Here is a 52,500-nt window from a genome sequence, read left to right on the forward strand (position 1 = left end):
CGTGTGTGCGTGTGTGTGTAAGCAGGCAAAAGCGCGTGTCACACGGTCAAACCGTGAGAGTTGGCAGCTCTGTGTTTAATTTTGGCCAATGTTTTGAAAGTAATAATATTAGAGGGAACCTTTTCTTGTATTTTTTTGTTGTTGTAGCAGCGAAATGCATTGTGTGTGTGTGTGTGTGTGTGTGTGTGTGTGTGTGTGTGTGTGTGTGTCCACTGCCCCTCCCCGCCCATCCTCTGGTGTTTAATAGTTCTGACTGAGTTTTCATAAAGATTATACAATACATATTACACCCCAACTGTTTCTGTGGTGGGTTTTGAAAGTACCCAAGAAAACCGTGACCCGCGGATTACACCCGCGACTCCGTTTTTATTGTTGACGGGGAGTGCGGGCGATCGGGATTGTTGACGGGGGGGGGACGATCGGGATTGTTGAGGGGGGGGGGGGGGGTGGACGCGTGGGACCCGTGACCCGCGTCTTTGAGGTTTACACCCGCGACTCCGTTTTTATTGTTGACGGGGAGGGGGGCGATCGGGATTGTTGACGGGGGAGCGGGGGGGCGATCGGGATTGTTGAGGGGGGGGGGGGGACGATCGGGATTGTTGAGGGGGGGGGGGGGGCGATCGGATTGTTGACGGGGGAGGGGGGGGGGGGGACGATCGGGATTGTTGAGGGGGGGGGGGGGGGGGGCGATCGGGATTGTTGAGAGGGGGGGACGATCGGGATTGTTGAGGGGGGAGGGGGGGCGATCGGATTGTTGACGGGGAGGGGGGGGGGGGGCGATCGGGATTGTTGAGGGGGGGGGGGGGGGGGGGGGGGGTTTACACCCGCGACTACCTTCGCCGTAGGCCTACTGGCAGCGTTGTAGAAGTCTCCAAATAATTCCAATTTATGTATTTTTTATAACCAGGAAATGTCCTTGTTGGTAGGTACAACTCGCTATTTTACGTTGAACTGCAACGTAATCCAGTGTTCACGAAAACGTATACTGTCAACGTATCCTTGGGCATTACGTCAGTTCACAACGTTTTGCTGGCAGGAACGATATATCCGCGTAACATCTAAACTAAAGCTCATATGCATTCTCTGAATCAAGATTGTGAACATAGAGTACACATTTCTCGCTAAATATGTTATCAAAAAACCTGAAGATACAGAAACGGCCCTAAAATGTAGCATTTTACACGGCTGGCCACCATCTTTCTTCTGTGCTGAAATAAGAAACTTGAAAGTCACGTGGTGCGGGCGCAGTCTCCACTCTTTACAATGGAACGTTGACATGTAACGTATTTTGGCCCTGAAACGTTGACTGAGCTACGTATCCAACGTTCGTAGAAGAGTACTCTGGGAACGTTTTTCTCTGGCGACTGGGTTGGCTGGAAACCAAGTGCTCTAAATGCGGGAGCTGGCTGGGGATGAACCCCACGCACACGTACCTCCCTCTACACCGACACAGGAGCCTCACAGGCGGCCGTCTCCGGGAATACTAACTAGGTCAAAACTCCTTGAAGCATCGCTCAACTCTTGAAGTGCAGAAAACACCAGCACCCCACCAGGGTCTCTTGCCATGTAATTATCAGGCAAGTGACATCACCTGCCACGGTTTCAGGAAGCCAATCAGAACGGGGCGATTGCAATGAGTAAGGTTTGAGATGGTGCCGCTTCTCAAGGTTAAATTGTTTGTAATTGGGTACTCCTTAAACAGACAGTTTATTAAATGGGAGGTTAAATATCTTGGTGCACACACTGTTTAAATGCCTCTATTCAGCCACCTTAGACCTGAGTAAATGATATGGCGTTGGAAACTAAAGTGCTAAATTGTACCAAAATGAGGGCCAAGTTGTACCTTCACATTGTGGCATGGTACAGTGTTTGGCAATATTATTGTGTAATATATTACAAGTTGTTTTGGTTAAGCATTTGCTTCAACTATGTTTGGTATATCTTTTTTATATTTCCTTGTTTAAGACGCTGGTAGGGGAAAACACTGAACGAAAGCGGTTCAAAAGAAGCAATCAGCGAATCAAATGCTCTGACAAAAGAAGAAAACACTCTCTGCAGCCTTTGCAGGCCTTTACCAAGCCTGTCCAATCATTTAATTGGGCCTGAATGAAGGCCATTGGTAAGGCCAGCGAGCTCGTCGTGTTTTGTTATGTATTTTTGGGCTTTGGAGGAAGGCCTTAAGTGCAGATTTCTTTCAGTTGGATACTTTCAAAATCAATTTCTAACCCTTACTTCAAATTGCCTACCATAGCTTTAAATACTTTAAAAAAAAGATCAATTAAGGCAGGATGATAATTAAATATATTACTAAATCTATCTATTTAAGTAACTATTACTTATCTCAATGAAGCGCTCCTGTTTAACTTTGAAATCAATCAATTAAGCGTGCAAAACTGAAACCATGTGTATAACATCAGAAACATTTTCTGTTTTATTGCAGCGAAACAAGGCACTCACTACACACACACACACACACACTCACTATACACACACACACACAAGAACACGGGGGGCTGTGTTTCCCCGAGGTTTGCTGGTCATGAAACCTGTGTTATATAGCTCAGTAGTGCTGACAGTTCTCTTCTCTTCTCCTCCCCCCCCCCCTCCCCCAACCCCCCACCCCTCCGTCCCTCTCTTCATAATTTCTCCACTCCCAGGCCGCTGAGTGGCTGGACGCGTGGCAAGGACCGAAACGAGGAGGAGGAGGGGGGGGGGGGGGGAGAGGATGGATATTCAGCCCAGAGTGAGAGCCTCTCCCCGGGGAAGCCGACGCCGGACGCAAGGCCTCATGGGCCGTTGACCCCGCTGTCTCTGTGATTTATGGGGCGCTGGGGCAACCGGCCTGCGCAGACTCCTCCTCCTCCTCCTCCCCCACCTCTCTCTACCCCCCCCCATCCACACACACACTGCGTCCACACACACTGCGTCACTGTATCCAGCAGGGATTGATTCCTGTGCACTCGGGACGCACACACACACTACACACACTACACAAGCACGCACTACGCTAGACGAGACGCCGTTAACCAAACGCCAATGAATCGCACCTTCGACCGCCCAGCGCACCGCTACCTGCCCGTCTCTCCCGGAGCACGTGGACGGCGGCCGAGCGCAAGCCATGAGGCGTCTGCTGTAGCCATGTCAGCCATGTCAGCCGCGAGCCGCTGCTGCTCCGGGGTCCGCTCGGATCGATGGAAGTGCGCTGAGTAACGAGGTGACGTTCCCGCTTTCCACTCCGCAGGAGAAGGCATCGGCAGCCGGCAGCGATCTCTCCCCTTCCTGATCCACACACACACACGCGGACGCAAACACACCCCAGTTCTGCCCTTCTTCTGGGCTTTAAATACCCCTGCTCTGCAGACTTGTCTGCCATGGTGCAGAGCTTTGTACAAAAGGAAAGGTTATGGTTATATTAGTGCTACACACACACACACACACACACACGGTGATGCGGCAGTGCTAACAACGGAGCGTCGCTAGGAGACGTCTGCTTCTTCCCCCCCCCCCCCACCCCCCCCCCCCCCCCCGCCAGCCTTTAAAAAAGGTCCGGGGCTCAATTTCGGAGCAACTGTTTTTTCCTCGGTTTCTTTGGGGTTTTTTTTTATTCGGAAAAGCCACAAACTGAGAGCAGGAGGCAAGCGGGCGCCATGGTGTTGCCTCCCCCGGACAAACGCCACGTGTGCCTGACCACCATTGTCATCATGACCAGCATGGCCTTCATGGACGCCTACCTGGTGGAGCAGAACCAGGGCCCGCGCAAGATCGGCGTGTGCATCATCGTGCTGGTGGGGGACGTGTGCTTCCTCATCGTGCTGCGCTACGTGGCCGTGTGGGTGGGCGCCGAGGTGCGCACGGCGCGCCGCGGCTACGCCATGATCCTCTGGTTCCTCTACATCTTCGTGCTGGAGATCAAGCTCTACTTTGTGTTCCAGAATTGCAAGGCCGACCGCAAGAGCCTGGAGACGGTGGCCCGCAAGGCCCTGACGTTGCTGCTGTCGGTGTGCGTGCCGGGCCTCTACCTGGTGCTGGTGGCCCTGGACAGCATGGAGTACGTCAGGACTTTCCGCAAGAAGGAGGACATGCGCGGCCGCCTCTTCTGGGTGGCGCTGGACCTGCTGGACCTGCTGGACATCCAGGCCAACCTGTGGGAGCCCCAGCGGACGGGCCTGCCCATCTGGGCCGAGGGCCTGATGTTCTTCTACTGCTACATCCTGCTGCTCATCCTGCCGTGCGTGTCGCTCAGCGAGATCAGCATGCAGGGGGAGCACGTGTCGCCGCAGAAGATGATGCTGTACCCGGTGCTGAGCCTGGTCACCATCAACGTGGTGACCATCCTCATCCGCGGCGTCAACATGGTGCTCTTCCAGGACAGCCGCGTCTCCACCATCTTCGTGGGCAAGAACGTGGTGGCCATCGCCACCAAGGCCTCCACCTTCCTGGAGTACCGCAAGCAGGTGAAGGAGTTCCCGCACCCGCAGAACGCCATGGCGCTGGAGCTGCAGCAGAACTCGGTGGGCCACCCGCAGCCGCTGCCCAATGCCACCAGCCTGCCGCACGAGCCCTCGCCGCCGGCACAGGAGGTCATTGATACATGACCGGGCGCCGCCACCCGATTGGCCCTTTGGAGGCGGCTCCGAAAGACATGCGGTTTATGAGGTTTCGCGGTGGGGGGGAGGGGGGGCGGACGGGTTGTATCGAGAGCAGGTGAGAGAAGGGCGGATAAAGAAATCAACCGCCTGACAGGATGATGGTCGAGTCTTGTCGGAAGCCACGTGAACTGCTGTTGTTAAAGTGTCTGGGAGATTTTCAGCCCTTGCCTGTTCGCCCGCGAGCGTAACCTTCGATAGGACACAAAGGATGGGACATTTGAAAAAAAAAAATGAAATTAAGAAAACAAAACCTTTTTTTTTTATTGTGGTACTGTGTTTTTAAATGTTTCAACTGTTTTAAATATTACACAAAAAAACAACAACGATATATATATATATTAAGAGACAATCTCCATATAGTGCAGCTGGGTGACATTTTGTTGTGTGAACCGGACATTCAATTGCCCCTGTAGAATACAATGTATTTTTTAAAAGGTCACTTTTTTGACATTGGATGTGTGGCTGTGGCATTTTCTCTGAAGTCCCTGCAGTACGGACATCCCACTTGGCATGTAGCACTAGAGGTGGAGAGGAAGCGGCAGGAGGATGGACAAGGAGCGATAAGAGGGGTCTGAAAAGAGCGCGTGTGGGTGTCTGTGTGTGTGTGTCTCTGTGTGGGTGGGTGTGTTTGTGTCTCAAAGTGTGTGGGTGTGTGTGTGTGTGTCTGTGGGTTTGTTTGTGTCTGTGTGCGTGGGTGTGTTTGTGTGCGTGGGTGTGTACGTGTGTGCCTGTGTGTGTGTGGTTGGATGCTGACTGGCTTATCAGTAAGTTGAAACAGGGGAGCAGAAGAATGCAGTTCATCCTGAATTTAGTGCTGCTGAGATGGGAAATATCTGGAGCAGGCTGCCTGTGTCAATGTGCCACTTTACGACCAAATGTTTCCTAAAAGCAGGGCAGGTCAGCACTATAACATCTCCCCTTTCAGCGCTGTGTGACCTTGAGTGTGGGCGTGCGCGTGTCTGTGTCAAAAAAAAAAAGAAAAAAAAAAAGGGGGTCATGTCAAGTTATTTTTTTGACAAGATGTATGACAGATGTATGTGGTAAATTGCAAATGAAACAAAACATGAAACTGAAGTGAGGACGGACGCAACGTATCGAGAAAAGGGTACTACTGTGGTTTATTTTTCTGTTAACCATTTACTGTACCTCTGTATCATGAACCTTGACGTTTGAAGAATGCGGGAGTTCAGAGCAGAGAGATTGCTAAAAATTATGACAAAAAAAACGAAACTAAATAAACACAATAACCTATGGACGGGGGAATAGTTTTTGGTTGGGTGTTATTCTGTTGAATATTATTATGATTGTTGTTATTATTATTATTACTATTATGTCGTTATTTACTTGTTTGAGGACCGTGATGTGAATTAAAAGCATCAAGAAAATAAAAAGTGAAAAGATCAAACGTTTTTGTTCCATCCTACATTGTTATCAGAAAGACAGCGAGACGGAGAGATCTGAAGAGCCCCCCCCACCCTCCCCCAGACAGAGTGGGGTCCCTGATTTTGGAGTGTCACTCCCATACAGCTCTTCTAAATAATAATACAAATCAACTTCATTGCCTTTCTGCGTTCAGATGAAAGTGAAAGAGCGTGAGAGTGCATTAATATTTTGTGTGTGTGCGACAGCTTGGACGGCGGATGTGCTTCTGCCAAAAACTTTTAGTTTCTATCCTAGCCGCAGGCGAGTGCTTTTATGATCGCTGGCAACATCTTTATCTCTGCAATGAGATAAAATGTATAAAGCTCTTGCAAATTGTCCTCCCATTTTTCGCAGGTACTCATAATCGCTGCTGCGGCCCTTTTTCTTCTATTAACAGAAGTTGAGAACAACCCTGACCTTGCTTCATCTATCACACATTTTACGTCTGAAAGCCGAAGCGATGTCTCGCGTTCCCATGGAGATGTCCAACCCCGTTTTCATGTTGAGCAAGAAAGCTCAGCCTCAAGATGGAAGTCACTTTCTCCTTTTTGATCTAAAACATTAAAGGCTAACCACTGGCTTTAATACAGGTGGCAGTAAGTGGCATTTTATTAACTGCAACTCTAAAGAGAGATGTGACAGAGCATTATATGATACTCCCCAAGGAGTTCCTTCAAAGAGAATGGGCATATGCAGCACGTTTGGAGGAGGTGCGCTCATTTGAGGATTTCCTCAAATGGCTGCCATTTCATTAGATCATCTGAATATTTAAAAAGGCATGAATGTAAAATACTGCTTGTTACAAGTTGGGCTGCAAGAGCGTAGGAGCAAATTATAGCATTTAATTCACATAAACCCACATTGGCCACAGAAATATGGGGGATTGCAGTCATATTATATAGGATACAACAAGCACACACACACACACATACTGAATATATCTTAAAAAAAATTAGCATTGTTATTAGAATTATTATTAAAAGGAATTAGCATTTTTATAAAAAATATTCCAAAATACATTGCTTGCTTTGAACTATTGGGGGAAAAATGAACCCTGAAAATATTCAATATAATAATATAAACAGTTCAAGAAATCAATAGAATCAAAATGAAAATAATAAAAATGCTAATTTCCTTTCTGCCCTCCACACAATAGTATAACATATAAGTATCATCATGTTCCAGACACTCCAAGTACAGCAGTGTGTGCAATGTTTTTCAAAAGTGCTAGAAGAAACATCTGTTGAATCCTACATGGAAGAGATTGATTTATGAAACCCCCCTTAGTTTGTTGGAGAACAGTATCCAGCTGATATTTGGTCACAAGGGACCTTACCCCACCTCCTCTACAAAAAATAAAATAAAATAAAATGCTTTTCTCTTTAGATAGCGGTGATGAGTTCTTAATTAAGCCCAGAAGGAAAATTCAAAACATCATACATTATAAAATAAAATGTCAATAATAGGAGGCAGCCAAATACAACAGAAAAATAAAAAATAATGGTAATAAAAAAATCTAAAAAGAAAAAAGTTCCCATATCTTCAATATTATGTTATGTTTTTATGTATTATACCACAGCAGTGTTGAATACTTGCTTCTGGTTGGTCAATATTTTTTCAGGGGTGTGTATTATCTTTCAATCACGGGACACTTCTGCCTTTCACAGTTGCAAGTCAATCCAACATTAACTAATCCATGACTCATAAAATAGAACCGAAAATAGAAGCGACCGTGTGTTTCCTTCACAACGCACAACAACCTGCCTAAAGTGCAGTAGAAGAATACCTTTCTTTCAGAGAATTAAGTCGATGGAACCCAATAATAATATGTATGAAAGCAACTAAGACACAATCATTGTGGTATAAGCAAAATAAACCACCTCGGGGTGTCCTGTTATTAAACAGAATGGCGTACCGTGGTGGTAAGCATATTTTCCATTAAAGGGACACCCTGTCGTGGTTATTATACATAATAGGCTATAATGGCTTCAGGAATAAATAAGAGTTTCCAGGTTGTTATGCACAACCTTCAAGTGGCACTCAGATGATGTGTACCCTAGTGATATGGTGCATAAGAACACCCCGATTCTCCACCCGAGCGTGGCTAAAGCGCAGCCATTAAGCCATCCGCTTGTGATGCCCCTGTCGGCTGGAGACCTACTTTGCTGGCAGGCGACAGCACCCTTCTAGCTATTCAAGTTAGTTGTACATTGTGCAGCTTAGAGATGCCGTCGTACCATATGCTTGTGAAATCTGGACACAAAGTTTCAACCATGTGGCCACACGTATTGTAGAGCGTTCTGTGTGGATTGCCTGCTCAAGTGAGGACGTAAGTAATGTTGTGCTATTTTAGCTACAGAAAGATTCAAAGATGAACATAGACTAGATAGAACATAAGAAATACATAAACGTAATAAGGTACACAGTATCACCGATTTGTATCAGTGAGAACGCATTCTTTTGCATCACAGTGCACCACTGAGATGAGTCGTGCATGGCCTCAGTGTGATTTGAGCCTCATTGCTAGGCCCACAGCATAATGTCGGGATTGTTTGAATAAATCTTGTCAGCACAAGTGGTTCTAAGGGGGAAAAAGGGAAAATGGCAAACTCTGGAATCGAATAAATTACCTGAGGGCACGCCTGCAACCGATCACCTTTCTAAGACCCTCTCAGTGAGAGACTCGTTCATAAATCAGCCCGCGTCTGCATCAGGGATTTAATTGCGCTCCTCTCCATATGTAATAAGGCCAAGAAAGTGCTGATCTCGTCCACAGTGCTTGTGATTTATTTGACAACCATAACTTCCGGGAACATTTAATATCGGTTAAATTAATCCCGAAACTAACTGTGCAGAGGAGTCCCTTGCATGTCGAGTTCAAGCTGCAGGGGCCTGGACGCCCTCTCGTGATATACAGTCGTTTTATTGTTTCAGCGGTGGCGCCGCAGACCGCAGACCTATTAAAGGCTCACACCCTCATCACGTCTGACGCTAGGACACGCTAGCCACTGTGCACCAGTGGTCTATATGGAAATGGCTCTCCACGCTTCCGTCATAGAAATGTAACACCTTTAGTGACAACGGGAGAATTGGTCACAAAATAAGTGAAGTCTTCTAACGGTGGTAATGGTTGGTTTCTGGGGGAGCGTACCTATGTTCCCCAGGTCCTATGTACCCCGGGTCCTATGTTCCCCGGTCACGACAAACTCGCACGCTGACTCCTAACCATAACCGTGACCCTAACCGTAACCCTAACCATAACCCTAACCGTAACCCTAACCGTAACCCTAACCGTAACCCTAACCCTAACCGTAACCCTAACCGTAACCGTAACCCTAATATTCATGATTCTTCCGGATTCCGCCTACAAAAAAGACATTCGCTCCCCGGTCACATACAAAGCGGGGAACATAGGACCCGGGGAACATAGGACCCGGGGAACATAGGACCCGGGGAACATAGGACTTGGGGAACATAGGGATGACCTTGTTTCTGGTAGTGATGCACCGATTGTTTGGCCACCGATCGCTATGGGCCGATGTGCGCCCTAAACAACTCAAAAGCTGTTTGTGCACAAGACCGGCCGTTCTTAGTCTTTCACTGAGACATTCACTGAGTTATGTTATCGTGGTTTAACATAATTCATAAAGAAGGTAGACTCACAATAACGGCTTCACTTAACCATAAAAATAGCTTTTTGTTGAACTCAGTTATAGGGTGCAATAACCACCAGCCAGCATCTCATCGAGCGTTATTCTCCCCATGTTTTTTGTTGTTTATTTATGTACATAAATAAACAACAAAAAACATAAGAACAAAACCGAAGCGTTACACATGATTGCATCCATAGTACTTTCATGTCAACATAGTTCCTACAATGTGAGGCAAAGGCTTTTTTGAAGGCTAGACTTCATAACAGCTCGGCCCGCTGTAGCTGGACCCCCGATGTGATCCCTTGAGAGAAGCCGTAAACAGCGCACCCATCCTGGGCACAGATGTCAAATAGAGTCTGTGTGTTGGAGTTTGTAGTTTGTGGTAGTTTTGGCTCGATTTGTTTATCCTAACGATACATTTCCTTGTTTCTGTGTGGGCGAAAAAAGACTAATTAACAATAACTCTCATATAACATTGACTAACTAAGAACCCTTATATAATTGTCCGACACAAGGATTTTGAAGAAACATCCTATTAACATATATTTCACTCTTAGAAAAAATATGTGATCGTATTGGATCGTCCGATCACACATTAAAAAGATTGGTGATGGGGAAGGGCCTAAAAAACAAAAATCAGTGCATCCTGAGTGTCTGGTTATTTTACCAAAGTAAGTTCTGGGTTGTTTGTGCAGCTTTAATTAACCAAAGACGTTTGCATCCAATGAATGTAGGGTATCACGAAGTAGACTACATTGTTAGTTATGTTAATCAAACTTTGGTTAAATGTGTACACCACACACAATTGCCATAAAGTCTTTCAACCTTGCCTGACCATTGTCTTTGACGTTCCGAATAGTAGAGTCAATGTTTTTCAGAGGAGATGGCAATGTTTGAATGACCAATATAGAAATTGGTGAAAGCTCTTGCCCAAAATGTATTCATTAGAATATCTTTGTTCCCTATTATTATAAAGTTTATAGAGGAAGTTTAAATACCAGGGAAAATGTCAAATGGTAATCACTGCTAAAATGTCCGATGGGTCAAAATGTGCTTTGGTGTAAATCCTATACAGAGCAATTTAAACACACAGCTGAACTGACAGCACAGGAGAAATTGGTTTTTTTTCACGACATCCTGTCTTCAAGCAAGGTCAAACCAATATTTATGAGCACTGGGTCAATCCATCTGTTGGAAGATTCAGAACAGGTATCCCCTGGAGAACAGGCCTAACACGGAGCATCAATTTTTTTTTTTGTTGCATCCATCACTTCAAAACAACCATCAACCATTCATCAAAACAGTGGGTTCCACCATGTCCAAAAAAACACTGTGACAAGGAACCAACACAGAACGCAATGTCCTCAAACTGTTTGCTGCATGGGTGGTAGGGTAAACAGAGGAGCGACTTTTCAACAACAACATACCTTTAACAACAATACGGTACCTTTTTTAACATCAGAATGTAGGCCAATCTCCTCAAAAGTGTCTTCGGAGAAGCTACTGCTATGGGAGAAATATGTGATTATTATCATGCCTATACGTTACATGAATTTAATTAGTGTGGAGAAATATTGAGCAAACAGTGTACCACTTTATCTTTCATGCTTCAGACTTTTTGAACGGTCTTATTTTGTTTAAGTATTAAATGTGGTTTATCTACCACACTGGCGGGGGATTGCTAGCATGGCTATGCTAACATCATGTTACGTGCTTGTTAGGGAGGGGAACTCATCAGTGCACGACATCGCGTCTGCCACAAATGCTTGTTAACGGCCATGGGTCGCCGCAAGGGCGGCTCGTTAAGGAAAAACACCCATCAGCTACTGTTGAGCCATGCTGGTTTCATCCAGATGGCTGCCAGCACAGTCACGGTAAAAATGAGACATTCATCACTAGGAGAAATAGTTGCGGTGAATAAAACACGAGGTTGCGGGGGTGTACTAAACATGATAATCGCAGCGTGTATTACTTTGCATTGTAGCCTACTTCGAGTTTATGACTTCACCATTTTGCACGTGCACATTTTTGCAAGATGGTTGGATATTGTTAACATGCACAGTCGTATGCCAATTTGTAAGACCGTGCAAGCGTGGCACCAAAGCTCACCAACGATTTGTAATCCTAGAGTACCTACCTACCATGGACGTTCCTGCCCTCGTACTAGAGTATAGTACTGGGCTTCAAGGTTGGCTAGTAGTAAGTGCCTGTAAAAACTCTACTACAACAGTGCCCCCTATTGATAGTCTAGGGATACTACTGTTTAATGACGATTTATGTGGATGGATACACAGAAAAAAACAAGCGTCGTGGAAGTTACAAGGACACTGCTGCAACGAAATACCATTAGAAATTCTGTCTAGATTCCAGTCCCATCTAAAGGCAAAATACCTGAAATGAAGATAGATAAGATCAATTATCTTATTTAATTTGACCGCCAAAGGATGCTGGTTGAAGATAAAGATTAACAATTGTGAGACATTGAGCAAACTGTAGACATGTAAAATCAATATTTCATATCAATAAAATAGATTTCTGTGGTACTTTTGCTATCCACTGGAAACTTCTACATTGTGTGGACACGCACACACAGACACCTACTTACTCCAGCTCTCACACACACAACTTACCTCAGCCCTGCTTAAACCCCCCCCCCCACACACACACACACACACACACACACACACACACTTTACCCCAGCCTGCTTATACACACACACCTTACCCCAGCCTGCTTATACACATACACACACACACACACACCTTACCCCAGCCCTGCTTATACACACACCAGCCATGCTTAAACACAGACACACACACACATACACACACCTTACCCCTGCCTGCTTACACACACACACACACACACACCTTACCCCAGCCCTGCTTATACACACATCAGCCATGCTTAAACACAGACACACACACACCTTACCCCAGCCTGCTTACACACACACACACACACACACACACACACACACACACAGCTTACCCTAGCGCTGCCTTCACACAAACACACCAGCTACGCTCAAACACACACACATCTTAACCCAGCCCTGCTCTCACACCCTTGCCCCTGTCCCCCACAGGGAATTTCAGACATGTCTGATAAGAAAAGTCCTGCTTAATGGAGCGGCCATGTTTTCAAACTTTACACATGTTGAGTAGCTTTGTGTTGGAATGTCTTTTTAGGGCATGGGTACAATGGTGATTAGATAATTAAATAAAGCACAGCACGTCAAAGGGTTACATGTACAAATGGCTTCTTTAATTGAGGCGTTTCACATGTGATGGTCCAAGAACTTATGAGACGGATGTACAGGAATTATTTTTTGCCATTTTATTTTTTCCCCCACATTATTGCTTTACAATAAAATGCATCATTTGGATATGTCCAGTATAGCAAGACAATACATTCATATAAGTTATACAGATGTTCTCAGTAATGTTTCATAGTAACTAACTTTACATTAAATATTTTATATATATATATCTTTTTTCATCATTTAATAATCTTGACAAACAACTCTCACGTCACATTGAGCTCACAGTGCAACAGGTCGCATTCATTCGAGAAAATACATACCGTTCCTCTCAGTGTTCAGTAGTCATAACGTGTACGCGTGTGCCATTTTACGTGTGCGCTTTTTGTTCTTTTCGTGTGCGTGTACACACACGGTTCCCCCGTACAAATCTCGCATTTTATGTACAGTTACAACTTATGGCATCTGAATTCTACGGTTGTCGTTCTGTTTTTTTGTCTTGTTTTGCGTGTTTGTTTTTAAGAAAAACAAAAACAAAAAAAAGTGACTGTAGTAGTACTAGTAGTAGTAGCAGTAGAAGTAGTAAAAGGTCCCTATACCCACCCATAGTTCGCCGTCGCGATGGTACAAGGGAGATTGGGGAGGGGGGGGGGGGGGGAGGACGAGTAGGGAGGTCCAATGAGGAGCCGCGTTACCTGCAGTCATGTAACCACACACACGTCTAACACCACAAGAGGGAGGGGTGGGGATGGCTAGGGTGGGGGTCATGACCACACAGGTGAACACAGATCTCATGCCACCCTCATTGCCTGCATCGACACCCGACTCGCTAAAAAAAAACAATACAAATAAATAGACCAAGATACATTTGTTTGTTTCCCCCAAAGTCAACTCAACATACCGCGTCACCATCTTGGGGGAAGGAGTACCCTGCCCAGAGAATAAACAAAAGTCCCATCGCATATCAAATATATAATGGATGTACACAGAACGCGGTGCTGAAAATACTGCCCTTGCAGCAGTTACTAAACGATAAAGAATGGCACTCAGAATGTGTGTATCTGTCTGTGTGTCTATGCAAATGTCTGTGTGAGTCTGTAACTGTGTCTGTAAGTCTGTATCTCTCCGTCTGTGTGTGTGTGTGTGCGTCTGTGTGCATGTCTGTCTGTGTACTTGTGTATGTGCATGTCTGTGTGTGCGTGTCTGTGTCCGTCTGTGTGCGTGTCTGTGTGTGCGTCTGTGTGTGTGCGTATGTATGTGCTCATCTGTGTGTTTGTGTGTCTGTGTGTCGGCAGGAACCCCGTGTGATTGTATCCTTACAAACAGCAAAAATCTGAGCAATTTGAAAAATCCCAGAAAATGAGGCAGCTCAGTGTGCCACAGACACAAGCTAGAGAAATCCACACACACACACACACACACCACTGCTGAAGCATTCGCCTCACAGCCTGTCAGAAAAAGGAAATGGCTGCCACCAAGCAGTCGTGTTTCGGCATGCACCGGGCCTCCCGCCACAGGGGGCAGCAGAATGAAAGCAGATCCCAAATCACCTCCCCTACCCCCATGCTAACGATAGCCTAGAGTTGGTGGGGAGAGAGGGCGTTTTGACCTTCACCGGCCCCCAAAAATCAATAAATAAACTCTTCCTCTTGCGCCGCTGTTCTTGGCCATCCACCCCACCCCCGTGTATGCACCTGTGAGCTCACAAATAAATAAATACTAGACGTCACGCCTCCACAGAATCCCCTCAGAATATGGCAGCCTCACAAAAGGGGAGGGGGGGGGGGGAGGAGGAGGAGAGGGAGGACGGGGTTCTTGGTGGTGGACACCGTCTGCACACCATTTTAGAGAATCTTTACATTGAGTTTGCATATACAAGAACCTGCTGCCAATGCAGTGGCAGAGGAAAAGACAATGTTCATCATTTGCCCTCAAACCCCCCCCCCCCGACCAGACTGGACTCCACAACAGGCAACTTTGCATTTTGTCTTGATTGCAGTGTAGCCTCATAGCTGCCAATGTTTTGTGTTTTTTTTTTCCTTTTTTCTGTTTCACCACCTCCCACCCTTGTGTGTAATGTGGCCTGGCCCATGTCCCACATAAGCTGCGTTTGGCGTCCCAGCATGCACTGCAGACAGGGGAGGGTGTGCTCAGTGTGTCAGGACGTCCCAGTGATCTGTGGGGAGGCGGGAGGCCAAGGTCTGTGTGGAGGACAGGGGGATGGGGAGAGGGGTGGGGTGGGCCAGTGTGAGAAAGAAACACTGTGGGGCCAGTTTTGAGCGTGCTTGTACACAACACACACATACACACGCTCGCTCGCTCACACACACACACACACACACACACACACACACACACACACACACACACACACACACACACACACACACACACACACACACACACACACACACACACACACACACACACACACACACACACACACACTCAGATTGCTAATTTTGCCCATACATGCAGTCCCGCGCACCGACACTGAAAACGTACACCGAAAATATGCACTCACAGAAGGAAGCACTAGTTGATTCAGAATGGGAGGACGACTTGTTTATGTTAGATGTTTTTTTAAAGTGCAATATCTACATGTAGTCCAGAAAAAAATAAATAAATCAAGTGAACGCCATCCCCGGCGCCACCTCCAGGTGCTGTCCAGCTCAGTTTTCCCTGATAACCCACAACGGTGTGGTTGAAACCCCTGCCATGCACGGTTGTGGTGGTGGTGTTGTCGGAGGGAGTATTGAGGTACTCTGCCCTCTGGTGGCGAGACGGTGTTATAGCAGACAGTCACGTTATTTGATATATACTTCATACAGCACTCATCATCGAGCTGCCTCAAAATGTAGAAACCCACGCACGACTGATGCACTACTGAGCCATCCGAGAGCGGGAAATTAACGTTTCCCGTACCGTCCTCCAACCGCTTAGTGTCCATGAGGCAGGGACAGGGGGGAATCGGACAAACACTTCAGAATGAAAAAAATAAATAAATAAAATTATTATTTTATATATATATATAGATATATATATATATATATATATATATATATATACTCCATCTGAGCGATGGAGTAACCCCCACCAGCCGACCATCCCCACCTAAACGGGGAGGAGAAAAAAAACAAATACATCCTTGTCGCACAAGGATGAAAGAACATTTCCATGTGCAATTAGTGACAAACAAAAATAAATAAATCAAGACTGCCTCAGCATCTCGTGTTTTACACCAATTTCAAAACTTGGTTTTGAAGAAAAACACAAAACGGACCAAAAAAAATACATTTTTTTCAGAGTTACATGGTTTGTGCAGAGTGCTGCTCGTACAGACTGTCCCTGCGGTCTCCTTCGGCCGGGGACCAGACACCTAGCACACTTCAAAGGAATGCCCTCTGGAAATATGGAGAGAGAGAGCGAGAGAGATTGGACAACACAGAACGAAGATCTAATCTAGATGAGTGGGAAGGAAGAGGATGAGGCGTGGGGTTGGGGTTGGGGTAGGGGGTGGGGGGGGGTTGGGGGGGGGGCTGAGGCATGACAACACACACCCCCTCCCCCCCTCCTCGATGTCTCCCAGAGCCACACCAGGAGAGGCGAGCTGCCACAGAGACGTGTGCGCGTGTTGCGTGTTCATGTGTGTCTGGTCTGTGTGTAGCGTCCGTTGGAGGGAGGGGGGGGGGGTCTAGTGATGACAGAACGAGGACAGATTGTAGGGTCTCTCCTGAAGGTGAGGGGGGGTGGTCCGTATTAAAGTGGGATTCAGGCCCCTAGCCCCAGAGTCTCATGGTATTTGTGGTGGCATGTGTCCTATGTGTATGTGTGTGTATATGCGTGTGTAAATCTACAGTGGGAGACACAGTGGGTGAAACACCTACAAGTCAGTAAGAAGAGGGCCCCTGAGGCAGCAGGTGCCCTGACATCTATATAAAGCCATGCTGGACGACAGGGGGGGGGAGGGGGGGAGACACAGACTTAACAGGGCAGAGAAGGCGGTACGGGAGTGGGGGAAGAGGAATGCCCGAATACGGGCGTAAAAAGGGGCCAGCGCTGAGTCGAAGGAGCGGCCAATCAGACGTGGGGGCCACTTCTTTTTTGTTTCTTTTTTTTTTGCTAACAAACTTGGGGTAAACAAGTTGTAGGTCGTAGAAGAGACAAAACGTTAGATTTTTTTTATCGCAGGCAAGGTTATGCGGTTAGAGTAAGGAGTGGCGTGGTGGGGTGAGGGGAGGGGGGGTTGAGATAGAGAGGGTGGTGGGGGGGGGGGACACATCTAGAAGTCTGCAGACAGAATGAGATCCAGTATCACTTTGGGTTTCGGCACAGAGGCGCGCTTGTGTGTGTGTAACATGTAATAGGACGAGTGTGTGTGTTGGTGTTGAGGGGAGGGGGGGGGGGGGGGTGTCTCGGAAATCAATAAACGCTTGAGGCCGTTGCCCCACCCCCTTCCCCCCTCCCTCGGCTCTTCTCTTCTACTCCAAGCACATGGGCAGGTTGACGAAGGTGAAGACGTTGTACTCGATCATGATGGAGAAGCAGAGGAAGATGGCGTACAGCACCAGCACGGTGCCGCCCAGCTTGGGCGTCAGCCTCCAGTTGTTCAGGTGGATGCCCAGCACCTGGGTGAGGAGGGGGGGGCTCATATCAGTAACGCTTCAATACAAAAGCCTCAGTACAGTGCGGCGTCTCTGGGGACACACCTGGCGAATGCACCGAGGTTCACCTTGATACCAAGGGATTTCACTTGGCTCATTGTTGCCGTTCTTAAAAGCTTTTGGGCGTTAAAAAAAAAAAATGTTTTATTGGGTCGAGTTTGTCAATTCCACTCACTGTGAGAGCAACGGAGCCCAGCAGGAGCACCACAGAGTACACCAGCCCCCGGCTGTTGATCATCACCTAGCACACAGGAGCACACCAATCAGCAAGCAGGGGAAGAAACACATACACCAATCAGCATTCAGTCTGGCCTCATTTAAGAACGAAAAAACCAACACAATTGAAAACAAAATCAAACGTCAGTCAGATGTTTTAAGGGTAATCTAATGCTTGGCTGCACTTCAGAGTGGAGTGTTCTTGCCCCCAGAGTATTGGCACTGGTTCAGCACGACTCAATCTCTTTTGTTTCTACTGTTCCACAACTTTTGCCAATTTCCAAAATGTTAATAGAAAAAAACGAACAAACTAGAGAGCACCTAGATTAGTCACACAGATATTTAAAGAGTAAACCAGTGTCTGAAATTCGGCCAAAATAGGCGCTAGAGGCGCTAAGTTACTAGCCCTGGTGTAAAGTTACTAGACCAAGCAAATCAATATGTGCCGTAGGCACGCGCATCACGTTTTCACATCACAATTTTTAGAATAAAAATTTAAAAAGAAGCCATTTGGTGGATTTTCAGCTCAGAAAAGATAGAATTTCATCATGGACATTATTATTGTTATTTTTTGTGTGTGTTTTCAGCTATTTTTGGCATGATTGTTTTATCAGTATAAACCACTATAAAGGACAACGCAAATCGTGCATAAATGAGCCTAGTCTATCCTGTGTGCGCAGTGCAGATGATGGGAGACGTAGGTGGCACCAGGAGTTTATTAACCACGGAAAACGAAGGGACGTCTACTTTGGAAGTATTTCTACTTAGTAGTCAAGGCGGATATGAACCTGTTCATGTCCAATGTAAGGGTTGTGGATATTCATTTTGTTCGATTGAAGGACAATTTCATTGAGTTGGCCCAGAACTTATTAACGTCGGTGCTACATGGATCAGTGGCAGGCAGCGCAGGACGTAGCCTAGTTGATTGTCTAAAACTTTGATGGATGGATTATGTAGGCTAAAGAGTTCAAGGAAAAGGGCCTTTCGTCAATGGTAAGAGTTGATTTTCATATCAATAAACTGCTTTCGTGTTAACGTTTATTTTACTTCACTGGGGTCACTCGTGTTCATTTATTTCATTTAGAGACCTACGTAGGCTACCAACAGAGCCTCTTGTGTTAATTTTTGGGATTTTTTCCTGTTAGCTTGGGCCTTTTGTGTGGGCCTTTTGTGTGGGCCTTTGAATTAATTTCAGTTGGCTATATGATTGGGCTATGGCGCCTGTGTTTAAAGCGGCCAGCGATGGGACATAGGACTCAATCGTCTACTCACGTTCAAACCCAAATTTCTTTGAAAATTGGGTTTAACCCTAACCTCAAGAATAGATTTGATGATTTAAGCTACTCTATTGGGTTTATATATTTGTGAATCTGACCAGCCACGAACCTCACCGCACTGCTGTTCACATCTCCTCATTTACATCGCCATCCTTTTTTTAATGTTTTATAAATGATTAAAAAGTGCTAGTTATACAAATCACCCAACATTTAACAGTGTAGGCTGCACGATTAGCATTCAGGCAAACTCATTAAAAATATAGGCTACTCCTGTTTGACCTTTGTTTGACCTCACTTCTAAAACTAAGATTATACCGTAAAAACTATGTGGCTTACCCATAAGATTGATCGCAAACTTTATTAAATGGTATCCTAGCAACACATGCATGAACCCTACGGGTTATCAGAAGGGACAAAAAACATTTGAATAAACAAATTATGAAAACACGTCTGCAGCGTGTGCTAAATAGGACCAATCTTATGCTGTGCAAGAGAGGTTAATAGCAAAAATAGGTTTGCGATGACGGCCGCAATGCTTGTAAAAGACGCTCCGTGCAAAGGGGTTGTAAAGTTGCCAGACACACAGGCTGGCAAGTGCATAGAGTTACTAGCCCCATAGTAAAGTTACCAGACCCGGGCGTGCGGGCGTGTCGCCATTTCGAACCCTGAGTAAACGCATGCAAGGAAGTCACATTTTCTTGGGTTTTGAAACTGTTAATACGTCAGGACGTGACATCGGACCCCCAACCCCCGCCTCTTACCTCGGAGCCGTAGTCCACGCACATGGTCTGGAGGGCCCAGGGCACCCCGAGACCCACCAGGATGTCAAACACGTTGCTGCCGATGGTGTTGGACACCGCCATGTCACCCAGTCCTGGAACAGACGGACGACACCACCGTTCAAAGCTTCATACACAACTTTAATAATACTGCTGTGGATTAAGTGGTCAACACATGCCGAGCGTTGCCAACGTGTTCCTATGGAGTCGAGTGATTAAGGCAAATCTAGCACCGACCATCCTAGGTGTAGCACAATGTGACGCTGTGCTCAGAGTTCAAACCCAGGTTAACGCTGAGCACTTCACTGATGTCACTTCACTTTTATACACCGCTAAAATACTACGAGCACCAACCTTGGCGCGCCACGATGAGACTGGCAATGCAGTCGGGAACACTGGTGCCGGCGGCCAGGAAGGTGATGCCCATGATGACGTCGGGGATGCCCAGGGTGAAGCCGATGATGGTGACCTATACATGAGTGGGATGGCGCCGTCAGTGTTGTCTAAGGTAGTACACACTTTTTTTAATCAAAAAACATGACCTTCCACCGACTGCCAAGAGAGGAACGACCGGGTCAAAATTGGACGCGAGTGTGCTCACTTGTCGTTAGGGTTAGGACTCGCCTATAGCCAATCAAAATATCTATCCAATGGAAAAACAGAAAGATCGGGATGCAAGAAAGAAGACGTATGATTTGATTAGCTCGATTGTCCTTCGGCAGGAAGTGACGCTCACACACAGGAAGTGAGGCAGTTTACCCATCCATATTAGGCAAATTACCATTTTGAGTGATCCAGCAGTTTCCCCCACAACTCGTATACACTCACCATCCAGACCATCAGGTAGGAGAAGATGGCGATCCAGAGGGTGGAGAGGATGAAGGAGAGCATGAAGAACTTCTCCCAGCGAGGTTTGGCGCAGTTTGGGATGGTGAAGAAGAGGATGAGGAGCAGTGGCCAGGAAATCAGCCATTTAATCTTGCTGCCGATGCCGGCTGCAACGGACATACAGTTCAAGGTGTGTTTGAGTATTTTTTTTCCCTCCCCCACACACACACGATTAGACTCAAAATTGTACGCAGCACAAGGGACAACAACGTAAACACAACAGGCTACATGCAACCAGGGCTCCTGGTTGATTAAAGGGTTACTTTCCCCACGCCTTTCAGACCGGAGGAGCCCCACTCTTCATTTGAATGGATCGGCTGCTACGTCGTTTAACATGACTCCATTTCATTTTCTACATCCATAATTATTGACAGACAAAAAGGGGTGGCGAGCTGCCAAGGAGAATGATCACTAGAGTCACGATATTAGGGATGGGTCAGAATATTTGATTATTCGTTCCCGATTGTCAAAGCCGATTTTTAACATTTGGACCGTTAACATTTTTTATTATTATTGATCATGTACAGAAAAACAATATACACAATACACAAGCATAAATATTAATATATATGCATACAACACAAACACTGATCACTGTTAAAGTTTGTTTTTTTGCGATATTAAGTGATTTCTTGCCGACCCATGGCTGCCTTTGTGAATGTCGGCACACATTGAATAATCGATTATTTGTTCATACCACCCACTGATTATTCGACCATGAACAATTTGAGTTATTCACATCCCTACACGATATGAGGCCATTAATTAATTTCCAGAAGGCCCTCCAGAGAATTGAAGTTGAAGTCCACACTTGAGGCTGATGAAAATGGTGTGTTTTGATCAGAACACATTCTGTGTAAACTAATGAAGCAGTGTATGGGCATCCTAACTTCACATTTCGCCTTTTGTTTATTCAGTTTTATGCCACACCTTTTTGCCAATTTCCATAACCAAAAAGAGCATGGATCATATCAATAAATAAAAACTAACCTGGAATATGGAAGGGAGAGATGGTTTCGTTTTCCTTCTCCTCGCTGGGCTTGTCCTCCGGGACGTTTCCATTCTCAATGTCGTTGACCTTTCCGTCAATGACCTGCGTCTCAACGCCGTTGGCAGCTTGGACCAACTTCTGACGCTTTCAAAGCATAAAAGCATTTATTCCGCAACAACGTAACAAAAGGATAACGCAACAATATACACGCTAGCTTTCAACTGATGATTCAATTTTTAAGTGACCTTTTACTGTACGGGATGAAGCATTACAAGTAAGTACTCACTCGAAGCAGGAAAGCAATCATTTTAAAAAAGGGGGATATAATATTAACAGTTCACCGGTAACTATAGAAAACCCATTTGTACCTCTGTGATTATCAAGCGACTGGCCATGCGTAGCCGGGTCTTGGGTCCAAAATGGCTGGTGACCATGATGCGGAGGCCGGCCTCTGGGAAACGGTACTTGGGTGGGCTGGCGTTGATGATCTCGTCCACCATGACCACCGAGCCACGACTGAATTGCTTGGCCTGGCTAGGCTTGACTATAGAAGCAAAGGGCAAACAAGATGAGCATGCAGTGTAGATTTGAAGAACATATCTGTTGCCCTTTTGCTAGTTACACTATTAAATCTGCACTATGCAAGTTTTCACATGAGCAGCCTCTAGTGGCTGAAGTTGTAGCTACAGTTATGGTGGTCTCCATTTCCAGTCTCTCTTCTGGCAAGTTTGTTACAAGACAGCCTGGAGGATGACCCCAACATTTTAGGCAGGCCAATCACACGTCAGGGGTTGAGCTTGACTTGTCATTGGGTCTTGACCCGGGTTGAAGGTTGGAACGCACAGCTCGATGGATCAATGGCTGGCCGCAAACCACAAATCCAATTGCAAACAGAAGTGAGGAAGCTTCACAGGAGAAATTGCTGGACTACAACATTTTATGCTTGAGCAAATAACTGTAATTGAAAAGTTACATAGTGCCAAGTATTTAGTTGGTATCTTGGAAACTAAAAGTACTGAATAAAAATGTATAACTACTATTAGGCAAGCTTAAAACATTTTGATTGCAGCATACCCAGTACATTTCCTAAAATAAAAGCTTATTGAGAAATAAAGATGCCAGTCAATGCCTACAACAACTGACTATTATGACTATAATACTCCAGAGGAGCAGAATTGTAGAATCATTGCTGTTGTGCAAATGTTGACCATATAAACATTAGCTGCCCATTAAGGTCCAAACAGGCTTACGTGGAGCAATAAAATGCAGCATAGTCCTTAAAACTGATTATTTGACTCATTATGCATGCAAATTACACAATTAAACCTGGTTCCACAAATTGCCCCCCATAAGAAAATTTTCCACTGATGAATATAATAAAAACAGTTCCTCTGCGGGTCCGGATACATGGAAGAAAAGGCATGCAAGCAGGTTTAGTAAGGCTAAGCAGACAGGCGCATAGACAGTATCAAAAAACAGGGAAGGCGTTAGAAGGGACCAATGGCCACAGAAGATTTTTAATTACGCTTTGCAGAAACACCTTTTGCCCACAGGTTAGAGAGCTAGGAACATTTGAAGGTCAAAATAAATTGGCTGACAGGAAAGTCTTCAGCTGGCCTAAGAAAACATTAAACTCCATCGAACTTCCTGAAGTTTACTTTTCTTGACGTTTTCTTTTTTTAACCATGTCGCTTATGACAATAATTATTATGAGCTGATAATAACAGCCATGGTGACTAGACCAGAAAGCTCAAACAGAACCAGCTCAAAGAAAAATAAAATAAACATTACCAAGCGCAATTTTCCACTCCAGCCATATTTCCATTTCCTAGTTGGCGTTCCAGCATGGCCGTTTAATTGGGGGTGGGGGCCGAGAGAGAACAAGTGTGCGGTGGGGAAGGGGGAGGGGGGGGGGGGGGGGGGGGCACCTTGGGGATTCCCCGCCTGTCTGGTTAACCTTACCTGCGGCTAGCAAGGGCCATGACTGGTCGTCACCACAAACTTAGTAACTAGCATTACCGTCCTCCATCTCACTGCTGGCCGCCGCGTTACCGTTGGCCACGGTCTTCCCGGGCTTGCCGGTGAAGAACTTCTGCATGCTCGAGTTGAACCTGGGATTAAACCGATAAAGAACTAGTAGGACAAGAAGACATTTTGATCTTGGGACAAAAGGCGGGTTGAGGCTGTGAAAGTAGGGCTGCTAGCTAGGTGTACCTGTCCACCCAGCTCGGACCACCCGACTGCTACGTGTATCGTCTATGACCGTTAAACCCCCCCCCCCCACATCCTCCCCTCCTTTGAGAATCACTGGTCTATCAGACTCGGTCCTCGTACCGTCAAACCCGAGGTTGTACGATGAGACGTCCATCATCGATTGACTGACACGTGAGCACATTTGTACTCAAACCTAATTAAGGGACCACGCCTAACCAGTACCAGACTACAAACGGTTCAACGCTTGATGTGATACTGAATGAACTGCACGCGTGCATGCCCTGCGGCGGCGTTCTTTAAAACCCCTGCTGCCCCCCGCTGCTCAGGGAACACGAGCTCCCGCCGACATCTTTGGGCAATCCTCCCGTCACACGTTGGGCGTGCTCCAGGGGGTACACGCAACGCGGGCATGTCATGCATATTCATGCTTGTACACGCACGCTCATAACGTGCTCTCAAAGTTCACATTAACAACAGGGACATTTAACACAGTCTCACTGCAGACTCCACCACAGTACAGGCTCGGGGAAAAAAAAAAACAGACAATGGGATTCCATCGCCGTAGTGTAGAGGAGATATACGGCGGAAATATCAGCTTTGTAGTGTTTTGTAACGGTGGAGGTAGACCTATTGCCTTCAGTGGAATTACTTCCTCTCTCTCCAAATGTTACGAGGGTGAAGTGTGCTCTTTGCTACTGTGTACAGAGCGAGAGAGAGGGAGTGAGCGAGCGAGCGAGCGAGATTAAAACTCTTGGCGTGAGGAGAGCAGGCTGCCGCAGTGTGCACCACAGATTACCACCCGGGTCGACTGACCCCCCCCCCCCCTCAGTGTAACTGACTGAAACAAGGGGAGGTTCCTCTGGAGGGCCGTGTGTGTGCGTGTGTGTGTGCGCGTCTTGGTATGCGGTGCGCATGCAGCACATCATTCCTAGTCAGCCTGCCTGCGTTTTCTAAATGAGGTCACATTTATGGAGGAGAAGGCATTTACATAAATAACTCACTTCATGACGAGAATGTAGCCGACGTACATAAGCACCAGCACCAGACTCTCCCACCTGAGGGACAGAGAGAGAGAGCAAATCACGTTGCATCTCCATTACTCTAGAGACTGTGTGCACTCCAGCAATTCTTTCCAATAAACACCCAATCTTGATATATATGCTAATGTCGTTATGACCTTCGTTCAAGTCTGTATATTTTGACAACAGTAATGGCGACTTTGGTTTAAACTCCTTGGCAAAAAAAGTACATTCCTTAAAATCAGCACTTTTAATTCCATTGAATCCATTCAAAAGTTTTCATTGCAAACTAAATAAAACATAAACTTTTTTCCCGGCCCTGCCTCACCTCAATCATTTAAGGGACACCTAAGGGACAACAAAAGACAACAGAATGAATAGTAAGGGAGGACTGGAAAGCTTTTTAAACTTTAGGTAGTCTCTGATATAGCATGCACCTGCCGCCCTGTAGAAGAATAAAATAATAAAAGGCTGTTGCTTTTGACCGTTCCACTGGAGGTGTTGGCCGTCAATCCAACGCATCGACAAATCAATGGCGTTACATTTGTGCGTTTCCTACAGCAAACAGCCACCACCTGGAGAAAAGCAGAGCGCTTGGCCGACTCACCACACAATCTTCTCGTCGTAGATGAACTACAAGGGGGAGGGGGGGAAAGAAGAGGAACAGAACAGGATTAAAAATGATATATTGCATCGCTTGCGTTTACAATAATAAAGCGCCATCAGGTGTTCCAACTCACTGCGATCAGCGCTACCACGGACAGGGTGTAGTAGAAGGAGTCCCTGAAGACCGACCAGCGGGTCAGCATCACCACCTGAATCATCGTCGGGGTGGGAGGGGGGGGGGGGGGGGGCGGAGGACACATTTCAGCGAGCCCCTTGACATTTTGCTCCCCCATCATTCAGCGCCTATCCTCCCATCCCGTTCCCCTACCCGCCGTTTTTTTCTCCAGTTGTGGGGGCATGACGTCTGTTTGGAGGTTGGTTTGCTTTCACCTGTCAGTTACTCTGCAGGGTGTTATTATATCTGTTTGGCAGCCCCGCCATTGCCTACTCATTTAATTTAGTGTTGATTTTTTTATTGATTTTATTTATTAAAATTTTTGGGGTCATTTTGTGTACTTCCATGTTAAAACATAATACAACAAAATGTGTGCTTTAGGGATATGTCATGTTAAAAGGACAGGGTTATTGTATGGATTATATTTGTTTACAAGTTTTCTTGCATTTCTTTTTGCATTTCTTTTTTTAGGGTTTTGGGACTCGACTTCTGTTGCTTTTGCCCTGCAGCTGAATTAAGTTTCCCAACTGAACCATGAACCAATTGTGTATATTGCATAACCAAAATAATAAAGGACTGTAAAACTGCATTTGTGTGGACCAGATAAGATCCTCATCCAGAGGGCAAAGATTGTCTTGATTTAAAGTAAACTTCTGGCAGAGAGCGAGACATGCACACTCCGGAGATATTTGCTCATTCAAATGCAAGCAGCGCGTCCCGCTCAGACAGTTGGAGCGAAAAAGCGATAAATCTGTGAAACTACACAAAACAAATATCCCCCAAAAACCTGCTGCAAATGAGCCAGCACTGTATTCTGTATTTTAATGAGCAATGCAGTCAAAACAATAAATCGCCGCCCCCCCCCATCCCCCTACACACACACACACACACACACCTGTCCAGCGAAGATCCCACAGACGCCAATAATGCACAGGATGTTGAAGACAGCTGAGCCCACAATGGTCCCCACCCCCACGTCGCCGTGGGTGATGAAGACACCTGCGAATGGCGGCAAGGAGGAGGGGGCGGCCGATTAGAAGTACCCAACATCAACCACACAGGAACATTACCTCTCCCGCTATGTGTGCATGTGCAGGTGCGCGCGTGTTCCCTACCGATGACTGAGGCAAAGAGCTCCGGTGCGGAGCTGCCTGCTGCCATGAAGGTAGCCCCGGCCACGTCCTCGCTCAGGTCCAGTTTCTGGAAGAAGAAACAAAACACGCACCGAAATTAAGAAGGAGGAAAGACAATGCTGCACTGGGCGGCGTTCAAGTTGAACCCGACCAGAAGTTTGATGTTTTATTTGCTTCGCTGGAGAAAATGTTTTAAAAAGGCAAACTCGAGGGTATACCGGCAAGAAGTCTTGCACATCATAGTATATATATATATATATATATATATATATATATAGAAGCTGCATGTTCAGTTCAATACATAAAAATGCAGTAGAAGTCAGGCGCTCTTCCCACCGACTATAAAGGCAGCCGGTTCTGGTGCGTAGTCCTTCTGGAGCGTGTGAATGTGTCAGTGTTCTTTTTTTTTTGGGGGGGGGGGAGGCAGGCTTGTCACAGTTGCTCATGCAGACCAAACGCAACACTGAAAGAGTGAAAGATACAATAAATTAATAAACAACCAGACGCATCCGTACCTCGCAGATCTTCTCCAGCGACGTCACAAAGTAGTCGTCGCATATTATAGCCAGAGCCAAGAACATGTAGAGGGCCTGGGGAGACACAAGCACATGAGTCACATTTGAGGGGGGGGGGGGGCATGGGCCTGTGTGCAAAAGATGCTGAACAATAATCGTCAATAGACGGGTGATGGGTGTGGGAAACGCATAACAGACAAAAAGTTACATTCTTCCACCTTGTGAAAATGGGAGTTATATTAATTATAGATTGGTTGCGACATCATCAATGTCTCAGCGCACGACTGCCGTTCCCTATGCTGTCCACAGGGGGCAGTGCAGGACTGCAGTCAGCAGCAGCAGAACCCTGCAGGCGTATCAGTTCTGAAATTGCAGCCAGATCAGTCTATTAAAAAAATCGTGGCTCAATCGCCACCGGGGGCCTGGCGAGCGCCATAGTTAGCGTACGGGTGTGCGCACTATTTTGGACAACGCACAAACTCTTTGCTTGGGTGGTGGTATTGACGGATCAGTCAGAAGGGATTTCATTCTTGCGTCCGCCGACGGAGCGCCGAGTGTGAGAGACAGGAAGCCGCCCCGGATGGGAGCCCTTCACGCTCGTCGTCGCCTCGCGGCGCAAATCCTCCGTCGTGGTTCATCTTTCACGGAGGGCTTCTCGTGCATTAGCCGCTGCCAGCGCTGCATGTAGACATGTAGAATGCATCGCATTGTGTTTGCACGCTGACAGCCATCGCCATGATTACACCACTTTCCCTGAACGATGCAGCATTAATGTGTGTGTGCGCGCGTGCATGTGTGCGTGTGTGTGTGAATTATTATCCACTGGGGCCCCGGCAGAGGGTAGAGGAGGTCATTCCCCCGCCTTTGGTTAAGACGAGGCGCGAGTGTCTGCGTTCTCCCATTGTTGCGGCCCGCTGTACAGAGTATCGACGGGTTGTTACCTCTCGACCCCCAGCTCGGGAGGAAATTTACGACACCTCGGCCCTGCGCCATCAATCAGACGGCTGCAAACAGTGGTACACCGTCTGCCTTCCTAGATCCCTCCCTTCCTCCGCTCACCACACAGGGCTGTAACAGCCAGGGCTCGGACACAAGGGTTGTGACCGGAGACATGAAATATCTCTGCTTTCATCGTGGTTCACTGATGAAATCCGCAGGTGGCTCCAGGCCTTTCGTTACATCAGCAGACCCAGGGTGTGGGGGTGTGGTGGGGGGGAAGGGGCGATGGTTAGAGAGAATCACTAACTATGTTTCCAAGGAGCAAATCACCAGTTTCGTCTTTTTAGATTTAGAACATTTTATACAATGTATTTGTGATTAGATGTTTCCCCACTAGATTATGCATCATCTTTCTGGTGTTGCACAATGTGTACATTCCCTTTCTGTGCAAGTGTGCAGTATAATGAGAAGCAAATCACCATCTACATATATTTACATGGTTCACGTCTCGATGAAACCGCCACCCAAAGCCGATTGATCCGAAAACGAAACACCTCAGTAGACGCCGGCGGAAATTAATCTGGGCTTAATCTGCCCTGCTCCGCACTCCGACGCCCACCCCGCGGCACGTTCCCGCCCCAGACCCCGATGCATACCGGCGGAAAAATAGATTACTTTGAAAAGCCACCACGGGCATTACGGCGCGTTAAACGGTACACTGCAAAACACGATTTTGATCGCTGTAAAATAAATAAATAAATACATTTTTAAAGTACAAAAAGCATTAGGTTACAGTTTAAGCGCTCCGCTGGGAGCGTTCTGACAGTTGCTGCAGGTGCAGCCAAGAAACAGGGGAAAACTCAGCCAAAAATAAAAAATAAAAACACGTGGAGGAAAGAGTACACGGCTTACAGCGATGATGTGGAGCACAATGGCGCCGCTCCGCAGCTCCTCAAAGGAGAAGAGGTCCTCGGGAAACTCGTGCACCGCTGAGGGAGAGAGAGACATGTCACCGTCAGAACACACGCCGCCGCGGCGGCAGCACCTATGGGCCCTCGGTGCACAACACGTGTGTGTGTGTGTGTGTGTGTGTGTGTGTGTGTGTACCTATGGGCCCTCGGTGCACAACACGTGTGTGTGTGTGTGTGTGTGTGTGTGTGTGTGTGTGTGTGTGTGTGTGTGTGCGCGCACACACGCCACTGAGTGTGTGTGTGTGTGCCACTGCGTGTGTGTGTGAGAGTGTGTGTGCGCACACCACTGCTAGCTTGAGAGGCTGGGAAGCTTCTGTCTGGGAGAAGTACTCCCGTCTAGACAGAGCTCTCCCATTGGACACACACACACACACACACACACACACACACACACACACACACACACACACACACACACACACACACACACACACACACACACACACACACACACACACACACACACACACACACACACACACACACACACACGAAATTACAAGAAAAATGCAAGACGTTTGCCTGCGTCACCGCAAACCCCTGCGCCCAGGGAGGCCCAGTGTGCCCGCATACAGCTTCACAAGCCAGGCTGGGGAGGAACGGAACCGAATCAAAAAGGAAGAACGCCCCCGAAGAATATCTCCATGTAAAAGAAAAAAAGACTAAAGCTATGTTGAAAACCACTGCGTCCCAGCGAGAAGGCAGGCAGGTGGGTGGGCAGAGCAAGGAGGCTTTCTCCCCCCGCCCGCCCGCCCTCCCTCCCCCCCCCCCCCCCAGGCGCACAGTGCGAGAGCGGCCCCAGCGTATGCCTCAGATCTCTGGGTCCGCCTTCACATCCACAACCGCCACGGGGAGGGGGAGGGAGGAGGGGGGGAGGCGGCGGGGGTGAAACCTGGCTGGCGCTGCGACAGCCCCGCCTGCTTCCGTCTTCCTGGTGCCAGGGGAGGAGGAGGACGAGTCAACCCTCCCCTCTACCCCCCCCCTGTTCCCCTCCGCCCCCCTCATCCCCCCCCCCGGGCATCTTCCCACCTCCTAGGAAAACGCACGGTCAAGGTCACGGCCCGCCACGGCTCGCTAACTGATCATCGTGGCGCTTGGCTGCCGCCGCCGCCGAGCCGCGTCACGCCGCTGATTAACGAGCGCCGCCGCCGCACTCCCCGGGTCTGACGGCTGGGCGGGAGGGAGGGGGGGGGGTATTCAAATGAGAGCGCTCTCGCACGCACACTGCCCTACTTTGAAGGGTAAAACATTTATAATGTAAGAAAAATAAATAAACACCCCGTGACAATGAGAGCGCGCGCGCACACACACACACCTCTCTCTAAGTCCGGGCCCATATGGATGTGGGGGGGGGGGGGGGGATTGGAACAGTTCTCACCTGAGACTGGTGATTGCACCTGTCCCGAGCTCTGCCCGAGTGGCGGGGGATGCGTGCATGACTGATTTGGCACACCTATGCACACACACATGCCGATTTAGAATACCCATTACCCAGGCCCCGCTCGGTCGACACACACACACACACACACACACACACACACACACACACACACACACACACACACACACACACACACACACACACACACACACACACCACCCCCCCCCCCCCCCCCTAGCATTATGGCATTGCAGCTGTGGAAGAAATGGCCATTATGCAAAAAATGGACAGGCCACTGGCCAGGGCTATGGAATGGATATTTCACACTGTGGCCTTGATTTGTATCCAAAAGGGTTTCAAAGCTGCCTCAGGCGTTTGCCATTCTGAAGCCATTTGATGTGTTCTGACTGCTCTGCTGCCATGTGTCACTCTCACATTCCCTCAGACTTTAAAATGTTCAAACTCAAGCTATGGGAGAAAAATACGAAAAAAAAAAAACATTCCCAGATGCAGTTCTCAATTTTGCAGTTGATAATGTCTGAAATGGGTCTTCGCCTGATTGAGACATTGGGACAGGGGTATGTGGCAATAATCAAACTGCACATATCTGCAAAATTGGTGAAAATGAAATGCGTGGGAGCCCTCGGCGCTAGCCTAAGGTGCAAAACATTCCGTGATTTAGTCAGAGCCCCCCCCCCCCCCCCCCCCTCACCTGATGGGGTGCCGCTGCTGTGAGGAGGGATTGGCAGGATCACAGCAGGTGCTCTCTTGGTGTGTGTGTGTGTTTGTATTTGTTCAGGGCAGGTGTGTGTGTGTGTTAGGGTAAGGTGGGTGGGATGACGCGAGGGGGGGGGGGGGGCGGCGGCTAAGGGCATTAACTGCTACAATAGAGCGTTTCTTATGGAACCGTTTTGCGCGGGCGGTGGTCTTGACAGGCAGTGAGAGAACCCCCCGCTGGGCGGCCGACAACCCCGCCCGCCTGTCGGCCCTGCTGTGTCGCCGAGAGCCCGTTCGCCCCGGTGCCGGAGCTCTGCGCTCAAGGTCGCCTGTGTGGGAAGCCGGTGGCGCCAAATCAATAATTTAACGCCGCCGCCGCCATGGCATCCCAGCGGTGCTGCCCGGTCGGACCCCCGTACGACCACAGCTGTTAAAAATAGCCAATCACACAAGCTGCTGGAAGGGTGTTGGATGACTGACGAGTGACGTCTCTCCCTCCCCCCCCCCTCCTCCTCCTCTCTCCCTCTCCCCCTCACTCTGGACTGAGCCCCCCCAGAGGTCGGTTTGGATATGAACCAGCTTCGGGTACGGGTTTCTGCCGTGCGCGGACGCCACTCGGTGAATACAGACCGGCAAACAGCAGAAACATCAAGTAGCCTCTGAATAAATGATGAGTCCAAAGCAGGCACCAAGAATAGCATCATCTGAGAGAGAGCGAGAACAAAAAAGAAAAAAGCTTGTGTGTGTGCAAGAGACACACACACACACAGATCGCTGAAGGTAAATTGATGTGGGCTAGGATGTATTGAGTTTGACAGTTGACGTTGAGTGAGGACGCCAGTATGTATCGCCAAGTGGTCACATCGCAGTAATAGAGCTGGGATAGAAATCTCTGATCTATTATTTTTCTTAAGGAAAAAGAAAGAAACAATGTATTGTGGGGGATGGGGGGGGGAAGGCAGCGATGACATGGATTCACTCAGCCCGCAGGCATCGGTTCAGATTAAAAAGGATGAGTCAAAGTGATGAACAGGATCTAAAGACGTAAAGCAACTAGGACCTATCACAGAGGGACGTATCCACTGGACAGGGCACTGTGTATGTATGGTATTCGGTCACCTCTTTGGCAATGTGAGTGCATGTTATTGGTCACCGTCTTTGCTACGTAGCCAGGAGGGAAAATAGACTCCACCAATGAAATGGGCCTCAAAGAATAGAAGGAAATCCGATGAAAAGACTTGAGTGCAGTGGATTTAATTTAACATAATTCTGAGTTCTGTTGTGGATCACATTTAAAACCTAAAGCCAAATATGTTCGGACTACGGTGAATCAAATGCCATCAAGGCAAGCCATTTGGTCAGTTCACACCATTAATTCTTAATCCGTTCCTCTTTAAGATGCATCACCATCATCCGCTGTTGCGCAGCAGGACTGTCTTTTGGCAGTGGTGCTCAACGGGTCTAGCCTCAGCACCCACAACTGTCATTAAAGGACAATTCCGGTATTTAGCACATTGAGCCTCCTTTCTGAGTTGTCTAGGATGAAATAGAGTGGTTGACACCAAAATTTAGTAAATCCCATTAAACCGGAAACCGGACCGGAACTGGAAACGGGGACTGTTTACGTCTTTTCGCTCAGTTCTCTGTGTCAACAGTAGGGCTAGAACCGAGCAAAGAGAGTACAACCAGCCCCCCTTTCCATTTCCGGTCAATAGCAATGAGTCTTCCAACAGAAATCAATTGATTTACAAAATGCTAAATAAAACGCGACAGAAACTGTATTTCGTTACGATACTTGATTTGGAACATCAACGAACACCACTGAGTTGCACATTTCTGAAAAATAACGTTTAGGGTTGTTTTAAGGACAGGTATGTGAATGCCCGTAGCCAGCCATTCTGAAGCAGGCAGGGGCGATTCGAAATGAGTCAAATACCCGAGACAGGACCAATAGTCAAAATTTCGGTGTCAACCACTATTTCATCCTAGACAACTCAGAAAGGGGGCTCAATGTGCTAAATACCGGAATTGTCCTTTAAGTCAGAGCCCAGCCCCGACCCCAAAAGGAATAAAGTTTTCCTGCATGTACTGTCAAAAACATTTAGCAAAAATCTTTCGTTGCTAAACTCAATGAAATAGTAAGCCATTGAAACATCAATTAATATTGATACATTAGTCAATTCATGGGCTTCTTTCTAAACATTAAGGTCTGGCATAAGCTCTGCTCTGCTACCCTCACAAACAATGCAGTCACTCAAAAGTGCAGTCCACAATGCCCAGTGGGTCGCACTGCACCTGGTGAGACCCACTGGTCTGTGTGGATGAGTCTGATAGTGGCCAGAGTATACAGGCACTGGCTCTGCCTATGGCATTGTTGTCAAGTCAATAAACTAGGCCATTATTCCTGCAATGACGAGGACAGTGAGTAGTAAATGGCCAAAGCCAGAGAGCTCTTGTGGTCATCAGTCTGGGCAGGTGGAGATCGCCAGGGCTCAAAGAGCAGGGAAGGTTTTGGCTCGAGGAGGAATTGGAGCGAATCAAAACCTAGCATAAACATCAGTACATGAACCTGCCCCTCTTCACTTTTTTCCCCCCACAGTCATCACTTCTGTTTATTATTTATACTGAATAATAAAAGCCATCCGCCCACAACTCAATCAGGCGAAGAAAGTGAATCAATTTCGCTGTGAAGAAAAGTTTGGAGTGAAAATGATGGATGCAGCAAGAAAGTCACAGGGTCTAAGAAAACATTTACATATTGAATATTATATATGCTAATCCGCTACATCCTGTGTATGCCAGCAAACCCAAGTGGAGCAGAGACTCTTTACTGAAGCGGGGGTCGTTTCCACCAGAGGTGTGCACGGTTGACGCGTGACTGACAACCACGACACGATCACGCGTTAACACCTTGAGCCTGTCCCCAGCGCTGCAGCGCGTCGACCCATGACACCAGTCCGTTGTTGGAGGGCAGATCTCTGCTACCTGGCTATAAGTAGCCCATTAGCTCAGGAACCACCCCCCCCCCCCCCCCCGGCAGGACCAGATACCACCGAGGGAGGACGCATGACGTGGCCCAGCACCCACATAACAAAGCGAGGTCGTCGCTCTCCACCCGTTTGCCCATGCGGGACGGTTTGACAGGCCCGGTCGTTCGGCGCATCCGGCATGTCGCCCACAAGCATGACCGCCGCTTAGTTCAGGGGGAACAAAACGAAAAAACGCCAGCGCCAAAAACAAACACACACACGCACGCACACACACACGGCATCAGTGAGGAGAGAGGAATGCTGAATGAGGCAGACTTGCTCGCTGGACCAGCAGGCTGCTGGCTGAATAACCTAAAGGGGGACACTGCTGCAGAATGCGAGCGGTCGGCTGTGATGGAAAGGAGCGACAAGTGTGAACATTTAGCCACGGTGAGCGCGCGCGCACGCGGGGCTCCGCAACAATGAGCACAGAGCCGCGACCGACAGACGCCATTTACAGCTCGACGCGGCGCTAGAGGAACGGGAGTGACACCGACTGGACGACCGCTCGTGTTTTGGCAGCAGCTAGTGAACGGGATGCGAGATCGTAAACATAAACGGGCATGTTCGTTAACAATGGACGCCGTGCACTTGCTTAGCAACGTTGAAGTCTGTGGTTGGAGGTTTTTTTTAAATATATATAGAAAACAAAACAATGCACATTAAAATGGAGGTGTACATTATGAACCACCTCAGACCTGGTAAGAAGCGAGGGCTTGATGAACCGACTGGCCTGCAGAGCTGAGCGTGTAGCGGGGTCACCGTCGGTCCCTGGTGGTGGTGGACTGAACAATCACACCATAGATTGCACCCTTCACTGTGTAGACTGAGCCTATTGCACACCGCATCCAAGCCGCCATAGAGACAAAATTTCAATTATCCTCTGAAAGCCCTCCACAATTTGCCATAAACGCATGGATTTTCCGTTTCCAAATGTGCCGTTACATTTCTTTTATGAAATGTGTAAACCTCCTTGTTGCGTCATGTAAGGGAGGTCACAAGTCCCTGTGGGTCTGTAGTGGGCTAATTGTACTTGATGCAATGACTCCATAGCTCCCCATTCAAGTTTAGTATATAAATAAAATAATTCAAATAAAAAACATTTAAATAAATGTGACGACAGAACTCCGTGACCAAAGTCAGGGACCCACAGGAGTAAGGGGTGACCGACACATTCAGTTAGGGACCCATTCCAAGCGTTCTTGCGGATCACTTGGGTGCGCAGACCCTATTCAAAGAGGAAAGTATGCTCCCAGAATCAGTCCACAGCAGTACGGCATAGCATAGCCGACAGACTTTACGGAAGCTCCCCGATTTATATTTGACGTAGTGGGACTGCGCCACCAAGATTGAAGGTTCAAGTCTGGTTGCCATGCAGGCCGGGGACAAATCGATTCACATATCAAGTAGAAAAATAAGATCAAAATAAAACGTCCACTTCCAGAACGCACAGCACTCCCTCGCGGGACCACACTCACCGCTGTGCCATCAATAGTGACGTGTAGTGACAGCAAGGTCACCATTCCGTGGCCCAGGGAGAGTTTACACTGGGCATTAATAACACGCAAGTCATCAAGTCTGTGATATGGGGGGGTAAGAAATTCATCTCATGAATCGGACGGTGCTGCAGATGGCAGAGATGTCCTCAAATGTGACCAGGGAAAGGGTCATTCTGAAACAACCGGTGATGAAGGGACGGAAGATAACATATTTTGGCTCTGCCGTCGGAAAAAACATTGTAAACAGACTTCAAGATCATACCGGTCATACCCGGCACAGCGGTAACAACAGCTTCTGGCCTGGGTTCAGCTCTCACACATACACACACACACACACCCTACCTTTCACACCATTTGTGCTTACAATGCTAAAACAAATATAACATTGCTCTTTTTTTTTTTTTTTTTTTTAAACCTGCACGCCCCTCTGCCCCATGAACAGATTAGTGTGATAGCGTATCTGAAACCACGATAATCAAATCCAAACGGATTATACCATAGTACAAACCCAGCCACGCTATAACCCCCCCCCCTTGCCTTGTTGTTCAGTTCCACTGTCCTGTTCTTCTCAGATTGCCCGCCAGGAAGCCAGCCCCCCCTGCCCCACGCCATATTAAAACACACACACACACACACACACACACACACACACACACACACACACACACACACACACACACACACACACACACACACACACACACACACACACACACACACACACACACACACACACACACACACACACTTTAACATTCCGTGTCCCCGCGTAAACTGGTTTTTTTTGGCTCCCAGTCGGGACGCTCTTCCTCCGAGCGGTGCCGGTAACTGTTAAAGACACTGGCGCGGCGCAGCGGGGAAGCGTCGCTTCTGAGCCTCCTTGATGACAAAAGTTTGTCACTACAAAAAAAGAAAAAAGGGGCAATTGGCTTAATGTGGTTCGCTGGAGAAGAAGTGGCATCCGCTAATGTGGGGAGGTGGCGGGGAAATAATCTGACATCTAAAGTGATACACCAGTCATGTGCATGCTATCCATGACGTTTAAAGTCACAGGGGGTGTGCGGCAGGCTTTTCTCCTTTAACAGCCATGCAGCAGTAGCAGCAGCTTACCGAAGAGCCCCGCGACATGATCTCCATACATTTACACACATTTGCTTCAACCGGTAATGAAGCAGCACTGCAAATATGGCCTTCTTGGACACCGCGCTGCATCTAATTTGACAAAGAGCCCGAAAAAAGACGAATAAAGACTAAAGCAAAAGAAAGAAATAAGCCTAATCGCTCTCTTGTGAATCTCAAGGCGAGCGCAAACAACATTAGCCGTGGCACCACCAGAGAGAACACAGAACGCTCCCTCGCTGGGAACAAGCAGATGAGACGAGGATATGGGGGGGGGGGGGGTAATAAAAATATAAAAAGACCACGATTTAAAAAAAAGGGAGGGAGCTCAGAGTAATCTATGCATCCCACAGAACTGCGGCCTGATTAAGCACCGCCTGAAGATGCGGTCCTAACTCGGCACATACCAAGATCAAACATGTAAAAAGCAAAAAGCTCGCCGTCACCAGCTTGTGACGCCGAGCTCCGGCCTCGCCCCAACATGCGGGCACCGCGCCAACGCCAGAGGGGGACCCGGCCGCCGCTGCCGACGACGACGAGGAAGAAACATTACCGATTCAGCGGGGGGGAACTCCGGAGGGTGCGGGCAGGAAGAGGAAAACATCCGGCACGGCGTGAGGCTGATGCTCCACGTCGTTTCCTATTAATAGCCGAGCGCCTCCTCCCGCGGGGCTACCTCCGCCGTATGGTCCTGCGGTCATGTTGGAACAAGGCCGTGGGCGCGGCGGCGGTGCGGGGCACGCAAGGGAGGCCGCAAGCTGCCTCCTCAGAGCCACGGAGACAAACCCCGATCGAGGCTTTCTGCGTGATGTATGCGCAAGGTCGTTAATGTGCGCACAAATAATGATTGCGTATCGCAACACACATGCTTTTTGTGATTAATGATCACGTCATGTGCGACCGAGGACGCTGCGGTTAATAAATAATGCAGTTAAAAATGAAGGCCTCGCGTAGGGCGTGAGGGGAGCGGGGGGGGGAATTAAATGACAGCCCGGAATTACCCTAGATTTAGCACAGCACCCCTGTGTGAGGGAATACTCACTTTAGAAATTACAGACGGGGCAGATTTGCATAGGACTAAAAACCACTCACAAATGGCCAATTACCACAAATTACAAGATGTCCCTAGGTAGAACCAGTGCTTGGGGGATGGGGGGGTAGATGAAGAGAGAAAGCTGTACTCCCAACTCAATTCCTCAGAAGGAAGAAAAGTGCAGGGTCAGAGAGAGTTCATTTCTGCAGCTCAACTCCCCGTTGCCACCTCCAGAAGCTCCACATGTCCGCGCTTTAGACCGCACAGAAGGCAAGAGGCCGCGTTCCATTAGTGGTCCTGCAGCGGTTCCGCTCGGCCCTCGCTGCCTAAATCTTTAGGGAGAGATTTAGTAGTTAAGGAAATTGTTTTGGGGGCCTGGCACCTGAAGGCACGGGAAGCGTGAATCATGGCTCTGAATCAGGACGCCACGGCCGAGTCCTCGCTCATGTTTCTTCTTGTCCCCCTTTTAAAAAAGAAACGTCAAAATGACCGACTACGCAATAAACACTAAAGTCCGAGCCCTTCAGGGTCCCTGCAGCTCCAGACGTCTGAGCACTGGGGTTCATTTACGGGGAGAGTGGTGAACTCCGCGGCAGGTCGTTCTGAACCGTGCATGTGCAACTCACCCATGCGCCAATGGGGTTGCATACATGCAATATTCTTGCAATGTTATGGCACGATTGAGGGCGTTTGTGTTCAACACGATGGTCTCGTTACATGGTTCTTGTCATCTGTCGTCATGTTTGGTCTGCCTGTCACAATTCCAGGCCAATGCAGATACACGCATGTACACATGACCCATTTCTGTGTATTTTAAAACCTGTTTGATTTTTCTTTTGGGCTATGCCGGAGTTGAAAGAAACCACCGCAGTCCAAATCTACATAGACCTCCATTCAGACATGTCCACAGTGTCAATACTGGGGAAGAAGCAGACTATAAAATGGAATGGGAAAACCGATGTGGCTGGGATCTGGAGGGACACGGAGAAGTCGATGCTGCAAGGCGGAGCGGAGAAACCATCTAAAAGACATCTTTTACCCAAGTAAAACTCGCTGGGGATTAGAAGTCAACACTTTTGCTGGCATTCGATTTATTCAGACCTAGGACTGTCACCTAAAAAGTTAAGATCAAATAAATCACCATCTCGGGGGGGGGGTTAAAGCATACGCGTGTCTGAACTTCGCAAGACGTTCCGCAAAAGAACAGTCAAATAGCGGGGCGATCACGTGACCGGAGCACAGCAAGACATTAAACTAATGATGGTGCTGGCAAAGGGGGGGCACAATAATGAGCAGGATTCCTGTTTATTAACACAGAAAAATAATAATAGTCTATCTGCTGTTTGATTGTTCAGACCATGGCATCCCTTTCAACTGGGCGTATAAAAGAAAAATATATATTAACACAAGGGGATCTCACCCTGCTGTGAGCAGTAATGAAGGAAGGCAAGCTCTTCGCCGCTTGGCCACAAAAAACACACCTAAATATAGCACATGAGATTGCCTTCCAAACAATTTGTTCCCCTCGTCGTCACCCAGTGGGTTCCCCGGCGAGCGCTGACTCTGCTGTATTTCAGTGCAACCTTCCGAATGCAGAGCAACACCACCTTGCATCCCCCTGTTACGTGGTCAGAGTCAGAGTGCGTGTTTGGTCCGCTTCACTCGCTGCACTTTCTCAGTCCGTATGACTTTAATGTAGATTAAAGGCAAAATAAATTACAAGCACTTGCGGTTTTTGCAACAACATAATCTGACCGACCCATTAAAATTGAAAAAAAAAAAAAAAAAAGGGCAATAGGCCCTAATCCCCTTCTCGCAAGATTAAGGAATTTCAGAGCCATAGTTCATAGGGTGACCGCTAGCATCACGACGGCAGAAAGCTAAATTGCGTCGTTGTTTGTCATAGCTGCAGCTCGGCCGGAGGACTTTCATGTGATCAAAAGATTTGTTATGCAGGGGGTTGTTATTTTCCAGGGTCCTTCCGGAGCTGAAAGTGAAATCTACGAAAACCCCTGCCGACGCTGAAAGTGAAATAAAACGGAACATTGCGTCTTGCTGGAGCAAACTCATCTTGTTGATGTCGACACGTTAGCTCCTTCACGCTCAAGTTAAATGTTAAAACGCAAAACCGCGCACGTTGAGGGGATTGCTTTGGTGCAACCGTTCATTTGAATGTTTCCATCCATTAGAAACGGCGACTAATAACTATGCCTGCAGGGGGGCTGATCCATCATCACGTTTGCCTTAATCAAAACCTTTGGATGAGTCCTGAGGACAGCGCAAGCACTCTGCGACTTGTGCAATGGTATCGGATGCATCTTAAAAGGGCCGGGGAAATAATCCATCTCCGAGCATGCACTATAGCAATATAATGATATGGTCCATACACCTTGACCTGCATTTATCCATCGAAACTCTGTGCTGACTTCTGGTTGGTGTGTGTGTGTGTGTGTGTGTGTGTGTGTGTGTGTGTGTGTGTGTGTGTGTGTGTGTGTGTGTGTGTGTGTGTGTGTGTGTGTGTGTGTGTGTGTTTTAAGAGCACAGGGCTAGTGCCTGCATGGCATCTTGCCATCTTATGTATTTCCATTGCATGAAGTGCATTCTAGCCCCATTGAAGGGGATTTGCATCATGTGCTGCTCTCCAACCACACACAAACCCCACAATGCCATAGAAATAAGCATAATCAATTCTTAGAAAGCCTACAGCAGGGCTTATCTCCACTACAGAGGCCAGCGGATGTGTGAGCAGCGTTCCTTTGAGTCGGGCTCACACTATGTGCGTATTCAAATCAGATCACTGCCAGATACGGCTGCTGTGTGCGCTGATTGATGCCTCTTGTAATGGGATGAAAATTTGCAATGAGACAACTGAGGAAAAAAGATAAACTAAGTGAGAACTATTTGAATAAATACATAAGACACAAATTATCAATCTGTGCAGCTCCACCAGCCTCGCCATCTTCACTTCTGTGAGCACAGAAAGAGAAGAACCCATAAGGGGATACGAACATGGAAGATTTAGAATCTGTGCAAGAATAACAGTGGATGGATGCCTTCTCCGTAATGATCTGAGAACTGCAGGAGGCGTCTATGTGCACAGTGCCCACTGCTCTCAGCATGAGACGAAGGACGAGCCTGGAGAGAACAGGGGAGGCCGTTGACCAACAGAGTCTGCACTCATGAATCAAAACATGCTTGCAAGTAAAAATTCAACACAAACTAATACTTATTATTATTATTATTATTATTATTATTTATTGTTGTAGCCAGGGACAACATGCCTGATTATGTGCAGCCAGAATGCAGGGAAATAGTCAATGCCATTGTATGCCCTGCCAGTGCTTATTACGACTCGAAAGTTATAATCGTTAACGAAAACTAAAGAAAACGACTTTTCTTATGGAGTCATTTCGTAATACTAATTAAAAATTTTGTCATACATCTTGCAATTTTTTAGCTGTGCCAGGTCATGTCCACCCAAAAAAATTATAAATACGTTAGATATACGATCTTTCAAAAATCGTGCCCTAAAAATTATCCAATATTTAAAACCATGTCAAAAACACAATACAAATAAAAACTATGCTAAACTTTAACAGCCTTGCTCGAGGTTAGCTCCCCCTCAGGACGCTAAACGGAGCTCTGCAACACGCTGCTCCCCATGCCTCCTCAGCCCATTTTAAGGAATGTTTAATTCCCTTTGTTGTCGTGTCTTGACATGGCGCACGGGCTGCATTTTCCCCTTGAAGTACCTCGTTACTACGTACAGATCTGAAGTTGTAGCGTGCAATCATGGAAACGCTCCTGGTTACCGTCGGGATCACACTTTGATGAAACAATGTTTCCTTGGTTGGCTCAGAAGGCCTAAGAAGGCGTGCAAGAGGAGGAGGAAGAGGGGGGAGTGGTCTCTGGTGATATGCTTACAGGGTTCCGTGCAGTTCTTGGACTCCGTCTGGTTGCCGTCAGCTGGCGAGGACATGAGGCGCCGGCCCCAGTGCTCGTGGTCCGCATGGCCATGCACCTGCATGCCATGACCTGTAGGGGGAGGGGGGGAAGAGAGAGTCCATGAGTCAACATCTATAAGCCTTCGTCATCAATGTATACATGTCGTTTTCTGTTTGTGAGCGAGTGCTGTCGTTCCACAGCACGGATGTAGATGACAAAAAAAAGATACATGCTTATCCAACTATCTATAGCAGAAAAATAGTAACTTATATTGCTTCTTTACAATGTTTCTGGGGGTATCTGGCAAATGTTAAAGGGGAATTGTGTAGGATTTTGTGGCATCTAGTGGTGAGGTTGCAGATTTTACCCAACTGTGTAGCCCTCCCTTTCCAATGACGTAGGAGAACATGCGGTGGGCTCTACTGGCCTGCAAGCTCCCAGTAGGCACTTCCAAAATGAGTCAGCTATGACAGCATCGAGCAGCAAAGTCAAAGCGTTGCGTGATGAAATTCCTTGATGGATATGTAAATTGTATGCTAGTTATTTAGTTTGTAAAACTAGAAGTAAGATAGAGGACGTGGCTGTTAATTAAAAGCACGCCCTCTCTTGAGCCGACCGTCTGTTCTTGGAGCCTGTACTGCAGGTGAAACATGGCGGGCTCCGTAGATGAAGAACAGGTCCCTATGTAGATATAAAAGGCTTATTCAAAAAGGTAACAAAGAAAACCATGATTCACATTCCATGGGATTATGCACCAATTAAAAAATGCATGAATATTACATTCCGTTTCTGCCAAGTCTGTTCCACTACTTAATTCTACGCACGGCACCTTTAACGCAGAAACTTAAACTAAAAAAGTAGAACAAAAAGACACTGTACCCCCATAGTCAAGCACAGTCTAAACTTGAGTCATCCTCAAAACAAAAACACTTCTCCAATTACTGATTTTTGAGAACAAGACGCTCGCTTCATTCACTCACTAATGCCCTCAAACGAACCGCTCCACCGGGTAAACTCAGTTAAAAAACAGAAGCAGGCCTGTGAGAGTCACGTTACACTACACAGGAGTTCACCTCACACAATCCTTACAGAAATGCAGTAATGCACCATCACTCATATCTGCCAATGGACGCACCGACCAATCCATCATTGTTCATCCATTTTGAGAAAAAGAATGGAAAAGGGAAAGGCACCCCATCAACATATGACAGTATTACCAACCAAAATGGCTTGTGTGAATCCAGTAGCATTAACGATCAAGATGGTTCTTGTTGTGTCATGTTACACCACTTGTGTCCAAAGAACAGCCACAATGTCAACAGGTTTTCCTCTGCATGATGGCATATAAATCATGGACATATGGTACACCATGCAACGTGACCATTCTAAGCTCTGGAATAGCAAAACTACAACTTCCAAAGCCCAATCATGTTGATATATACTGTATGTGGCCCTCACTTACACTTCAATCATGACTCCAAGGGGAGCTTCTCTCATCCTAGCCCTACGTCCATGGGGCCACCATTACCATTTGGACTTGGGCCTACTTCAAGACGCACTGATTCAGAGCAGGACTCCCTCTGGGGCCCTGCTACAATGTGTAGTTCCTCTGCTAGTAATCAGCTGGCCTGCACTGCAACAGTACTCTTTAATGTTGCAGTTTTAGTTTGTAGTAGTGTTAAAAGTTGTAGTTTTATTTCAACCACAACAGTTTAAAATCAACCTCAATGCCGCAGTGCACTGTCCAATGTAGCACACACCAAATAAATACCTGCATCTCCCAACATAAACAAAAGCACGGCCAAATTGGGACACCTTATTACTACAAAATGTATCAAAAAAAGGTGCCCTAACAAAACACCAACATGGGGCCAGTGACCCATACCCAGTGGTGGTTGTTGGCTGTTGTGGAATCAGGTTTCTTGTTGGCCAACAACATGCTGAATCGGTGTTGGCCAGCGTAGGTGATAAATGTGGGTGATGCCGTTTGTTGGGTCCAAGCTTTGGGGAATCCCATCATGTTTTGTTATTGGGGAATGATTTTCCAAAATAAAAAGTGTCCATTAGCTTCAAGGCACTGAAGTAAACTTCTCCAAATAGTAACATTTGGTCCATCTCAGTTTTTATTTGAAGTGTGTTTGCTCTCTCCAGGACTCCAGTAGAGCTGGTGGCAGATCTCAGCAGCCCATCAGAATGAAGATACAATCTGAGAATGTTTTTTTGAACTACATCACCAATGCTACTTTCTTTAAAGCAGCTGCATTACAGTAGAGTGCCATGGCGGCCGTTATAAATAAGCCAATGATCCAACTAAAACAAAGAAAAGACGCTATACATCTCCACGGTTAATCCCCGTAAAGCAAATAAACCATTCTCAAGAAACATCAACATTAATTGAAGAATAAATGGTGCAATTGAGAAGCAATGGTGAACCATTGTCCACAGCACGGCCATAGTGACACAGAGTGTTCATGGTTAACAGACAGCTCTGTGGCTGCATACAGATGCGCTGGGAGCAGCAGAGATCTACAGGGGGGGAAACTCATTACAACCACAATGCTTCGGCGGGTGACACAGCATCGACCAGCGGAAGACTAAAAAGCGATTTGACCGCTTCGGAGACGGATGAAGAAAAAATAAATAAATGGGAAAACAAATCAACCACGGGAGAGAGGGGAGACAGGAAGAAGGCATCGGTAATGTCATCCTCGGACCGGGTCAGGCGGCGGCGGCGGAACCAAGGGCGACAACCGCTTCCTGTCTTCCCCCCCCCCCCCTACCCACCCCTCCCCACGAATGCCACTGCAGACAGAGCGCCATACGAACAATGTGCTTCACCCTTGCCTGCTCCAAGTACCACCGTTTCCGGTCGACTGTTGCGCAGACATCACTAACCACCCTGAAGTCGGAGTGTCACAGCCCCGGCCCCCCTTTCGACGGCTGCGGCCGGGCGAGAGCCACACGTCAGATTCCATCCATCTGGGCCACTCTGCTGTCGTCCCACACACACAACCTCCTTCAGATAGGTGTCAGAGAGGACGCCAGCCTCTCCACAGACACGCTGGATGTCTTGCTCTAATGTTTCAGAACATGACAGCACTTCAATCAGGCGGGGGCTGGGGGGGGGGGGGTTAGGACATACAGTGAGTTCAGATGTCACTAACATTTATGTAACTTAAGTGTCGGGGGTAAGAAATTAATAAAGAGAGCAAAGGGAGTGCCGTTACTCTGTAGAAGGGCACCGACATGTGTGGGTCCAGAAGAGGCATGTATCCTCCCCATTGACCGTCCCAGGGCAGTGGTGGCGGGGGTGGTGGTGGGTTTTGGCTCCCATAGTGAGCAGTTAATAGTGAGATGAGAGATTTGTTAGTGTGTGGCCTGTTATGCAGGATATCATCACGGAATAATCTGTTAAGCCTCTTGTTGGACTTAATGTAATTAATAAAACATCTCGGTTACAACCCAGTCAGATATAGGCCTAGACAAATCTGACCATAGTTCGCGTGCGTCCGAGCCTCGAGTGAGCAGAAGTGGTCGCAGATGGACCGGGCTGTCCCACCATCGGGGTCCGGGAGTGGTGGGGTCACGGGTTAAAAGCGCTTTGAGGACGGAATGGATCGACTGAGTGTGCACTCGTGCATCCCTGCACGACCACCGCACATTGCACGCGGTGGTTGAACATCTCCCATGGCCAAATGAACTGAAGCTAAAGCGATAACATCTGTAATATCGCATAGATGTTTAAGTTTCGGACCACCAGACTATTCGGCGGATGAGACGAGAGAGAGAGAGAGAGAGAGAGAGAGAGAGAGAGAGAGAGAGAGAGAGAGAGAGAGAGAGAGAGAGAGAGAGAGAGAGAGAGAGAGAGAGAGAGAGAGAGAGAGAGAGAGAGACTCTCGATGAGCGGTCAGATCGCTCTCCCCTGGCGGCGACACGTCAAGGTTAATTGCCTCGGTTGATTACATAACAACATGCGCGGGACGCCGTCCCCCCACGGCGAGAGAGCGTTTAGCACGTGCATGCGGAGTGGATCCAACCGCACCTCCACCGCCGCCACGGATGGCGAGTGTTGCGCGTGCGATTGGCAACGCGTTCACGGTGCGTTTATAGCGGGAAACGCTCATTGCACAAAACGCTGCACACAATCATGCGTGATTATCAGCCATCTCAACCGCGGGATGTTTGTCACACGGTGTATCGCGCGGTTCGGTGAACAACGCATTGGGCCACCGTTCAGCTGGAGCCCCCCCCACCCCCGCAAATGTTTATGCGTGGCCTCTGCGTAATCGAAACCCTCCCGAGCCGCATGTGGCGCCTTAACGTGTGTGTGTGTGTGTGTGTGTGTGTGTGTGTGTGTGTGTGTGTGTGTGTGTGTGTGTGTGTGTGTGTGTGTGTGTGTGTGTGTGTGGCCGCGGGCGGAACGCGGCGACGCCAGCGTTAGCGACGAGCACTACGCGCCGCGCGCCTTCCCGTTCTCCCGCGTCTGGCACGAACAAGGACAGGTTTGACAGAATGACACGCCGTAAAAACGGATACATTTAATAAATCCCGACATCGGTTCGTTTTGTGCAGTCTGATGGACTGCACAAAACAGCCGCGATAACGGGACACCGCGCTCTCGCTTTGCCGTTTCTAACGGAAACGTGCTGTCTGACAGCAGCGCGCACACTGCGGCAGACGGACCAACAGGCGCAGACCCCGACATGCGGGGAGAGAGAAAGAGAGAGAAACCATCCTGTGACCTATATCGCCGATACAGGCATGCAATATCACCGCTACATCTGACTTTTGAACGAAGTGGGATGGACTCGTGCCTGCATGAGATCTGTACACAACACCGCAAACCCCTGCACTTGCAGACCCCTCGCACCCTGAAGACACCCGGCATACGCATGTTGGATAGCAACAGACCCGCACTGTCCAAACGGGCCCACATCCAATGCCCAATACACATGTTGTGCACGCTGAAAACGCCACTGCCGAACATCCCCCTCCCCTACCCCCATAACGAATGCCCAACAGCGGTGGGTGAGAGTCTACTTTGTGTCAGACAATTGAATGAACGGTTGCCATCCTCATTGCGAGGCTGCAGGATTATTACACTGCAGAATCCTCTGCCGTCCTTCATGCCCCGCGCGCCTCAGCGTCTCTCCCTCCTCCACCAGCCCACTCACCTGTCTTTGTCAGCAGGGTGGACATGCTCCACGCCACGAACAGGATGCTGCACACGAATGACACTTGCACAAAAAGCATCTCCCTCCTCTTGCGAACTTTGAACATCTTGGCGAACACAGTCTTCTTCTTCGAGGCGTTCATGTTCTCCCGCTCTCCCGGGTCCTGGTCCTGCTCCTGCTCCATGATCGCAGCTCCTCGGCACCAACGGCTACTTTCCGTCTCCGTCCCCCCCACCCCTCCTCGTCCTTAGCCTCCTCAATGCGGGACCGCAAGACGCCGAAGAAAACTGCCCCCACCTCACTCCCTCCCTCCCTCCTCCTCCTCCTCCTCCCCTTGTTCAGCCTCTTCACGCGGAACAGGCTCGGGACGCGGTCCTCATCTCAAGTGTCCGGGCTCGCTGATGGTGGTGGTGGTGGTGATGCTGCCGGAGGAGGAGAGGCGTGGAGCGGACGGCTGCCCAGACTGACTATACCGCTGCTTCAGCTGCTGCTGGTCCGACAGAGGAGAAGAGCGCGTGGACGACTCCGTGCCACCACTGCCAATACACAGGGCGGGCAAAAAAAATGGTTGAGTCTCCAATCAATGCAGCTTTGCTCCGATTCCCACGATATGTCCGTTAAACATGAACGGACTGGTGTACTCGATCGTTATGCGGAGACGAAAAAAATAAGAGACTCCAAATGCATGAGGCGAGGAAAAAATAATTGCGTCTTCTCCTATCCTGGGTTTGACTTGGATTCGATACGGCTTACGACGCGTTGACTTGAGTGCTGAACACTAAATGGGTTGGATTGGGACACGGTCGCCAAACACACACACACACACACACACACACCAAGCCACGCACCTGCGCCACCACTCAGGAGCCTATTAGGGCTGGACCGCTCGCTGCTCATCAAGGTTAATTGTTCAATTCAGACAAAGTCATGCCACGCGCCGCGGTTGGCGCCTCCCTACCCCCCCGAACCGAATTCCTCGCGGAGATCAGCGTGCTCACGAGAGGACCATCAAAACACACACACACACACACACACACACACACATACACACACTGATTCACACACTCCCCCTTTCTTGCTCTTTCTCTCTCGTTCCAGCTGCTGTCGTATGAAGTGCAGCGTGCACTTCATATTAAACGCATCGCCGGGTAGGCCTACCTACTACCCTCTGCTACAACTTTTCCTTTTGTCAATCCAGATTGTCGCATTTTCGCGGTGTAGGCTGATTCCTGTTTTGTTTTTTAAGTAAGCAGACACAGCCAGAGAGATACTAATAATAACAACTAACGATTGCTGCCATCTCAATCCAAGCTGCCGTCTTTAATCAATCGTTCTCGTGACTTGCGAAGCCTGGAAATGACACTCGATAGGCTTGGTTTGTGCAAAGAACCAAAGCGCCATGTCTTGTTCCTATGCACTGAAGCCAGTCCAACAATAACACCCAATAGCCTACCACTCATGTGTTATTAAAGCAGATAACAATATATCTCCGGGGTCACCACATCTTTCATTCACCTGTTACCCCCAATCTTTATAACTGTGAATAATTGAGGTCAAACGCCGAGAGCTTGCAGCTCTCAGGCAGCAAAACCACTATCTTCTGAAATCCACCATGAAATCTCTGAGCCATTATTGGCTAGGCCATCGCTCCTTGATCCGACACCTTTGGAGAAAATTACTTTTTATCCCAAACAACATTGCCGTACATAGTGGTCATATTAAGATGGACAAAACTTAAGCTGGACAAAAAAATATGTCGATACCGCCAATTGATGAAATCTGTCAATCTTCTGTTTGCTTGGTGATGGGAAAGGTCAAATGACACAGTGAATTAAAATGATGTATTTATCATTTGTCACTTTCTTATGCTAACCCATTGGCCATGCTCTTAATCTAACCAATGGGAACTTTGCTGAATAACTAACAAGATGACAGCTGAGGAATCCAAATAGTTTGACACTAATAACTTACGCATACTTTTCTACTTGTGTCATTAATACATTTGAATGTTTTGAACTTAAATGTCAATTGAAGTGAAGAAAATGCAAGTATTATCACTTTGTATTTAATAGTAGGCCTATGTCACAAAGCATTACATTTTTGTTTATTTTTGTATGTATTGTAGCCCACATATACTTAAAAATAACCTTTTGACGGTATATATGCTCAACACTGGACGCTTGAGCCGTGAAAAGAGCAAATCCATTTTTCATCGATTTAGCTAGAACACATTGGATGAGCATTAGCGATATGTGCTGATGACATGAAAAACAAAGGGCGCTGGAACATAATGAGGCCTGACCTGTGTGACAAAACAGCCCTGTGTGTTTGACCTATACGCTCAGCTTCGAAAAGGGTCACAGGGATACTAAATACTGAGGGGATACGTGTGTCGTCCCCCCCCCCCCCAGGACTCTCACCTCAACCTTCAGGACAAGAGGAGGGCGGGCAGGCGGTGTCATCTACTGCCAGCCACGCCCCAATGCAGAGCAAGCAGGGTGACCACGGCTCACGAAAAAAAGCATGCCCTACCACCAGGACTCTGGGGGGGGGGGGGGGAGAGGAGAGAAAAATCCAGAAACACGGGAGAACCCCAACCGTGCAGCGAGATGCAGTGGTCGTTATGTCAGCACAGTCTTACCACGGTCTCCCGCAAGAGGAGAAGAAAGCAGACCAAAGCCCGGCGCCATGAGACGCGCTGTAAGTCTCTGTGGGTGCAGAGAGAGGCTGCGTTCCATCAAGCCACCGGAAGCATCTGACCTGACGGGGACCTGTCAGCGTAGCGTCACAGAAAGGCCTTGTGTGATAAGTCAGGGGGGGTGGTGTCTGTGTGTGTGTGTGTGTGTGTGTGTCTCGCTGTTTTTGTTTGCGTGCCAGCCATGTGTGTGTGTGTGTGTGTTTGTGTGTGTGTGTGTGCGTGTGTGTTTGTGTACGTGTCCATGCATGTGTGTTTGTGTGCCTGTGTGTGTGTGCCTGTGCTGTGTGAGTGTGTGTTGGGGGGGAGGGTTCCAAATCCAGACCTTCATCTCATCTCTGCTTGGGTTCTGGAAGCGTCGTCTCTGTGTTAAGGACCTAGTCGCACATCCGTCACACACGTACACACACTCAGTCCCTCACACACACACACACACACACACACACACACAAGCACACACGCATGCACACAAACACACACTCACACACATACAGTGACATCAGCATGTGTGACCCGTACCCACGCCAAAGGGATTAGTTTGGGCCGGTCCCGCAGAGAGCCCGGTGCCAGAGGATGCTTACAGAGAATTATCCACCGCTTTACACCCCCTGGCTCTGGTACACACACACACACACACACACACACACACACACACACACACACACACACATGGCCTTCTCTGGCCACTGCATGACCACTGGCCTTCTGTCTGATCTGCAGCCCAAGATAATAATAATAATATTGATGATAATAATCATCATCGTCGTCATCAGCAGCAACAGCAGGAGCAGCATCATCACCATCTTCATCGTCATCGTCATAATGATAGTCATGATCATAATACGAAAAGTTCCTTTATATTTACTATTTAGTTCTTGAAAACGTTTTATTTCCAAATTGAAACAGACACACAGTGACTGACAGATACAGGTCAAGCAGTAGGTATAGGGCACTCGTACAAGAACAGGTGGACATTTGGGGATGTTTGAGGCTGTGATTCCAGCCGCCTAGACACTCTAAACCCATCCTATAGCACCCTTTCAAACACGAAAGTGATTCAGATGCTTTACATTTAGATCACATATATTATTCATACTATGAGGAGTTGTAAAACTGGATTCCCCGGCCCGAATCAATCAGGGAAGCGATGCCCTGAATGGTCCTAATTGAGACAGGGATGGTATCAAATCTAAATGTGCTTATAGAGAGTCAGGTGCAGGGAACTAGAGACAGATATTTTTCCCACACATTTCACTCACTGCTAATGGCAGATGGGAGACTGTGATGCCATTTCAACATATTACACTCAAATGATAGCTCTTAAATCTTAAGTACAGCACCTTTGATAGAAATAAATAGATAATATAATATCTATTGGATGGGAAAAACAAAATGGCAACAGAAAGAATGACATAGATGACAGATAGATGCCCCCTACTCCTAAGGGTTTTTTCAAAAGGCCAAATGCCAACAGCCAAGGAGTCAGTCAAAGCGCTGCGGTTCAGCTTGACATAAATGCCGAGCTAGTGCACGTCACGTCGTGATGACTGGTTGTCAAGGGGGTTAACAACGAACCGGGAGGACACTCGAACAATCGTCGCGTTTGACAAACCAATGCTCTCACTCAGGCTTTGGCAGTGATTTATTCTGATGAATCATGGCATTCATTCCCTGTTGAGTGTGAGCGTGAGTGTGGAGCGGAGAGAATTATTGATTTCATCTTCGTCGTGAAAGTGCGGTAACTCAGGCCAAACAATGGACACGTCGCCACCATTTCCAGAGATCAAAATCTCTCTGTGTGTTTTAAATAATGTGAGTCTAAAGGGAACACTTTCAAGTGTGTAACTTTTCGCCAAAATGCTGTTCTCTCCTAAGGCGACTTGCCAATGGAAGTGTCGGGCCCCCTACTGTTGCTCGGTATGGTGACTGCTCCATCTTTATGAAACGTGTTGGTAAAAGCTGGCGTGTATCCCAACGCTAATGAGGACTGTGTACAATCTAGAATGTGCTGTCCTTAAAGGCACGAAAAGTTTCTTTTAGGTAGGTGATTGCTGAACTATACATTTTGGTTTATGCTCAACCACAGCTGCCATTTGAGGTGCAATCCTGAATCAATTTGATTGTTATAGCACATTAGGATAAATGCCCGGTTAAGTTAAATGTCCGATTTCTCTGTAAATCCTAACCTGTAAATCAAGTTACATTATGTAACCAATAACAAGCAGTGAATCCATTTGATTCTAGGGTTAGCCTCCGCACACTCCCTCTGTAGACGCACAACGCCGCACACAAAACAACACAACCCAGAAGCCTTCCTTCCCGCTGTGCTGTTCCAGCTCCGTTTGATTGACAACACGCCGGTTGAGTGACAGGAAGGTGTTGCAGACGAGGAAGGATTTGATCCAGGCCTCTGGGACGCGTTGAGTCACATGCTGCTCGGCTGTCGCAGTAGGAGCCTCATGCTCGCCGCGTCCGAACTGATCAGAAACGACATAATGCAGAAAGTGCATGGATTCAAATGTTGAAAGTCAAAG

The 52,500-nt window shown here is 47.8% G+C and overlaps 2 protein-coding genes across 2 annotated transcripts; one reads left to right on the forward strand and one right to left on the reverse strand.

The window, feature by feature from the left end:
- Positions 1-3,647: 3,647 nt before the first annotated feature.
- tmem121ab (transmembrane protein 121Ab) lies at positions 3,648-4,595 on the forward strand (the record flags this gene model as incomplete). Its single annotated transcript, XM_084483544.1, has 1 exon — positions 3,648-4,595. The coding sequence occupies one exon, from the start codon at positions 3,648-3,650 to the stop codon at positions 4,593-4,595; it is 948 nt and encodes a 315-aa protein (XP_084339670.1).
- A 12,873-nt stretch (positions 4,596-17,468) lies between these two features.
- slc24a4b (solute carrier family 24 member 4b) lies at positions 17,469-47,455 on the reverse strand (the record flags this gene model as incomplete). The annotated part of the gene is made up of 17 exons (XM_084483670.1): positions 17,469-17,615; positions 17,827-17,892; positions 19,906-20,018; positions 20,278-20,392; positions 20,752-20,918; positions 21,802-21,946; positions 22,171-22,346; positions 23,822-23,913; positions 25,018-25,071; positions 25,643-25,668; positions 25,776-25,850; positions 26,712-26,815; positions 26,932-27,016; positions 27,465-27,539; positions 29,316-29,392; positions 42,077-42,187; positions 47,272-47,455. The coding sequence occupies 17 exons, from the start codon at positions 47,453-47,455 to the stop codon at positions 17,469-17,471; spliced, it is 1,812 nt and encodes a 603-aa protein (XP_084339796.1).
- Between the last annotated feature and the right edge of the window lie 5,045 nt (positions 47,456-52,500).

The sequence above is a fragment of the Micromesistius poutassou genome (assembly GCF_964030765.1).
Source record: "Micromesistius poutassou genome assembly, chromosome: 19".
Taxonomy (NCBI): Eukaryota; Metazoa; Chordata; class Actinopteri; order Gadiformes; family Gadidae; genus Micromesistius; species Micromesistius poutassou.